The following is a 72089-nucleotide window of genomic DNA, read 5'->3' as shown; positions in this document are numbered from 1 at the left end:
TGTATAGTGGGCTAAGAGGCTCCATGGATTATCAAGTTGGGTTAAACCCATAGGATGCTCCATGGATGTTTCGTGGGAGTTACAAACTCATGGGTCATGGAAATGAAGAGTCCTGACACATTAGGGTTTACATGGTGTAACCCTAGATGTGTCGACACTATATAAAGAACATATTCTCCACCAAAATCAGCTACACATAAGAAACAAGAGGGCTAGGCCGATTTTAGAAGTGTGTATTCTCTCTAAAGTCATTCCAAAAGCATTTGGTGTTGTGTGAAGCATTTGAGGCATCACACTTGGGGTGCTAGGCTCACAAGGTTTCAAGGATCATAAGCAACAACAAGGTAAGTTATTCTATCTTTCATTCAAGTTAAAAATTGTTCCCCATGTATGCTAGATAGGAATATAACCTTGGAATTCAACTTTGCATGATAATTAGACAAACATGGATCCAAGGTTATTAGGGTTGCATGTACACTTAGGAAGTGTTAGAATGCTCAAAACCCATTAGATATGATCCGTTAGATCAATATCTTGGTAGATAGGATGTTACTATGTCGTTATGATATGTTAGATCGGTTGTCTATCTATAAATTGTTATGTGATTAGCTGATATATGTGCACATGTTTGACTAGTGGTTGAGGCTTATCTGCTTTGTGTGAGAGCCAACAGACCTGGGCATTCCAACCCGATGGTTGTGGGCCGTGAGTATTCTATCCCGAGGATGATTGGACTCATAGTATGTGGGTATTTCAACCTAATGGTTGTGGGTCGAGGGTTTTCCATCCCGAGGATGACTGAACCCGTTATATATATATATATATATATATATATATATATATATATATATATATATATATATATATATATATATAAATATATATATATATATATATATAAATATATATATATATATATATATATATATATATATATATATAGGGAAAACTGCAATAAAGTCCCTACATATTGGCCTCATAATCGATTTAGTCCCTATATATATTTTTTATTCAATTAAGTCTCAAATACCGGTAATCGTATTCAATTTAACCCTTTGACCCGGTCAATATGTCATCTAACTTTCAAAAATTACATTTTTGGCCCAGAGGTTGATTGGGCATGGGGTATTCCAACCCGATGGTTGATTGGACCCGACATATATGTCATTGTATACGGTGAGATTGGGTTGCTTCATGCGTCGGTCAACAGGTCTGGGGTATTCCATCCTGATGGATGATTGGACCCATAGTATGTTGGCATTCCAACCCGATGGTTGATTGGACCCATAGTATTTTGTCCGTGATTATATGTGTATTGTTGTGTGTATGGGTATTTTGAGAGAACTTACTAAGTTTTGAGCTTAAAGTTTCAGTTTTTGTTTCAGATACATCAGATGATTGCAGGAAGGCAAAGACGTGATCGTACTGCTTCTCACATTTATGACTTTGTGTTCTGGGATACTCTGATATTATACTATTTTGAAAACAAGTTTTGTATTGTTTTAATGGTTTTGAAATGTTTTAAAAAGTTTAAATTTGACATGATTTCTATGGATGTTACAATAGACGTACGCCCAACGTACCCACACAACTTCCACTTTTCATTTAACACCATTAGAGACCAATTTTGCAAACTATTTTTATACCAAGGGTCATAAATGTAAAATACCTTGAATCGGGTGTTACACATATGCATAGAGAATTTTTTTAAAGTTGAAGTTATCGGAAACTTATCTAAGGTCATAAATATCACAAGAAATGTTGAATGGTTTTGAAATATTATATATAGAGAAATATATGTTAGATATAATCTATCTAGATAGAATTATCAATGATTTTGCGTCTAAAATAGCTAGAGTCTAGAAGATTTTTTTTTTTTAAATTTGTTGTTTATTATAAATGTTTGTCGCTATATTTGTGTTTTTTTTAAAGAAATTATTAATGAATTTTATAAATGTTTTTTTAATCTTATATTATATTTGACTTTAGGGGCCCTTTTTTTTTCTCGCCCCGAGCCCATTATATGTTTGGACCGGTCATGTATTTGGTGTTATGTCCTAGGTTCTAAAAAGTTCGGCATGACTTCACCATGACTCTAAGGCTTGTACTTAAGGGGTGTTTGGAACTGTTTCTTAAGTGACTTTTGACTTTTGGCTTTTCCAAAAAGTTAAAAAGTTCTAAAAGATATTTGACATTTGCAAAAGACCTTTTAAAATTAACTTTTTGGCAAGAAAAAATGTGTGGTTTTTTCAAAAGACAAGAAAATCATGACTTTTTATAACTTTTACCTTCTTAAAAGATAAATTACCTTAAAAAGTCAAGAAATATTAGACAAACACTCTTTAAAATTGACTTTTCACTTTTGCCCCTAAAAAGGTTAAAGTCAAAAAGTTCTTTAACAAAAAGAACTTTTCAGCTTAAATGGCAATCCCAAACACCCCATTAATGTCATGTTTTAATAAAATGTCGTTTTAAGTTATATATATATATATATATATATATATATATATATATATATATATATATATATATATATATATATATATATATATAATATACAAAATTACCACCTTAAGTCACGAATTACAAATGACATGGCTTGTCACGAATCATAAAAGCTTAAGACTTAACATTATCGTCAAATCACGCCTAACATTATTTAGAACATTTGATAAGTTTGATGTGCGGTAAGCAAGAGACTGCAAATCATGTTGTTTTTAGTGTGAGGTTCATATCAAGTTTGGAGATTGGTTTTTAAGTGGCTTTACTGTTGTATGAAAGCTTCCTAGACGTGGTAGACTTTATTGAGGCCTTCAAGGATTCGGGTTGTAAGATAAAAGATTTAGACATGATTTCTTATGTGACCTTATGGGTTATTTAGTGGTACCGAACCAATACAACTTTTGCTCCAAATACCTTCCGGAAGAGTATGATTCTATATCGTCGGATCGTTCCTTATTCGTTTGGTTGGTTGTCGAATAGGAATACGAAATTTAATATAGATTTAAACTCTTGGGTGAAAACCCCCGCTATAATTATCCCAGTATAATTGTTTGGTTTGTTGATCTAGCTATTTGCTAGAGTGTGTTTTTAATTTAAAAATAAAATATAAAAGGTTCTAAAATTAAAAAATGAGTATGCAAACTCAAACCGTTGTTGTCTCTATTTGAGGTCTCATATATATATATATATATATATATATATATATATATATATATATATATATATATATATATATATATATATATATATATATATATATATCCGATAAGAAATTTTTTTTGGTAGAAAGGTAAGAAGTTTTTTTTCTACATATTTTTTTGACGAACAAAAGAAATGAATCACTAGATGATTCACAAGAAAAAATTCCCCAAAAAACATCTTTATGATTCATTTTTAAGTAAATTAAAAAAAAAAATTCACTTTTGTGACAATTTTAGTGAATAACAACAAAATCATTGTATAAATGAATCATTGAGATGTTTTTTTGAGAATTTTTTTTTGTGAATCATCTTACAAATGAATCATCTAATGATTCATTTTGTTTGTTCGCGAAAAAAATATATAGAAAAAAAACTTCTTACCTTCCTACCAAAAATTTCTTTCTTATTTGATCTTGACTCTCTCTCTCTCTCTCTCTTTATATATATATATATATATATATATATATATATATATATATATATATATATATATATATATATATATATATATATATATATATATATATGTTCAGGTTCATTTGAGACCATTCTAATTTTGTGAGACCGTGAGACCAAATCTAAAAATAATTTTAAAATGCAAAAGAAATGGAAAAATCCAAAAAAAAAATTTAAATATTAATTTCGGAACTTGAATTAACTAAAAGAAATAAAAAAATAAAAAAAATAAAAAAAAATTCTGTTTTTTTTTTTTGAAAAATACGTGAAATATTCTAATAGAATATTACACTGACATATTCTAAAAATTAATTTTAAAATACAGAATAAATTGAAAAATCTAAAAATTCTTTTTTTAAATATTATTTTCGGAACTTGAATTAACTAAAAAAAATAAAAATAAATTCCATTTTTTTTGAAAAATGCGTGAAATATTCTAATAGAATATTACACTGTATATATTCTAAAAAATAATTTTAAAATGCAAAATAAATGGAAAAATCCAAAAATTCTTTTTTTAAATATTATTTTCGGAACTTGAATTAACTAAAAAAAATAAAAAAATGTGTCTCACGGTCTCACAAAATTAGACCGTCTCACATGAACCTAACCCTATATATATATATATATATATATATATATATATATATATATATATATATATATATATATATATATATATATATATATATATATATATATTCCATTAAGAAAAAAATATAGAATAAAAAATCAGAAAAATATAGTAAAAACAAATCATGTATTATGTACACAATTTCATTTTTATAATATTTATTAAAAATGTGAAGGCCAAGCCTAAAATAAAAAATTAATATCTTTTTATTTTTGGGCTTAGAATGGTTGAGACCTAAACAAGATAATAAAGCGAATAACTTCTTGATTGCGAGTGGAACCACAATAACATATAATCAAAACAAAACACACATGAACAAATTGGTACTATTCATGTGAGATGCATACAACTAACAACACCATACAAATAAGTGAATAACTAATGAACAAAAAAAATGACATTTTCTATAGAAACTATTCATATTACCCAAAACTAAATATTTCTTTAGATTGTTCTAAAGAAATCTTGAATTAGTAAGCCAACAAAAAAACATGATTGTATTACACATTCCACCTTCACACACCCATTAACAAAGATTCATCATGTTCACCAATAATCTTGACACGAACACAAACCATCTTTAAAACAATGAAATCTCTTAGCATCACGAATAACAATATCCTTATTTATGATTCTTGAAACAAGCTTCATATACTCATGACAATCTCCACATATTCTCAAATTCTTAAAAATTCTCACCACTTTATTCGAGTTCTTGTTAATTAGCGAAAACCCAAGAGCTAATCTTTCACTATGATGTGAAAGAATTTCACGTTTTTCTCTCTCAGAAACATTATGAAGCACATAATCAAGATTTGGAATGTAACCCATTGAAAAAAGCTTTTCCTCCAATTCTTTCAACTTTTGATGGATTTCAAGTATCTGAAAATGAGAACCATCTTGTGATAAGAACACATGGGTTTGACCACCATGGTCAAGGTCAACCCAACTACACCCTGGTTCCTTTTTAATCCCTTGACTTGACATTTTTGCCCTAATTTTCGCCACTTCATTCCACATCCCTTTGGATGCAAAAATATTGGATAACATAATATAATTAGAATCCACTTCGGGTTCAATTTCAAAAAGCTTTTTTGCAACTTTTTCACCGAGTTCTAAATTCCCATGAACTTTACAAGCTCCAAGAAGTGTCTCCAAAATCAAACTATTGTGAGTTAACTTCATTTCATCAATGAAACTTTCAACTTCATTAAACTTCCCTCCCCTACCAAGAATATCAACCATGAGGGCATAATGGTCAATACTTGGAGTAATTCCATGATCTTTACTCATGGAGTGAAAATATTCTCTCCCTTTCTTTATTAATCCCAAATGGCTACAAGCAGAAAGTATACCAATGAATGTAACCCCATCAAGTGATATACCTTTAGTCAACATTACTTCAAACACTTTCAAAGCTTTATCTCCATATCCATGTTGTGAATATTGATTAATGATTGTGTTCCACAACACTGTGTCATTTGATTCCATTTCTTCAAAGATCATTTCAGCTTCATCAATGGAACCACATTTTCCATACATGTCTAAAAGTGCACTTCCTACAAAAGGGTCATTAACAAAACCATCTTTAATCACAAAAGAATGAATCTTTTTTCCATTTGTGAGGCTTGTGATTCCAGAACAACCTCTTAAACATGCAGCAAGAGTGAACTCATTCGGTTTCACACCATCTTTATTCATTTGATTGAAGTAAAGAATCGATTTTTCCCCTTGATTGATTTGTGCACATCCTGAAATTATCGTTGTCCAAGTGAAAAGGTCAATTTCATTCATCCTATTAACAATCTTTTCTGCATCTTGAATGGATTTGGACTTCACATACATGTCAATCAAAGCTGTTCCAATGTAACAATCACTATCAAGATTCTCTTTTATAACATGACAATGAACTTGCTTCCCGAATTCACTTGTTACACAAGAATGTAGAGCACTGATAAATGTATAAATATTGGGTTTAAAGCCATTTACAAGAATCTCCTTAAAGATTCTTGATCCATGAGAGCTTTCAGTGTCATGGAATCCTGATAAAACTGCATTCCATGAAACTAAATCCTGATGATTCGTTGTGTTAAAGATTCTTAAACCATCATCAAGAGATTTGTTCTTCATGTACATTGTGATCAATGCATTGTTGACTAAAGTTTCGTTTGCAAAACCGTATTTATGAACACAAGCATGAAGAGATTGAGAGTATTGTAAGTCACCTAGTTCTTTAGCAGCAGTGATAATGCTTGTAAAGGTAAACTGATTTGGTCTTATTCCTGATGACATCATCATGGAAAAAAGCTCGGTTGCCTTTTCTTCTTTTCCTTGTTGTTCAAGGCAAGATATGATAGCACTCCATGTTACAACATCTGGAGATTTTATCTGTGAAAACACTTTTAATGCATCATCTGATTTCCCACATTTGGAGTACATGTCAACTAGGCTACAACTTACATATTCTTCATGTTCACATCCACTCACAATTGCCATACCATGTACAAGTTTTCCTGCTTTTAGATTTTTAGAAATCGTGCATCCTTTGAGAATAGTGCATAATGTATACTTGTTAAACTTCATTTCAGTTTCTTTCATTTTACAAAATAGGTTTAAAGCCCTTTGGTCATCACCCACTAGAGCAAATCCATTAAGTAATGAATTCCAAGAAACTGGATTTTGTTCAGGTAAGAAAAGGCAGACCTTTTCTGCATATTCTAGCTCACCACATTTAGCATAAAGATCAACAAGAGCAGAGCCAACATGCCCATCTGAAAAGAATCCAGCTTTAACAATCTCACTGTGTAGCTGCTTACCAAAAGACACATTTAAAGACATACAACAAGCTTTTAGAACAATGGCTAATGTGAATTCATTCGGCTTAATGCCTTCTTCATGCATCTCACGAAACAACTGGAGGGCTTCAGTGCCACTTCCCTCGCCTACAAATCCACTAATAAGAGCTGTAAAAGACACAACATCTTTCTGAGGCATTTCATCTAATACCTGGCGTGCGTCACTCAAACACCCACACTTGGCGTAGAAATTAATCAGCGATACCCACAAATGAGAATCCAATTCGATATCACTTTCCTTAATCTGCTTGTGTATTGATTTACCCTCGTTCAGAGACCGATTTGCAGCACAATCACGCAGACTTTCTGAATACCGTCTTAGTTTCTCTTTATCCCGCTTTCTAGGAACGTTTTTCTTTTTAATGGGTGAATGGGATTTAGGTCTTAGTGAGGTAAGTTGTAAAGAAGTGCAGTAGGAAGAAATTGATGACCTGTTTGTGTAAGACTGATGAGAGTTATTGAAGCGAGAGATGAAATGGGTTTTAGTGAAGGCGTTAAAGAAGAGATTTTTAAGAGGATTTCGTGAGCGACGATGCATTTTAAGAGGTGGGAGTTCAGGAAATTCCATGCAATCGAATATGGTACGAGGAAGAGCACCAAGTGCGCTGCACTGCGCACAAATACGTGGTGTTGGAGCTGCTGAGTTCTTAGGGTGCTACACTGCTGCCGCGCGAACGTGTAATCCCCCGCCAAGTGAACGTGTTGGTGTTTGGGCTTTCTCAAAATAAACTTAGCCATCTCCAATGCATTGAACTCTTAAGAGTTTAATGGATTGCCACATCAGCATTCCACTAATTATACCATTTAACCTATTAAATTCTACATTCCATTAAACTTTTAAGAGTTCAATGGATTTCCACATCATCATTTTAATTTTTTTTATAAATAATATTAATAAATAAAACTAGAATATTACATTAATTAGAAATTCAAAGTTATAATTACTAAATATTAATTAAAGATTACAATTTAGAAATTAAAAGTTACAAATAATATACTAAATAAAAAGTACGATATCTAAAATACAAATTTTACTTCATATTGTATTTTATCTTAATCTCGTCACAACGATTTCTCCAAATTTCACGTCCATCTTCTGACATGGTAGTGGGATCCATGAAAATGATTGAAATTTCATCATTCTTTACCTTTTCTTCTTTAATCTTCATCTTTCTTTCTTTCAATGCATTTTTCATATCCAAAGAGTTTTGATAGCGTTCAAAAGTCTTTTTATTTTCTTCTATATGTTTTTCAAGTATTTCATCAAGCCTATTACCAGATGACGAAGTGGAATTGGTAGCTTTCCCTTTTGCTGCTTTTTTTGCTGCATTCCTACCAACTGGACGAGTTGTAATTTCATCATTATCCAGGTTAATGAAAGATTCTGTATTTGATGAAGACATAGATGCCCCAGATGCAGTGCTTGAACCTTTCCATTTCTGTTCATTTTTAACGATATTCCAAATATGTTCGTGCCTAAAATCGGCACCATATCTAGCATGATAATGCTCAAAAGTTGCACGTTTGAGATCATCCTCAGACCATCCACTGAGGTGTTGACTTTTCAACACTATATACATTTGATTAAATGCAACTGCAAATGGGTTCATGTAATGCCAATGCGTTTTGAGGTTGGCTTGAGTTCTTGCAACGTTCGACGTGTTGCTTTTTTCATAGTATGCAATAATTCGTCTCCAGAACTCTTTATCACGTTGTTGACTTCCAGTAATGCTATCTTCTGAAATTTGTAGCCAAGCTTTTGCCAACAACATTTCTTCTTCTTTGCTCCAGTAGGTTTTTTTATTTTTTTGTCGTTTGTTGGTAGGAGTTTCTGTTGGTGTTGGCTCATTTTCTGGAATATGGGGAGGATCCGGGCTGGTAGAATCTGGGTATGCATTTTGGTATGAATGTTGTGAATGATTATTTGGATTTGGGTATGGATATTGCGGAAAATTGTTTGGACTTGGATATGGATATTGTAGATGATTGTTTGGATTTGGGTATGGATGTTGTGGATGATTGTTTGGATTTTCGGGATCATAAGAAGATAACAAGTGTGTATAGTAATTCGGATTCATGATTGGTGTATCAGATGGTTGGTAGGTGTGAATGAGAATATAATATGTTCGTCTTTATTTATAGAGTTGAACATCTTGTATGCATTTGCCTTTAATTTGGATTTCATTCCACTTTAATAAAAAATATGAAGTAACTTAATAAATTAAATTATTGAATATAAAATAAAATAAAGTATGATATATATAGTTTATTGTAAAAAAAAATATTAAATATTACTTTTTATTGAGAAAGAAAAACAAAAAAAAGTGTTTACAATAAAATGAGAAAAAAAAATAAGCTTATATAATAAATTGAAAAAAAAAAACATAACAAAAGCCATACCACGGTTGAATGGGGATTAAACCCCTCATTCAATGACCCCCCTCCACAATGGTTTCTATGTTCATTCAACTGCCACTTAGATTTTTTTTTTCCCATTAAACTCCCCATTAAATGGCATTGGAGATGGCCTTATTTGGTTAAGGGAGTGATAATATATTAATATTAGCCTAGGGGAATGGTAATATTTTTTATTTTAAATTTTTTTTAGTATTTAATCTGATTTAATAGGAGGGTAACACTTTTAACACTTTATTTATTTATTTAATTTACTTTATTTTAATATAGAAATATTTTTTCAAATCAAGTTTTTTTTTTTTTTTTTTTTTTTTTTTTTTTTTTTTTTTTTTTTTTACAGAAAGTTAAAGATCGAAACTAAATGTATATTTAATTGATTTATTGATATTTTCTTCTCATGGTATGATTCTTGGTGTAGGAAGAAAATATTCGATATAATCAAATTGGTCATTACGTTTTCTGCAATCCACATAAATATGTTCTTTTGATGCAGTTTCTATAGGTAATTCTGTGAAATCACTAAATAGATTGAAGAGCTATTTGAGTGTTTATCATACATATACACATGTCATATAGTTTGCACAAATGCTTACAAAGGCATAAGCAGGATGGTTGTCTGACTAGTTCCATTTTTATCAAAGGCTCTTAGTTTCATAATTATAAACTATCTGTAATAATCCATATTAGCCAAAGTTGTTACCAAAACTTTTGAGTTCCAATTTCCTAAATCATGAAAAAATTGTATCCAAGTTATGTTATGACAGAAGTATACAATCAACAAAACTAATTGAAATAAAACAAATGAAATTCACACACACACACACACACACACACATATATATATATATATATATAAATAAGAATCAATCTACAGAAAACATACTTGTATGATGATTACACAGAAAATATAATCACGAAATTGTACAAATTGATGTCTGCTTTGCAGTGTCCTAACACATAAATTTCTCTGGTAGGGATCTGTCAAGAGGATACAACAATCAATCCAAGAAATGATCTTGAATCTGTCGAAATTTCTATGTTCCCTTCATTTTCAGGAAGAACGAATTTGCAAGAGAATTTATGGTGTAAAATCATTTCTGTAACCCCTCACAAATGAATGAAAACAAATATTTATAGGTATTAGTTATGACAGTTGGAAACTGTCAAAACCGAAAATAACTGTCATAATACCTGTCATTCAGTAATTACGAATTTAATAAAAAACTAAAAAATTAAAAATTAATTTATTAATTAAAAAATATTTAATTAATCAGGAAGACCCCAAGAGCCCCAAGGCCGAAGGCCCATCTTTTGACCATTAAATATTCTCTTGATATTAGCATTTTTTTAGTCCAATTAGGTTGGTCCAACACCACAACCCAAACCCAATATGCTTAACTCATTACTTGATCCATTTGATTAAATGAGTGGGACAAGACATATAAGGTGGGAAAAGGTTTTCTCTTCCACCGATGTGGGATAAGTCCCACATTGTAACTTTGTAAAGCAAAGTTCCAACAATACCCCACATTTTCTATTCAAACTCCAAGAATACCCCATATTTGAATAGAAAATGAGTGAACTTTGATATTCAAATAAGGGAAGTAAGATATGACATGCATCTGAATAGGTGTTGTAAAAATTGAACCTTTCATAGTGAAACTACTTGGATCTACTTTGTGGGTAGTGAACTAGAGTCTTGAACTAACCACTTTTTATAGTAGAGTAAAAAACAAGAAGTATCACACATATCATATCTAAGCATATATCATTTCTTACCGTTGTGTTCATTGCAGTCGTGAACAATCCTTTCTTCATGAGATTTTTAGAGAGCTTAGTCATATCAGCTCCCAAAGATGCGACCTCACATCCATCTCACACAGGTAATCTGGAACAATCCGTACTATTCCACTATAAAAGCTATCAACATTATTAAGAATAAAGAATTCATCCCTATATCATCAACAGAAAAAACACAAAATAAATATCAAAAGAGTGAGCATACCTTTGTGTTAGTTGTGACATCCCCATTTTCACAGCCAGAAAAACCGATTTTGTTTATGCTTTGTTTACAAATCAGAGTAATATTTTAAAGAAAAGTGTTGCGGAATTTGTTCCCAAAATAAAATATGATAAAGATTTATAAAAGCATTTCCGAAGAAATGTATTTCATTAAAAACCTCGGGATGTCATGTTCGATACATATCAAAAGCATAAACAGTACAATATAAGTCTTACAACATTTATTCATATCTATAGGCCTATAACTGTAATCCCTCATCCCAAACATCACATATATGCTCGAGTGCCACTACTTATAATACAAGAAACCGAGTGGGTCAAGCTTGGGAGCCTGGTGAGCACATAGGGTTTTCAACCCACAATAAATAAGTTTATTAACTTTATCAAACCAAACAAACTCGATTACATGTTCCTGTTATCCTCACTTTACGTCCCTAAAACATCTAACACAAGGGACCTAGTCTAAGGACTTTCATCAGGGTGACAACACTACTTCAGGGGATCCTCAACAATTTATGTAAAATAAGGCAACCATGTGGGGGTTGGAGTACTGCTGGTGAACACTGAGTTCTAATAAACACCTACAGGTTGCGAGCCTGCTAGCGGTCCACTGGACTGTCTAAAATAGTCTGTGGCCGTCATTTATACTCCGCTAGATGTCTGGATCATCTTAAAACATCGAAGCCTCTCATCATTTTATTTCATCACATACCATCTATTACTTCTACCCATGTTTTAGCCAACATATTTTGTTGATATAAAATACATATACAGTTTAAATCATTTAAAACATGTATAAAAACATTCATCCAACATAGACAACAAGTATTCAGATAATATGCACACATAGCACGTAATTCATATAAAATACTTCATATCTATGTGTAAGATGAAAGTAACTATGCACTCACTTGATAAGGTGGTGACTCGGTTCTCGGACAGCACTCCGTTTACTTAAAACAACTTCCTTTGACAAAACCTAGTATCATCACCATTAGAGTTTAGTCTAATGTTCACCGAGACTAATTAATAGTCTTGCTATTATTACTATTATATAAGCGTTAACACAATACTTTTCACCCACTATGTACAGACAGGGGCCATACATGAAACACCGGAGGGTAGGACGATTTTAGCATATAGTCGTTCTGAAATCCAACAACCCAAGCGGCCCTGTAACACTGTAAATTTGTTGGGTTTTAGTATACTACAACATCCTATGGTGCACATACAACCCTAAATACCTTGGATCTATGTTTTCACTAATTATACATGCAATGATGTTTCCAAGGCATTAAGCCTATAACTAGCATACAATTGACATGAACAATATAAGATACTAGTTAGGATAACATACCTTTTGTTGTAGCTTGAATCCTTATTGTATTTGGCCTTAAATAGCTTAGCCCTAATAGTGTGGAAGCCTCAAATGGAATCACAACACACCATGGCCAAAGGTGGCTCTTCAGAGAGAATCTCCATGCACCCAAAACACCTCCAAGAACTCCAAGAACTTGTGTATCTTTCAAGTGGCGATTTTGGCTATGAATGGACATATTTATATGTAGGATTCCAAGGGTCATGGGTATAACCCAAATCCATATCCATGGGCTTTATGATCCATGGTTCATGTGGCCAAACTCTTTATGTATGCATACATAAACTTAGTCCAACATGGATCATAAGCCCAACACATATAAATATAACTAATTACCATAATTAGTCCCTATAGATTTAATCAGTCTCTTTTGATCACTAAATTAATTCCAAACTAATTCTTGATCAATACTAATTAAAACATATGATTTCATATTAATATATTATAACTTATAATATATTAATAAATCATATATAATCTTCTCTCAAGAGTTCATCCTAACAAATTGTCATGATGATATGCAACCCAAATGGACCATGCTACTCTCGGGTCAAGTACATACCAATAATATTTATGGGCTTAGACATCTAATCCAACAGTATCCCACTTGGATAAGACTAAAACTATTATTTCAAGTACGACTCCAAAATCCCGACTAGCAATCGTAGCTCTTAAAGCCGATGTCAAACTCTGACCTAGTCAATGACGTGTCCATTAGATAAGGGATCATATATTCCTCCATTCTAGATATCATATGGAATGAGACATGGATTATAATCATTCTCTCTGTCAATCTGTTGTTTCCCGATTTCCGATTTATGACGACTGACTAATTGAACAAATCAAATTAGTCCAGGCCCGCCCGAGCACTTACGATTGTCATCACTAAATCATCGAGGGGCCTATAGATATCGTTTTTTTATCCCTCTAAGGGTAAAAGGAATGGATAAAGTTGGACTTATATGCTTGCTCTATTTACTCATCAAATCACGCACAACAATGTGTTTTATAACACCAAGTTATTGGTGCGTTTTCACATTATCAATGTGCAACCGACTTGTAGACTACAACTCATATCTCTCCGTTTGAAGAATATAAGATATTATTTTCTCATGATCACTCGTGATAAAATCCATGAAGTGATGCAAATGAGCGTGGGTTTAATCCAATACTCGAATCTTATTCCAGGAGCACTCATGAATACTGCAGCTATGTCTAAAACACCTAGACAAACTACAGACCCATTCATGACAGTATTACCTCAATACCTACTTCTAAAGTATGATCGACTGTGGATGGTTTGTATAACCTAGTTATTCGGGAATTCAAAAAATGCAAAGTGAAACACAATAATAATACTAATCCTATATGGCCCCAAAACTCTTGAGTGTAAATAAAACACATTTTATCTAAGCACCATATTGATTACTCATTATTCATGTAATGTTTCGATTAATCAACTTAATACTTGAATTAAAAAAATAGTTATCCCATGCTCCAAGCATGCACACTATGTTTACCTATGGTCCTTTCTTTATGAAATAGATCAATTGACAACATTTCAATGATGCTCATTTCACAACTCCAAATCCTTATGATAAAAGTAAGAATACCAAATTCTTGCCATTTACGGAAATCTATTAGATTCTAAACTTACATGCAATGATCCTCTTGTAATGACTATGCACAAATTCATAGAGACTTGGAAATAAACATTACAAAGTATTCCAATGGAGAGCAAATCCAAGGAAACGAAGTCTCACATTCAAAGTACATTCCTTTGATCGTCATTCTTGCATTAAGTTTTCTAATCTTGACACAGACTTAAAGAATAACTTCCACCTTATGGAAACATTTTCATATTCACATTTTGACTATCACTTCTGAACAAGAGTTGCCTCTTTTCAGAATATGTCAATATGGTCCTTTCCAAAAATTTATACCATACTTCCAACTGTCCATGAGAAACCAATCTTTGATAAACCTCAAATTGTCCTCGACAATTGCTTAATCATTTTAGTCATATCTGGTTCTATTTCTTTTTCCCTCTTAATGCCCTAGGCATTTGGAAAATTTTAGAATGGATAAATATTATAGCACATGTAATCGATCCTATACCGAAGCATATGGGACACGATTCATGATGTCTTACACAAAGACATGATACTTGACCAGTCTTTTGCTACAGTATTTTTAACTTTGCCATGTTCTCATAATTCGAACTATGAAGAGGGATGCCGTAATCACAGTTGAATTTTGAGAATGCAATATATATAGAATTTCCTTATGTTGAACCATTGCAACAGAACATTCATATATATCCTTGACTAAAGTTGATTAAAATCTCAATCTAAGCTTTTAGAATTGGGATAAAGTATATTTTCCTCTCCCTTAACTATAGCAAAACAATTTTTTCAATCCCTGCAACTTCACGAATTAAAACTTTCATTTTCTATAATTAGCATTGCTAACTTGTTAATATAATAATTGTGCTCCCACTAACATGATAATTATAATTTAAATAGCATAACACTTATGCTCCCACTAGCTTTGACATGTACCCAGAAATCAGTTGGACTTCTAGTAATCAATACTTTATTGACTTTCTTACCAAAGTTCAGATTTCTGATATGAGATGCTTTGATAAGACTTTATCAAAATCATACACCTTTCCTTAGATAGCTCACATGTGTGTCTAAACAATTATGAAGAGGGATGCCATAATCATAATGTTTAGACCTTTTGCCATTCTCACTAGTCCGCGTTAGTGTGCCGGTTAACCACACACGCTCCACTAACGACTTTGAGAATGCAAATATTACAATTGCTATCTACTTAAAATCTACTTAGTGAAAGCGTTTCCTCACCATCATTTTCATGAATCGGAGAGAAACCTTATGACACTTAGATTTTATGGTGTATGTATTCCTATCCATGTGAATTTGTCAAAACCATACTTACAAGACAAGGTTAGTGACAAATCCAAACTCATATGGAGTGAACTTGTTCAATCTTAATTTCTTGCCACCTGGCAGCACAAGGGCCTACCATTGCTTCCATGTTGTTATGCAAACAATTGAGAACTCATAGAACTCCCAATCATAGTCAAATTTCAACTGGAATGGGTATAGAAATAAGAATATGTCAACATGATAGGTTACAAACCTCAAGTCATGTGCTAGTGATTAACAACAGGTTTTATTCTTGATTAGTTCTTGAAATTTTTCAAGATCTTTAAGACTCCCACTGACCTCTTGACATATAAGATTCTCTTGTCAAGAACCATTCCTTGACAAACAAATAGTTAAGAGTTAGTGCGGATTCTTATCAAGACAAACACTTCACACAATTGGTCATAGCTGGTCTTTGTTTTATCCAAAAACATCACAGCTTACCAATTTCAAATGTACAAGAGTAGAAAACATTTTACTCTACATTTGACAAGTGTTTTAAACCTTTTTAAGATCATGTCACTCAAAGCACAATCTTGGAGTATGACTCTAAGATTTGATTTTGGAACGAAGTATGACTTATCTTCTTGATTCAACCATTTCAACAATTCACGATTCCTCTTCTTAGCCACACAAGTGCACTAAGGTGTCCTTAGAGGATCAATTGAGATGTGGTTTCATAATCACTAAGATGATCATAAACTTGATACTAAAGTACTCTTCCATCTTTTCAGATTGGAGAAACTTTTATCTTTTTGCCTAATTTGATTCTTCTCATTCGTCCCGCCATACATTGAAACTTTTCCAATGTTTCAGAATTACACTTAAACTTGTAAGTATAACCATATTTACTAAACTTTTAGTAAATCATAACGAATAGGCTCAACTTTCTTTGTGGTGGACCTGACCAGCGCACAACCAAGTGTACTTGATCCCCTTGTCCTTCACTTGACTCATATATACATGTGGACAAGGAATTAGTCTTAATTTCCCAAAGATGAAAAATTCTCATTCATTACACAACACATGTTGCATGATTCCAAGTTTCTATCCAATTGAAACTTGGGTGATGAGAATCTTTCCTTATTTGGTAAATTATGACACTACCACAAATGAAAGAATCAAATCCATTTTCCAATATTGTTATCAATGGAATCATATAAACAACAATTTTTCATAAATTCTATTGTAAGGATACTTAGAACAAATAAAAACAAAACCTTTTATTTTATGTTAAAACTTGCGGAAAAACTTATCCTTACAATGCAAATACAAATGAAAACAATGTTGTTATCTATTCCCAAGCAATCTATCATGACTCTTAAGCAGTAGCTCAAAATTCTGATCATCGAATCATGCGATCAAAATCCATTTCTTCACGATCAGAATCAGCATACTCTTCTTTTAAGCTTCCCCAGATTCTAAAGTAGAGTCAAACATTTGACTTTACTATCCTTATGGACTTTTAGGTAAATTTAGGCAGTTTCACAACCAATTTCCCTTCTTTTGGCAAAAGAAACATATGAACTCTTTAGAAATGGTACACGAGACTATCTCAGACTTAGCCTTTTTCTTTACCATTGGGTCAAACGACTTGAACATGGTCGATACCTTTCCATTGGGAAGAGAAAGTTTTTTCTGGACTTCTAAGGTTACCATTGTCAATGTCCATGGAAGTTTGGGAAGTAGATCTTCTAATCAATTTTGCTTTACCAGTGCCCCAAATCATTGCTAATTTAGCAGCAACAAGCAAATAGGTAAGATCGATAAGGGTCATGTCGTGATCTGTCATCAGGGAGTGACCGAAGAACCAAGTTAACAGCCAACCTCCTCGAGACTTCGACACCCAACTCTCCCAGCCTGTCAATATGTGACTTATCGCCAAGATGTGAGCACATATAAACATTGCTTGGCAATAGGGATTGAGTGACCTTGAACTTTTCAAGTCTTTGAACTTGTGGGTTAAGGAGAATTATTGGAGGAGGTGGAGGAAGTGAAGTATGATTTCCAGTCCCATTAATGCACAACAAATGGATTAATCTCTCACCTTGATTTCCATGTGGGATATCATCTTCATTAGGAAAGCTTTATCCAAAAGGATGTGGAAGACCATAGTTGTCATAACTAGACATCTATGAGGGAGAAATTCAAGTTTAGTTGATTTAAGTCCTTAATATAACACCCAATATGAAATATTAAGGCTAGGACGCAACACAATATTTTATAACTTGGAAGAGGGATGACGTAATCCAAGCTACAAAATATTTGAAGGTAAGTAAATGACGATTTACCAATTTCCACCATGAAAAAGAAATTGAAAATTAAGTTTTAATTGGATTGAAATTCCTAGATCCTTTGAGATTCATTGAAATTTTCAATGGCATGTTTAAATCTCGATTGTGCCCTTCAAGTTTGTGACTGGGATGTCGAGGATCACAAACAAGGAGTGAATAACCATGCAAATTAACTTGGTAAACTTAATGTTACAACTTACAACCACCTAATCAATGTGCCGGTTAACCACACACACTTCATTGATATATGATTAACATCAAGCTACCCTTTGTCATGCATTGTCAGTTCCAGATTAGTGTGCGGGTTAACCACACACGCTCCACTAACGACTTAACAAGGTGCAAAGTACAACTTCATGGGTTAGCACCAAATTCACATTTTTCTAAAGTAACTACGATTAGGAATTTAATAAAGTTAAGTTACTTTAAGTTTGTCATTGTACTTTTAAAGGACTTAAATCTAACAGATGTACTTTACAATCGTTTTTTTAACTATATGGCCTTCACCATGATTGAACATCTAGAAAATACCCAAACATTAGTTAATAGTTTTTTATCTACAAACACAAGGTGGAAGTAAGATTTACCTATAGTCATACACATCATTTTGCTTTCCATCCTCTCTAATATCATCATAAAATCCTGATTGGTTAACCTAAATGTGATTTGGATAAAATACAGGGACTATTTTGTAATTTACTCATAGTATATGCGCTAATAAGAAAAATGTAAAAAGTACAATATTATTATTTGGATAGATTTTTAAAGTATAATGTTTAAATTAGAAAAGAATCAAAACTACAATGCTCTGATAGAAAACTTTGAAAGCATGATGATATAATCCATAAACAATAATGGATGTTATTATTTCTTCTACCCTTTTCCATTTCATACCAAATGAATATTCATTCAACTAAAAAATATGATTATTACAGTTTAATATCAATAATACTAATAATAGTATGAAAAAATGGTAATTTGAAATGACTTATTATAGCTAAAACCAAGTTAAAATTTTATTAGTGTTTCTCTTGGCAATACTCTCATACATGGTCAAGTTAATTACTGCAAGCATTACAATGAACAGTAAGAAATGTACCACATTTATTTACAAGAGATGGGATATAAAACTAATACCACTTAATGTTTTTTTTTTGTTGTTGGGGAACCTATCTACCCCCCCCCCCCCATTATGACCTCTTTACATATGCCCTTGCATAGGACGCTTCCTGGATTAAAACTAGTTCGAAAAGTTTGTGAGGATATCTAGAAAGTTAGATTAGAAAATCATTTGGGGAATAATCAATTAGTCATATCAAAGACTCAAAAAGATATAACTTATTGTTTTCACAAGAAGTACTCAAATAAATCTTTAAATAAATTGGTAATGATGTATTTGCATTATTAGTTGATGAGTCTAATGATGTATTAAAGATATAAAAATGGCCATGGTTTTGTGATATGTTGATAGGCTTGACCTTATTAAATAGATATTTGTAGGTGTTATTCACGTAAATCACAAATCCTTAAAATCTCTTAAATCTTCCATAGACTCTTTATTTGCTCAACATGGATTAAGTATGAAACAATTAAGAGGACATGTTATGATGGAGCACTTAATATGTGTGGTGATTTTAATAGTTTGAAAGTGTAGCACCTGGTTCCCGGTACGTACTCCTTGCAATTAACATTTTTAAAATAATGCATTTTTGCCTTGGACTCGGCGAGTTGATGGGCCAACTCGCCGAGTAGGATCGGGATAAGATGCGGGGACTGAACTTTGGACTCGGCGAGTCGGTCCCCGGACTCGGCGAGTAGACCCTGTTTGGGTAAAAACCCTAATCCGGGTGTTTGCACCCTATTTAAACGCTCTAACTTGGCCTCCTTTGTCCCTAACACTTCCAGAGAGCTGTAGAGCGAAACCCTAGCCCCCATATTGTTCTTGAGAGTGTTTTTGGCTTTGTGAAGAAGGTTTGGAGCTTAGAAGAAGAAGGAAGAGACTGAAGTGTGCAAGGAGGGGAGGTAGATCCGGAATCTACACTGTGAGAAGCTTCCATTCAGGTAGAAAAGTTCTTACCTTGATCACTAGTTCATTAGATCCCCTTTTTGTCCCAAATTAGTGGTTTTCAAGCCCTAAAACCTCAAACTCCATGTGTTTATTCTCTATGTTCTGAAAGGACTCCAGATTTGGACCTTATGGGCGTATTAGAAGTATAAAGTTTTTGTGGTTGAAGTGATTGAGGTCCCCATTGAGTGTATGACCTCATTAAGAGCTTGGTTTTGCCTTTTGGAGCTTATAGGGCCATGCATGCACGTAAAGTTTGCAACTTTACGTGATAAGCATGCCCTAGGAACATGGATCTATGGTTTGGAAGCGATGCATGTCTCAGATTTGGTTTGTATGGGAAATGGGTCGAAGGGACTCGACGAGTCCCAAAGTGGAAATCGGCGAGTTCTATGAAGGTGGCCTTAGACTCGGCGAGTTGGATAAACAACTCGGCGAGTCCTATGAATATTGCCTGGAACTCGACGAGTTGTTCTTCAAACTCGGCGAGTCATATGAACTGTTACTGAGTAAGAGGGGTCTAGGTGTTGGAGGTCCAACCCCTCGTATCTACACGCGGAATTAACAATTTAACGTGTAGCAATAGTCCCAGAAACCAAAATCATCATAAAGGATGCTCTAATGAGGATTTGGAAGCGAGTAGGAGGTCTGCTCGTGGGGACTCGGCGAGTTGTTCTTGGACTCGGCGAGTCGGATCGCGAGTCGGTTCTATAGTCCCAAGTAGTGAGTTAAGGGTGACTCAGTGAGTGGGAAGAGGGACTTGGTGTGTAGGACTAGGTTAATAGGAGAAGGACTCGGCAAGTCTGTGCCATGACTCGGCGAGTCCAGTCAACTGGAAGTTGACTTTGACCAAGGAGTTGACCTTGGACCAGGGGTGGGTCAGTCATTTGATCTAAGGGTATTTATGAGTGGCTAATCTATGTTTATGGATTTGTAGCCGGAGGATTACCGGTGCAGCAGTCAGACGTCCGACAATCAGACTTTTGGTAGCTACTTTTCGAGGTGAGTTTCCTACCGGTAGGAACGGGTCTAAGGCACCAAGGCCGGCCCGTATAGACGATATGATAGTATCGGAGTGTGGGCAGAGCCCGTATCTCTTAGTTGAGTCTGATGATGATATATGTTAGTGTGGTAGAATTGTTTATACTCATTGTCTGTGTGATACTTGTATGTTATGGTTTAGCAGTGGAGTGTGGGCGAGGCCCGTATCTCCTAGATAACGGAGTGTGGGAGAGGCATGTATCTCCTAGATAGCAGAGTGTGGGCGAGGCCCGTATCTCCTAGATAGTGGAGTGTGGGCGAGGCCCGTATCTCATAGATAGCGGAGTGTGGGCGAGGCCCGTATCTCCTAGATAGCGGAGTGTGGGCGAGGCCCGTATCTCCATGAGTGTGGGCGAGGCCCGTATCTCTTAGTTGTTCATTATATGATTGTATGGTATGTGGTATTATGGGGGAACTCACTAAGCTCCGTGCTTACCGTTTAGAGTTTTGGTTTCAGGTACCTCTTCAGCGTAGGGGAAGGAGCTGGCACGGTAGTGGCACATCTTACACACCCCTTGTTTCCCGCATTATGAGATTGTTTTGGGATTTGTACTCTGACACTATGGTTGATTCCATGTTTTGGTTTTCAAACATGTAATATGATTTAAGAAATGATATGATCGAATGTTGTTTATTTTCAAAAGTTTTGCAAAGTGTTTAATTAAAAATGAAATTTTTGGACTTGAAAAATTGGGTTGTTACAAGTTGGTATCAGAGCCCTGGTTTGAGGGATTCGGACACACCCTCGGGGATGTCTGAACTCAAATCAAGGGATTAAAGGATTTCGAAAAAAGAAAAAGTTTTCTAAAGGATTAAGTAAAGAGTTGTACGAAAGAACGAAGTGTATGATGTGCGCGACCGGCCGAGATCAAGTAAGTATTCCCCAAAATACCCATACAAGTTTATGTTATGTTTAACAATTTCAGTAGAACATCATCCTAGAATAGGACTAAGGATCTAGGATTGATGCCTTATGTGTCTGCTTTATGTGCTTCGGCTTATGAGAATTGCATGCTAGTATTGAGTAGATAGCAATATGATAGCCTGTTTAGGTTATACCTGACAGTATGAGTTTAGCACTGTATGCTAGATCAGTTTCTCTCTATGAGGACGGAGTTGCTTGAGGTTGTTCCCTTTTTTCTGAATGTTGCTTGATTTGTGCTTTGTGGGGCTATGAGTGATGGGAGTTAGCCATTAGGTGAATACGTCACGTCACATGTGACCAGGGTTGAATAAACTTAGAGTGCTGGATTTGGCCCTATTGCGCAGCTCTCGTTTGATTATAACCGTTGTAGGAACGAGTCTGTTACTCAAAGGATTATCTGAGCCTCATCACATGTGATGGTATTCAGGTAATGGCTAATTGGCATCACAAGGAGGCCTTCAACAGCTGAGGACCGGGTAGGGTGGAGTCAGAGTTTTCCATAGGGCAAGCCTAAGATGAGTATAACAGTGATCAGCAGTAGTGAAAGGGATCTGGTGGAGTCGAGGCAGTCCTTGAAGAAGGTACGAATAGATGCGGAAGGTAGTATGGGCCCGTACTACTGGAAGTAGAGGATCTGTACCCGAAATAAGGAAGGTCGAGACTAGACCAGGGAACTTGAAATAGATGTGATTCCTTTAGAAGTATCAGTATCACTAATGGTTGCATGCGTCTATTGCAGAATGGTGGTACTACGTCAGAGGCCAGCTGGTGGCAGTTTTAGAGAGGGATCGGGTTCGGGATCAGGTTCCGAGCCAGTAGATGAGAGGCTACGCGAGTTCATCGCGTCAGAGATCACCAGAGGCATCCTTGAGTCGACCCCCATCATTTTTGGGTCGATCAAGGAAAGGATAGTTGAGCTGATGGAGGACCGCCTCAGGGCGTTCAGGAGCGACATGGCATCTGGCCAGTCAGGATCTCGCTCATTGTCCTTTAAGGACTTTAGGGGCAGTGGTGTGTCGGATTTCCATGGGGCGAAGGACCCCATTGCTGCCAGACGATGGATTGCGGACATTGAGTCCGCACAGCTGACTAGCTTCTACCCCGAGGGGTCGAAGGTGAGATACGCAGCAGGGTGTTTGAGAGACAGAGCTAGAGATTGGTGGGAGTCCGTCGGTGACTCGTTGGGAGCCTCGGCCGTTAAGGCTATGACCTGGTCGGACTTTGTGACCAGGTTCAGGGCAGAGTTTGCACCGGCTGTCGAGCTTCAGCAGCTGGCCAGGGAGTTCTTAGACATGAGACAGACTACGGAGACTCTGGCGGAGATCACCGCCAAGTTCCGGGAGAGGGCATTGCTGGTGCCCCAGTATGTTGGAGATAAGGATATGAGGAGGAACCGCTACCATGACATGCTCCGCGCTGACATCCGAGAGCATGTTAGCTTTTCAGCTTGCCCTACCCTGGAGTCCATGATTGCCAGGGTAAAGGAGAGGGAGATTGATCTGGAGCATATCCGGAAGAGGAAGGCAGAGGAGGGGCAGGTGGCTGGGGCTTCGGGGAAGAAGCCCAAGGGATCAGATGGTAGGTCGAAAGGCCAAGGAGGACCGGGTCGCTGTGGGAAATGCGGCAGGTCGCACAAGGGAGCATGTAGATTGGGATCGTCGGGCTGCTACAAGTGCGGCAAGACGGGACACTTTAGCAGGGATTGTAGTGCCCCTGCCTCGGTTGTTCAGACATCTGAGTTGCTGTGTTTCCATTGCAACCAGAGGGGCCACAAGAGGGCCAATTGCCCTCAGTTGACAGCAGCATCAGCGCCTGTGAAGGCACCGGCTCCAGCGACTCTGAGGATCACAGATGGCCGGCAGGGCAAGTCAGAGGCTCCAGTGGTGAGGATTCGGGCCTTTCAGTTGACTACTGAGGAGGCATGCGCCGCACCCGATGTGGTGACTGGTATGATTCTTTATTTATGCTTTCATGTTATGCTGTTGTAATGTTGATATGTTATATGTATGTGCTCTGCTTAGGATCATTCCATGTGAACGGTATCCCAGTTTAGGTGTTGTTCGATTCGGGGGCTACCCGATCATTTTTTTCCCTTGCGCTTAGTAAGAAGTTTCCTAGGTCTTCCGGCAGGTTGGATTGCCCTTTATAGGTGGAGATTGCCGACGATCGATCGGTTCGAGCATCAGAGGTTTTCTGGGATTGTGTATTGAGATTGTTTGAGGAGCGGTATCTGGTTGACCTGGTTCCCATTCCATTATGGGGAAACAAGGTCATTATTGGTATGGATTGGCTGAGCCCCAATGGAGCAGTGATAGACTGCGCGCAACAGTTAGTGCGAGTCAGAGCCCCAAGTTGGGGAGAGTTAGTGATTCAGGGTGAGAGACCACAGCGAGGGCCAGCCTTATGTTCGGCGGCGAGGGCAAGGCGCTACCTCCAGTAGGGTTGCACAGGTTATGTCGTGTATGTTACGAATGCCCGGGAGGCGGGTAGAGCGACGGTGGACGAGGTTCCTGTAGTACGAGAGTTCGCGGATGTATTCCCCGAGGAGCTGCCTGGGATACCTCCGGAGCGTCAGGTGGAGTTCAGGATCGACCTAGTCCCTGGTGCGGCTCCCATAGCCAAGGTACCCTATTGGTTGGCTCCTCCCGAGATGCAGGAGTTGTCTATGCAGCTGCAGGAGCTGGTAGACAAGGGATTTATCAGGCCGAGCAGTTCACCCTGGGGAGCCCCGATTTTGTTTGTGAAGAAGAAGGACGGGTCGCATCGGATGTGTATAGACTATCGGGAGTTGAACAAGGTAACGGTGAAGAACCGTTACCCACTCCCGAGGATTGATGATCTCTTTGACCAGTTACAGGGAGCATCTTGGTTCTCCAAGATCGATTTGCGTTCAGGTTATCACCAGATGAGGGTCAGAGAGGGGGATGTGCAGAAGACCGCGTTTCGGACGCGCTATGGCCATTATGAGTTCGTGGTGATGCCGTTTGGGCTCACCAATGCTCCTGCCGCGTTCATGGACCTCATGAACCGCGTGTGCAGACCGATGCTGGATCGGTCTGTGATAGTTTTCATCGATGATATCTTGGTTTACTCCAAGACGCAGGAGGAGCACGAGGAGCACCTGCGGGAGGTGCTGGAGACTTTAAGGAGGGAGAGCTTGTATGCCAAGTTCTCCAAGTGTGAGTTCTAGTTGTGCGAGGTGCAGTTTCTTAGGCACCTTGTCAACCAGGACGGGATTTCAGTAGACCCGGCCACGGTGGAGGTCATGATGAGATGGGAAGTTCTGAAGTCTCCATCCGAGATTCAGAGTTTCCTAGGATTAGCGGACTATTATCGGAGATTCATCCAGGATTTCTCCAAGATAGTCGTACCATTGACCAAGCTAACAAGGAAGGTTGTAGTCTTTCGTTGGGGGCCTGAACAGCAGGCAGCATTCGAGACACTAAGACAGATATTGTGCGAGGCACCAATCTTAGCCCTGCTAGAGGGCATAGAGGATTTTGTTGTGTACTGCGATGCGTCCATCTCAGGTTTGGGCGCGGTATTGATGCAGAGAGGGCATGTCATCGCCTACGTGTCGAGGCTGTTGAAGCCTCACGAGGCGAATTACCTGACACATGACTTGGAGCTGGGGGCTGTTGTGTTCGCCCTCAAGATTTGGCGTCATTACCTCTATGGGGTTCGCTGTACCATTTACATGGACCATAAGAGTTTGAGGTACCTCATGGATCATCCGAATCTAAACATGAGGCAGCGGCGGTGGTTGGATGTGGTAAAGGATTACGATTGCGAGATCATTTATCACCCAGAAAAGGCCAATGTTGTGGCTGACGCGCTTAGCCGTAAGGCAGCACCAATCCGAGATATCTATCTATGGATGACAGTAGTGACTCCGCTATTGGAGCGGATTCGGGAGGCTCAGCAGGAGGCTATGAAGGAGGAACATCGGAAGAGTGAGTGGATTGTGGGGCAGGTTTCCTTCTTCGACTATGATAGTCGAGGGTTATTGACTCTTCACCGTAGGGTGTAGGTCCCTTATCTTGGTGGCGTGCGTCAAGTTCTGATGGAGGAGGCGCACAAATCCCGGTTCTCCATTCATCCCGGGGTGACGAAGATGTATAGGGATCTTCGTCTGGACTATTGGTGGTCCTGCATGAAGCGGGATGTGGCTTGGTTCGTCGAGCGGTGCTTGACCTGCAGGAAGGTCAAGGTCAAGCATCAGAGACCACACGATAAGATGCAGTCGTTAGAAATCCCATTGTGGAAATAGGAAGATATTACGATGGATTTTATCATGAAGCTTCCCAGGACCGCGCGAGGAGTGGATTCTATATGGGTCACCGTGGATTGATTGACCAAGAGCGCCCATTTTATCCCGATTCAGGAGAGCATCTCGGCCGAGAAGTTGGCCAACATCTATATCAGGGAGATAGTGGCGCGGCACAGGGTGCCAGTATCAGTGATTTCAGACAGAGATGTGCGTTTTACTTCCAGGTTTTGGAAGAGTTTCATGATGAGTTGGGCACTCGTCTGCATTTTAACACTGCCTTTCACCTGCAGACGGATGGTCAGAGTGAGCGGACCATCCAGACTCTTGAGGATATGTTGCGGGCATGCGTGCTAGATTTCGGTGGTAGTTGGGATACCTATCTTCCTTTAGCTGAGTTCTCGTACAACAACAGCTACCACGCGAGTATTGACCATCCTCCCTTCGAGATGTTGTACCTACGGAGATGCAGGACCCCGATATGTTGCGGAGAAGCGCCAAAGTGGTGCTCCAGACGACAGAGAAGATTCAGCAGGTCCGAAGCAGGCTTCAGACTGCTCAGAGTCGGCAGAAAAGTTATGCCGACAAGCACCATTCAGACTTGGAATTCCAAGTCGGGGATATGGTTCTTCTGAAGGTGTCACCATGGAAAGGCGTCATCTGATTCAAAAAGCGAGGAAAGTTAGGCCCAAGGTACATCGGGCCATTCAGGGTTCTAGCCCGGGTGGGCAAGGTGGCGTATAGGTTGGACCTGTCAGCTGAACTCAGCCAGATCCACAACACTTTCCACGTCTATTAGTTGCAGAAGTGTTTGGTGGACGACTCGGCAGTGGTGCCTTTGGAGGATATTCAGGTCGATGACAGCCTGAATTACATCGAGCGGCCTGTGGAAATCCTCGATAGGAAGTCGAAGGATCTGAGGAACAAAAGGGTGGAACTCGTGAAGGTGCAATGGCAGCACCGGAAGGGATCTGAGTGGACTTGGGAGCCGGTGGAAGAGATGATGGAGCACTACCCCGAGCTGTTTCAGGATCAAGCAGCAGACTTCGAGGACGAAGTCTAAGTTAAGTGGGGGAGATTTGTAGCACCTGGTTCCCGGTACGTACTCCTTGCAATTAACATTTTTAAAATAATGCATTTTTGCCTTGGACTCGGCGAGTTGATGGGCCAACTCGCCGAGTAGGAGCGGGATAAGACGCGGGGACTGAACTTTGGACTCGGCGAGTCGGTCCCCGGACTCGGCGAGTAGACCCTGTTTGGTCAAAAACCCTAATCCGGGTGTTTGCACCCTATTTAAATGCTCTAACTTGGCCTCCTTTGTCCCTAACACTTCCAGAGAGCTGTAGAGCGAAACCCTAGCCCCCATATTGTTCTTGAGAGTGTTTTTGGCTTTGTGAAGAAGGTTTGGAGCTTAGAAGAAGAAGGAAGAGATTGAAGTGTGCAAGGAGGGGAGGTAGATCCGGAATCTACACTGTGAGAAGCTTCCATTCAGGTAGAAAAGTTCTTACCTTGATCACTAGTTCATTAGATCCCCTTTTTGTCCCAAATTAGTGGTTTTCAAGCCCTAAAACCTCAAACTCCATGTGTTTATTCTCTATGTTCTGAAAGGACTCCAGATTTGGACCTTATGGGCGTATTAGAAGTATAAAGTTTCTGTGGTTGAAGTGATTGAGGTCCCCATTGAGTGTATGACCTCATTAAGAGCTTGGTTTTGCCTTTTGGAGCTTATAGGGCCATGCATGCACGTAAAGTTTGCAACTTTACGTGATAAGCATGCCCTAGGAACATGGATCTATGGTTTGGAAGCGATGCATGTCTCAGATTTGGTTTGTATGGGAAATGGGTCGAAGGGACTCGGCGAGTCCCAAAGTGGAAATCGGCGAGTTCTATGAAGGTGGCCTTAGACTCGGCGAGTTGGATGAACAACTCGGCGAGTCTTATGAATATTGCCTGGAACTCGATGAGTTGTTCTTCAAACTCGGCGAGTCATATGAACTGTTACTGAGTAAGAGGGGTCTGGGTGTTGGAGGTCCAACCCCTCGTATCTACACGCGGAATTAACAATTTAATGTGTAGCAATAGTCCCAGAAACCAAAATCCTCATAAAGGATGCTCTGATGAGGATTTGGAAGCGAGTAGGAGGTCTGATCGTGGGGACTCGGCGAGTTGTTCTTGGACTCGGCGAGTCGGATCGCGAGTCGGTTCTATAGTCCCAAGTAGTGAGTTAAGGGTGACTCAGTGAGTGGGAAGAGGGACTTGGTGTGTAGGACCAGGTTAATAGGAGAAGGACTCGGCAAGTCTGTGCCATGACTCGGCGAGTCCAGTCAACTGGAAGTTGACTTTGACCAAGGAGTTGACCTTGGACCAGGGGTGGGTCAGTCATTTGATCTAAGGGTATTTATGAGTGGCTAATCTATGTTTATGGATTTGTAGCCGGAGGATTACCGGTGCAGCAGTCAGACGTCCGACAGTCAGACTTTTGGTAGCTACTTTCGAGGTGAGTTTCCTACCGGTAGGAACGGGTCTAAGGCACCAAGGCCGGCCCATATAGACGATATGATAGTATCGGAGTGTGGGCAGAGCCCGTATCTCTTAGTTGAGTCTGATGATGATATATGTTAATGTGGTAGAATTGTTTATACTCATTGTCTATGTGATACTTGTATGTTATGGTTTAGCAGTGGAGTGTGGGCGAGGCATGTATCTCCTAGATAGCGGAGTGTGGGCGAGGCCCGTATCTCCTAGATAGCGGGGTGTGGGCGAGGCTTGTATCTCCTAGATAGCAGAGTGTGGGCGAGGCCCGTATCTCCTAGCTAGCGGAGTGTGGGCGAGGCCCATATCTCCATGAGTGTGGGCGAGGCCCGTATCTCTTAGTTGTTCATTATATGATTGTATGGTATGTGGTATTATGGGGGAACTCACTAAGCTTCGTGCTTACAGTTTAGAGTTTTGGTTTCGGGTACCTCTTCAGCGAAGGGGAAGGAGCTGGCACGGTAGCGGCACATCTTACACACCCCTGGTTTTCCGCATTATGAGATTGTTCTGGGATTTGTACTCTGACACTATGGTTGATTCCATGTTTTGGTTTTCAGACACGTAATATGATTTAAGAAACGATATGATCGAATGTTGTTTATTTTCAAAAGTTTTGCAAAGTGTTTAATTAAAAATGATATTTTTCGACTTTAAAAAATGGGTTGTTACAGAAAGCCTTAATTTGGAAAGACAATATTTCGGCTTTTTAGGTACATGATTTTGCTCACCAACTTCACTTAGAGGTTATGGCCGTTGAAAGAGAAAACACTAATGTTGGAAATTTCTTCGACATGCTTTCCCTTGCTATGAATGTGGTTTGTGCTTCTTGCCAATGAAAAGATATGATCCGTGAAGGTTATCAAAAAGAGTGCAAGAAACAATTGTTAACAATGGGTTTGAAATCAAGATTGGGTTAAACCAAGAACTTTCATTAATATGATATGGATATACACGATACGGTTCTCATTTTAAAACTATGTCAAGTTTTGTTTCTTTATTCTCGAAGGTTCTTAAAGCGATTAGATATGTTGAAAAGCATGGTAAAAATGGATTCCGAAGCCAAGAACATGGTATTGCTTTGTATTTTGAAACATTTATTTTTGTGTTTTATTTGCATTTGATGTTGTGCATCTTAGATCTTACAAATATGTTCTCTCAATCTCTTCAAAAAAAGATCAAAACATAGTTGAAGTCATTTCATTGGTGGAGATGACAAAGAAAAAATTGAATTTTTTTTAGAGATGGGTTTAAAGATCTTTTAGAGGAAGTATATGATTTTTGTGAAAAGTATGAAATTGAAAAAGTGGACATGTCAAGAATTATACAAGGAACCAAAGTTTATAAAGTTGATATCTTTACCATGGTTCTTGATATGCAACTTCAAGAGTTTCGTGACCATTTTAGCAAGATAAGCATCAAGATGCTTAAATATATGACACCTTTGAGCCCTTGTTACTCATTTTCTCAATTTAATGCATCAAACTTACTAAAAATGCTTATGTTCTATCCAAATGATTTTAGAGAAGTGGAAAGGAGGAATCTTGCACAACAACCTGATTATTATTATGATGCTGTGAAAGAAGATGACCAGTTTTCTAATTTTCTAATTTGAATGGAATCGTTGATCTTTCAAGGGTCATGGTGGAAAAAAGAAAACACGTCTCTTATTACCTGTTGTATCGACGGTGGAGAGATATTTTCGGCTATAAAGCTTGTCAGCTTGGACTTAAGAAACCAGATCGATGATGATTTTATTAATGCTTCTTTGATTTTGTGTCATCGGAAAAGAAAAATTAACAAAGGTAACAAATAAAGTTGAAATGATCGTTTCCAAGATTTTACAACTCGCAGAGGAAAATTATAATATGCATTTAAACACTTTTTTGTAATGAATATTTGTTACCGGTATCTAAAATTGTTTTGAACCAACTTGTTTTTCTTTTTTTTTTTTGATTCATTTGTGCCCCATTATATTCAAACTCTATTGGTTGTTTTCGGCTCTGAACAACTATGAGTGAGCAACATATTTGGTGAACCAAAATGGAACCAAATATATAATTTAGTTCAAGTTATCGATTCCTCTATATCCATAAATTTTGTTCTCAAATTTTCAGTTCCGGTTCAATTTGATCTTGTTTTAGAACCGATCTCACCCATAGATGTGTTATAAAACTATATATATATATATATATATATATATATATATATATATATATATATATATATATATATATATATATATATATATATATATATATATATATATATATATATATATATATATATATATATATATATATATTAAGGGTTAGGTTCATGTGAGACGGCCTAATTTTGTGAGACCATGAGACACATTTTTTTTTAGTTAATTCAAGTTCGTAAAATAATATTTAAAAAAAGAATTTTTGGATTTTTCCATTTATTTTGCATTTTAAAATTATTTTTTAGAATATGTACAGTGTAATATTCTATTAGAATATTTCACGTATTTTTCAAAAAAAACGAGATTTTTTTTATTTTTTATTTTTAGTTAATTCAAGTTCCTAAAATAATATTTAAAAAAAAGAATTTTTAGATTTTTCCATTTATTTTGCATTTTAAAATTATTTTTTAGAATATGTACAGTGTAATATTCTATTAGAATATTTCATGTATTTTTCAAAAAAAACGTGATTTTTTTATATTTTTTTTAATTAATTCAAGTTCCGAAAATAATAGAATTTTTAGATTTTTCCATTTGTTTTGCATTTTAAAATTATTTTAGATTTGGTCTTACGGTCTTACAAAATTAGAATGGTCTCAAATGAACCTGAACCTATATATTAATACATATAGACGTTAGAAACAGTATAGTTCCTTCGCTTCAGACTTTTTCCGCACAATTTATGAGCTTTTGTCAATTTTTGTCCCTTATTACTTTTTTATAATTTTAATCCTCTGTTATGTTTAAAAATATTGTGTAGGAGTGAGCCTTGAATTTGTAGTTGTACACGTGTTGCCTCCTTCTAATTTCCACCAGCTTAGGGTTACGTGGCGTTGTACTCATTTAACCACCGATTCCTTAATCCTCTCTCTCACCCTAAATCTGAAGACTTTTCGCTAATATCCAACACCGACCTCTGTCATCTTCTCTTTTTTATGATTTATGACATCTACCTACTAATACAATATTGTTTTATCATTTTTTCTGTTAAAGGATGATCGATCCTCAAAGTTAGAAATCTATCCAATTTTGCAAAAAACATTGATATTATCTTAGATTGAAAAGGTAATGTTTGAAGTTAAAGTTCATAATCTTGAAATGTTTTGAGATTTTCGGGTGTATTTAGAAAGAATATTGAGGAAACCTGAGATAGATTCACTTCCAAAAAATCTAGAAAGAAACCACTTTTTATGGTAATCATTTAAAATCAAGGCACAACAATGATGCACCTTAGATCGATATATTTGAGATTCACGGTTTTAATTCTGAATCTAAATCTCAAATCGATTAGCTCTTTGTTATCTAAATGCCCCCAAGATGAAGTTTCTTTTTTATTTACAGGTCGAGAATGTTTTTAAGTAATTTAGGAATGAAGAACCTTCTCTATATGTAAGTTGAGAATGTGTATGCAAGTCGTTCATTCATATGTCGATCTTCTTTTTAAATCTCCATTTCTACCTTGAAATGTTATTGATGGTTGTTGCTATGTTTTCTACCTTCCTTTATTTGTAGTCATATTGACTTTATACTTTCTTTAATTTTCACGCGCTTACTAAAGCCATGTGTCATAAAATTGAGAGCATGGCCACTTTGTATATCTTTGTGCATCAGGTAAATATCATGCAAATTGGTTTCATAATTTTTTAAAGTGATTGAGGATTCACGTCTTTCATGGCAGTTAATGTTATATGTGACAGTAAATGTTATGTCGTGAATAATGCATGTATTATTGAAACTGATATGTGATTGTACGTAAAGTAATTACTAATGGCATCAAGATGTCAATACACAAATATACACAATGTACTTTAGTTTTTACTGCTATAGAAGTGTACTTTCAAATTAATTGTCAATAATATCAATGTATTGTTACATTGTCATTTATCCTCATCAATCCAAACCCGTACCAACGGCATGCCGGGTCTTCTTTTAGTTTAAATCTTAATACGTAATGAAATTTTCATGACATTATTTTGGTCCCTTTTTTCCGAATACTTTATCAAGAGAATTATTTTATTTTTTTATAACTTTAATTTTTAAAATACTAAATAAAAAAAAATCCAAATATGGTACTATAAGCATTTATTTTTTGTCTATATTACAATATAAATATCTTATAATGTGATAATCTTTTTAAATTGTTGGAATTTGAAAAATATAATTTTTAATAAATAAGTAAAAGTTACGAGGTTGATTAATTATTTTGTTGTCATGTTAAACGGGGTTGAAAGGTCCTGCCCTATCATAACCCCTAACAATTCTTAGGAGGGTGGTAAAGACTAGATCCATGGACGGAAGAACATCGGGTAAACAAAATCGGACAACAAATGAGTATTCTGATTCATTGGGGAGGTATTTGTATCATAAAATATTTTGCAGGGAAGGTAAACATCAGACGATCATAATACGGTTGAGGAAGGGATAGTTATTTGCAACTTTTTTTCGTCATCCAAATATTAGATGATGGAGCATTGTGGCTTTGTATCCTATATGCACTGTTTTTGCCTTCAAAATGTTTGTTTGTTAGAAGCACAAAATGAAAATCTGATTTTTCCATTTCTTATAATATGAGTTTTTTTTTTTTTTTTTAATTGAGTTTTGGTTGAAAATGAAATTTTGTAACGAGTCTAAGGTTTACCAAAATGTAGGGCAAGAATTCTATGGACAAACCAAGAAATGTAATAGTAATAAAAAGGCATTTTCAGTATAAAGCACAACATTCAGTATTAGTATTACATTGGTGCAATCGAAATGCAAAATTACAAAATGTAGGGCAAATTTTCTAAGCACAAACCAGCAATAGTAATACTAACCAAAAGGGCAACAGACTTGTCAAATCAAGATTTATAGTAACCAAATTTACCAAAAGACTTAACATATTATCAACATTTATTTATTCTGAGAGTTCTTCCCACCTAGCTAGTTAGACATAATACCTGCCATCGTCCAAAGAGTTGATGATGGACTTGAGCCACCCAAAAAACCAAAGATATCTCTCACAAGCTTGAAGAACAATGGTGTGGACAGTTCCAGAGACAAGAACATGAGTACCACAAGAACACCTAGCACCTTAAACAGTCTGAAAGTGGTCATACCAGCTTGTCACGGGATGACTCTTTTAGACTAGTAAAAATATCGTGTGCCACTTAAACCCTTGACGTCCTATTCAAGTCTTTTAGCATGTGTCACTTGTCTTCTTACTTCCTCGCCTGTTGTGGGTCTTCTCGTAGCCTCATGATATATTGGAGGAATTCTTAAAGATGATCGTGACTCCGTCTTGCACCGGCATGTGTCGACATCTCGAACTATGTGGTTTGGTTTCACATACTTCCTGGTTCGATCACTAGTCGCTTGTGAATCATCTTCCTTCTTCCAACTTAAGGTATTTTCCCGAATCTTCCCAACTTCCCTAAGGTCTTTGTTAAACTTCATCGATGATAGCGTTCGAGACCTTGTTCTACTCCTTTCTATTGGTACGATGTGAATGATTTTACCTTTAGTAATATGCATCGTGTTATCACTTTCAAATGGCCATGGACATACTCCATCTAGGAATTCCATTCCTAATACTATGTTATAGTTGTCCATTGGTACGACTACTAGGTCAATGTTCCCTTCCCATTCAGCGATTTTCATGGGTACTCCCCTTGAAACTCCCAAGATAGGATTGGAGGGAGAATTGACAACCTTCAACTGGCCTTCTTCTTCAGGTAGTGGATTCCCAATCTCTTTGCTTCGTTTTCAGAAAGGAAGTTGTGAGTCGCATCTGAGTCTATTAGCGCTTTACTCTTTCCTCCATTCAACTTGGCTTCGACTAGCATGAGACTTCCTACCTTAGAACCACTCCCTTTTGATTCCCTTGTCTCGTCTTTTATCATAGAGTTCAGAAGTTGCATGGAACTCATGTGAGCTTCTTTTTCTTCTTCTTCTTGCAACACCATCGCATAAAATGTCTTTTTCTTCGGAAAGTCTCGGATCAAGTGAGCACCATCGCACAAGTAGCACTTGATCTCCTTTCGTTCTTCTCTTCAGTTTCTTCCTTCGACTGCTTTTCCTTTCGTATTCAAAGGTTTGGGTGTGTTTTGTTTTTGTTCTGGTTCTGACATAGTTTGTTCTCCCCCATTATTCTTCTTAACCGTGCTTTCTTTTCGAAATTCCATTAGATCTTCTACCACGACAATAGCTTCGTCGATGTCTTTGACATTTCTCCTCTTGAGCTCGTTGTAGGCCCAAGATTGTAGTTCATCCATGAAATAGAAAAGTTTGTCCTTCTCCTGTATGTAGGGTAACTCTATCATCAAGCTCGTGAACTCGACTATATAGTCTCGGATGGATCCAATATGCTTTAGCCCACGAAGTTTCTTCATCGCTATGTCTTCAGCATTATGTGGGCAAAATTGTCTCTTAAGTTGCCTCTTGAATTATTCCCATGTGTCTATGGTATATAATCCTTTTTCAATATCACCATGCTTCCTTCGCCACCATAGAGTTGCACTCTCGCATAGATAAAGTACGGTTGTATCTACCTTCGTCTTGTCGTCCTTCACTTGACTTTGGGGTCGCACTTACCTCCATACTTCAATGGTTTGGGTGCCTTTGTGTGTGGCAACGTTCTTTCAAGGTCCCTCTGGCGATTACTGCCTTGCACAAGTTTACTTCGGCTTGTAATGCGTCTACCTTCTCACGGAACTCATTCCGCAAAGTGTTGATAAGTCTAAAGACTTCTTCCTTGACGACATCGATGCTCTCCTTCAGTCCATCGCTAGTGTCACTTATCCCAGCAACAAACTGATCGACGGTATCTTTCCATTCAAGGATCTCACCGACGTTAATCTTTGTCCTTGTAAGCTTGTTCTCTAAGCTTGCCAAGGCATCTATCGATTGGTCCCTCTTCTTGGACTTTCTTCATTTCTCCTCAACGACAGGGGGCACGTTTGCTACTTCACTACTTCCTCCTTCCATAGACATGATCTCTTGCTTGTACGAACTCTTGCTCTGATACCACTTGTCATGGGATGACTCTTTTAGACTACTCAATACCGTGTGCCACTTAGTGCTTCTCCAACTAAGTCAGGCTAACTTCGACGATCTAGATATACTAACGAACTTAAGAAGCAACAGTTATAACAATGGACACTTCAAGAAAACTTCTATTATATAACTCTTTACAAGGCAACTTCTTCATGATTCCTACAAATGAGGCATCCTTCCTATTTATAGGCGCCTTACACCTCCTTAAATGGAAGTTTCTAGGTCCAGATCATTCTTGACTAGTCTAGACTCTTCCTATTATATACATGGATTTAACAAGACTCTAGAATATGGTATACTTGTCTACGATGCTCTAGAAATCTCTAGGTCGTCCCAACATTATCTAAATCGTTCTTGTGTGATCTAGCGTGTTCTAGATCGTTCCAAAGTCTTCCGGGTCGTTCTAGCTTCGTTTAGTGTCTTCTTGATTATTCCAGATCGTTCTGATTTGTTCCACGGTCATCCATAATATTCTAGCGTCTTCCGGGGTCTCATAGAGTATTTTTGATCTCTCCGAAGACTTCTCAAGGATACTTGATTGTTTCGGAGTTCTCTAGAGGAACGTCGAATTTTACAGAAACTCGGTTGCTGCTGGCATGGTTACGAACTTCCACACAGCTGAAAAAAGCAGAGTCTAGGTCTCATGAAGATACATCTTAAGACCTTGGAGCTATGGCAAAAAATTTAGAACATTGATATACACACACTTTACATTTGCAATCTAGCTTCAACTACTTTATACAAAACAATATTAATTCATAAACTAGCTTATAAGCCACCACCTAAAAGTTGATTTTTAAACTCTGTCAAACAATGTCTAAACACATAAATACTTCGGCAAGCCATGCCGCAAAGGTGGGTTAGAAAACCATATTATAAGAACTAACCACATGTAAATGGCCTACATTCATACCTAAACATAATGTTCATGTCTATGTTTGTTCCGATATAAACAAGAAAATGACTCATATTCATCGACAAACATAGGTTATAAGTTATTTTCAAATGGTTGTGTGATTAAGCCATATAATTTATATGCCTTTGATCTATATCTCATGTGATGCATAAGGTATAGAACCATTTGGCAGGTGCAAATACAAACTCTTTTTGCAAAGAGATCTACAAAATAAATTTAAAAAATTTGGAAAAAAATTAATATAAAACTACATCATTACTACCGTCTTTGCTTATATGCACCAAAAACAAACAAACAAACAAACAAACTACACAATTCATCAAATGATAACATAATACAAATTGAATACATCAAAAGAAAAAAAAAATCCAAAAATCCATCTTCTCTCATAAACAAGTGCATTCAAACCATGTACAACAATAACGACACATCACCATGTCATCATCATTAGTCTAATACGGGAAACAAACAAAGCCTTCAACTTCCAAAATCCCAAACAAAAAAAGAAAAATGAACAAATAGAAGCAGCATTTATCTCAAATTCTAAATACCTTATGCCGAATCAAAATAAAAAAGGAAACAAAAGATTATATATATATTAAAGAAAAAAAAAACAAAAAAGGGATTTAGAACATAATAAAATCATAGTATGTATCTAAATTATGAAGCGTTATTTGGTTTTTGGGCAGGTGGGGGCGGCTGCCCGGCTAGCCAACCCCATACCCCACCTGAGCTCTGTTTTTGTTTTGCATAAGCTTCTTCTGAAGCCGCCTTTTGTCTTTGAAGAATTTCAAGTTCTTTTTGCAACGTGTCCATTGTTTGTAGCTTTTGTCTCAACTCAGCAACATCCACCTGTTTATTTTTCATCATTTCATAATTAAAAAACACTCAAATTAAATAAATAAATAAAATGTTATTTCTTGCATTCAGCCCCTTCATCTTACCTCTAGTTTAAAACATCTTGACTGTTCTGCAGCAAGTTGACCACGTACAGACTGGAGTTCCTGTAAATAATTCACAAATGAAGTTGGATTTTTATTGTCAAATGTCAATAATTTTTTTTTTACCTTGTATAATTCTGTGTTCTTGGATTCAGCTTCTATGAGTTCTTGTTTAAGTTCAAGTGATTGTGACTTTTCTTTATTAAGTTGAGATTCTAGTTCTTCCTTTTCTGCCTTAAGCCTAGAGATTAAACCTTCACTCACTTCCTCAACTTCATTTGTCTGCAACAGTTAATTGTATTTGTAAATTGTAACAAACATCGCAATTTACAACAACTAATAATAATTAATATTGATACCTGTGGTTCATTATGATTATTATTATTATCCATACTGATTTCCCTAATTTTTCCATCTTGACCACCTTCAAATTCTAACTCAACATCTCTAGTGCCATTTGTTGCATTTTGTACACCAGAACCACTATCAAGGGCAGGTATCCCAGACATTGTTGCTTGCAAGGTTGATTTGTGACTCGGTTTCAGTAAGTTCACCTATTTAATAATAAACATCAGAAAACAAGAATTATGATTTTATGAAGTTTCACTTCACTTCACTTCCTACCTCATTGTTGTATCGCCCATTGTATCCTCCAAAAGAAACTAAAACATCTTCACCGTTGTATGAGCTCAACACCAGACTCAACCCCTACACATATCACTTGGGTGTCATTTCATTTCTCAATGCCTTTCTTTATTTCATAGCATAACACGAAACAAGCTATACTGTGTTTGACATGCACTCAACTGGGATTGAGACTGAGACCGAAATCAATGAGACAAAAAAAAATTGCAATTTCTTGTCCCGCTCAAAAAGGTGGGACATGAACTTACTCTCAATCTCTTGTATGTGCAAAAAGACGTAAATGCCCTCCTCATCCTCATCATTGAAACTAGCCCTAGAAAGCTTATCCAGTACTGTCCAATCGAGTCCTGTGTAAGAAACGCAGCCGAAGGCTGCATTTCTTACATGGGATGGGACTAGACTACACAGGCTTTCTAGGGCTATTTTCTATAATGAGGATGAGGAGGGTATTTATGTCTTTTTGCACATACAAGAGATTGAGAGTGAATCCATGTCCCACCTTTTTGAGTGAGACGAGAAATTGCAATTTTTTTTTGTCTCATTGACTTCGGTCTAAGTCTCAGTCCCAGTCGAGTGCATGTCAAACACAGTACAGCCTGTTCTGTTCTATCATATCCTATCTTGAACCAAAGAAAATCATAAAATTAATATTTCTTGCAAAAAAGATAAAAAATAAATAAATACCTCACTAGCAAGAGGAACACGTCCTTCAGCAGTTGTAACAACCGACCAAGACAAAGTAGACATGTTAAGGACAACGGTTTCCGAAACTCCTACAAAATAAAGCAATAATTTAATTATATGACCCAAGAAAAAGAAAATAATGTTTAATTCTGAAATACATTATAATTTATGCATACCACTCTTGTTATCTCCACCACCCACAATGAACCAACTCTCGCCAACTGTGACGCCAGCATGGCCAGCTCGTGGACTTGGAATCTCTCCTTGTTGACTTGGCCTTGACCATTCCATCTATAAAAAATCCATAATATAAATAATTATAAGCAAAGTTTAAATTTCACATAAGGATATTATTAAAACATCAGATATGATTTACGTTATATTATGTTATGTTATGTTTATCTCACAGTTTTTAAATCAAGAACATGAAGATCATTGAAACATGTTGCATGAGTTCCACCACCAAATATAAGAAGATATCTCTCTGCATGCACAGCTGCAGCATGATCAGACCTTGGAGAAGGTGACACGCCTCTGCAATAAATACCAATCTACTTTCATTTATTTGTGTTTTATAAGTTTTTATAATAAGAAGAAATGAAAGTATGATGCTATAATAAAAAAATAGGCCATTTTGTTAACTTACATTGTGTCAATTTCATCCCAAGTCATGGTTTCTAAGTCTAGAATGTGCAGGTCATTCAAGAGAGTTCGGTTTGCATCTTGTCCACCAAAAATGACTAAAGTACCCCCCACAACTGTAACTGATTGACCTCCACGTGAAACCTGCAATAGTAACACAAAACAGAAATATGTTTAAACTTTAAAGTCCATCAATAACAAATGGTTGAGTTTTGTTGTTTGATTTGATTTCTAGCATAAATTTGACGAATATGTTGAGAAGGGTAAAATGGTCATTTTACTATTATTCAGACAGTTGATTCAGTCCAAAAAAGAAACAGTCTTTATTATACAAAACTTACTCCAACAGACATCATTTATTCATAAACATAAGTAAATCTTACTTTTCATGTGTAGAATTTTTATAGTTTTAGAAAACAATTAATACCTATATATTGGAATATTGTTTGATGCTAATGTCTAATGGAAATAAAAGCTAATGGAAAATGATTAAGAACACATACAGGAGGTTTTCCATAGGTCTTCATAGTTGACCAAGTATTCGTTTGCAGATCAAATGCCTTCACTGTTTCAATAAAAATTAAAAAGATATAAATTATACATATAAGAACAAATAGCTATATATTGCAATTAAGTTATGTTTAATAGTAAAAATTCAAACAAACCATTAACAACTTCAGAAGGATCCTTTGAATGTCCTGCAATTGATATAAGCTTATTCCCTTCCCATGGTATCTACAAAATCAAAAATCTTAATTATTTACAAATTTATAAAATCATTGCTTTATAAATTTTTATAAAAAAAGATCTTGATACTGACCAAAGAATGCCCTGCACAAGGAGTTACTATGACTGAAGCCTCAGAATTTGGTTTGACTTCAACCTTTGACCATGTCCAATTTCGTAAATTAAGTATTTGAAGATCATTTAAGTAACGCCCATTATGGTTTCCACCAAATACATACATTTTATCATCAATAACAGCTGCTGCATGCTGTCAATTTCAAAGTTTTAAGTTTAAAAAAAGGTAAAATAAAAGAAAAAGAATGTTGTAATATGAATAAATGGAAGTAGGATGATATAACTATAACTAATACCTCATATCTGGGCTTTGGGCGGGTCCCAGATACAGTAGGGGCAACCCATTGATCATAAACACTAACAGATCCAAATCCTTCCACCATTATATCTTTATCATGAGTTTCTACAGAGTTTCCATTTTCAGTAGGAATGCTTTTTGTTTCAGGTAAACTAATTTCATTCTTGATGGATAAATCTGCCTTTGGATCATGCTACATCACAAAAGGACACTAGATAAGTTAAAATGTTATTAATTTGTTCATTATAGCATATCCTATTTATTTACAAAAGGATTGTTGTTATAAGTTATACTAGAAATAGCAAAAGGTTTTGTAGACTCACATTCATCTCTACATCTATAACAGGCTCTGAGATATAGTTTGCTGCCCTTGAATACCATCCTGGATCTTCTTCCTACTCAAAAGATAAACATAAAACAAAATTAATCAAGATTCTAGAGCATATATAGTTATATATATATATATATATATATATATATATATATATATATATATATATATTCCAGTTTAAGATATATATCATGTAAAATATACCTCCAATATCTTCACAAAGAGGCGCATAGCTTCAATGGAAGCCATGTTTCCAAGACCATTCCAACTGCAATAGAAATAAGAAATAAAATTGGGTATGAACAATGTAATCTTGAAATAGAAATGAAATTGGGTAATGAAGAACGAGTGTTAAAATTGTGACAAAAGGCTTGATTCATATTAGGGTTTAGACTTAAGGAAATCAGATTGATATAAAGTATAAACAAACCTTGTCCATTTGCTTTGTTCTACAGGACTCCAACCTCTTGGTTTTGGTAAGGTACAAGGTCCAACAGTTGCCTGATTTGAAACAAAATGTAGATCCATTAATTTAACTGAGATGATAAATCAGTAAAGCATGAAAACAATGTGATCAATTGCAAAATTATCATTAGCTTTCATGAAACATATTTGAATTTAGAATCAAGCTAAGAGTATGCAAGTTCAATTATCATTAGGTTCCACAAGATTCTCAATCCAAAATTCCTAAAGTTAACATTTTGTACTGTGTTGCAGCCATTCGCTCCATTTGAAAATGAATAATTGACACCAAAGCTTTGATTTTAAAGTACTAGGTTTGAGGTCAAAATCAGGTTCTAACTCTTTCTCTTGAAAGAGGGGTTTATCACATAAAGATATTCAATATAAATTACATTGGAGGTTGTAGCTAATGCAAGCACAATTGTAGTATTACGATGGATCTATCATTTCACATCAATAGCAAAAGAAACCAAAAAAAAATCAAAAAGCACACTTAAATTTTCGTTTTTTCGATCCGAAACGATAAATTCCCAATTGTATAAAACACATAGCAAATTAACAACCTTATCTAATACCTACCTTTCCTAGTAATTACAATAAACCCAGAGCTAATGAAGTTCAAAGCAAGTAATTTAATAATAGAAGACAAATATTGTTAGATCAATTGAAATGATTTCGGGAAAATTGAGCAATTGAGAATTATGGAGAAAGATGCTCATAAACGAAACCGAATGCAAAATAAAAAACCTGTTGATACAAGGCGTAAAGCAAAAGAGCGACGTCGTTAGAGAATTTGGAGGTGACCCCTTTGGAAGATGAATTGGGGGAGCCACCGAAGCCGGCGTAAGTAGCGGCGGCGAAGAAACGATCTGGGTATGCGAGGCCAGAGCTTGCCCTCGCCATCGCCATTTTTCTTGATCTTAATCGATCAGATCAGATCAGATCGGATCGATATCGATGAGGAAGATGACACCCAGAAGACGTTAGGTGTGATTTAAGCAGTAATTTAAGAATGAAGTGAGATTTGAATTGAATTTGGGGCGAAGATGGTAAGTGCGGAGGAATGCTGCCTAGCTGAGAAAAATATTGTTGTTATTCCATTCAAGTCTAGAATAAAAAATGGCTGTCTCTTACACGAAAGCCATTAATTCCAAATATTTGGATTGCTTAAATACATTTTTTTTCATTAGTTATTGTCTACATGAAGAATGTTATTATTTTATTAAAAGGCCAAAAAAATAATGTTGAATTTACTGAGGTGCACTTTAGCCAAACAACCCTCCACTAGGGATTAAGGATTTCGAGTCGGGAAAGAAAAAGAAAAAGAAAAATAAGAGAGGGACGAATGGGAAGAAGACAAAGGGAAGGAAATAGACACTATTTCCTCTACAACTTGTTCCCGGGTTGGCTCGTCAAACTCGACATGCCAAACTCAAGGGCCGATGTTTGCCTAGGTGGGTATCGTTGAGTAGGTGCTCAAGCCGGTCTTTCTAGCCTAAATTAACAAACAAAGTAATAAGTAGTTTTATAGTATTTGATCAATTTTAATTTTAACTTTTAGTTTAACTATGTTATTTTAAATTAGCATATGGCAACCTCTTCCCAACAACCTCCTCCCATAGTTGTGACAAATAACAAGTGTTATAGAAGTTGTCATTAAAATCATTTCATGACCGTAAGATCCTACCAAAAGCATCTTGAAACTTGAAAAATATATTTACATCCATCAATTAACCATTCAGTTAACAATAAATAGTTTAAAACATGCAAAATACATCTTCAATGCATCATTTAACAATAATAATTCAAAAGGGGTTTTCTAAGGTTCATATGTGATCTACTTAGTTAGTCCAAGATAAAATATTATAACTTTTTTAAAAAATAGTACTGATCTTACGATCTAACCTCTATCTCACCTAAAAACAATCCAAGTATGATCGATATCGATTTATCTAAATGGGATCATAGGATCGTACAATCTTACAATCCTAAGAATGATTTTAACAACCTTAATTGCAGTTGCACTTCAATATTATTAGGACATACACATAGTGCTTGATGATATGCTTGTTAAAATATAACACTTGAAAAAAAAAAGGCCTTACAATGTTGGTTCAAGAATGAGAGATGAGAAAAGGGTTTGAACTAATTGTTGGGTTTTCTATGCATCTATACACGAAATTTAGGCAACAAAAGCAATTAAAATAACCCTAAGTGTACATGCACCTTAAGATCTACGTTTTACTATTATAGCAACCTACTTTCAAAACTATGAATTTAAACTACCAAGAGGGATAAGATTACTAACCTTTGAAGTAAAATTGTATTTAATTTTGATTCACTTGAAGATCTTGAAGTTTTGGTTGCTTCTGGAAGGATCTAGCACCCAAACTAAGAATGCATCTAAAGGCTCACACCTAAAAGTCTAAACACTAAAATACAAGGAGAGGAGAGAGCACTTGAGAAAATCAAATTATCTGGCTACAAGGAAGAGAAAGAAAGAAATTTATGAAGACTCAAATTGTCTATTTATAGTTGAACAAACGTGCAGAGAAAGCATATTTGAATTAATTAAATAATCAGATTTAATCTATATTTAAATCATTTCCATATATCAGTTAAGGATGTAAATATATGTTTTCATAGATTCTAGAATGTTCCTCTTGATCAACGATTGAACAATTAACATCCAGTCCCTACACATTTAATCAATTCCAAATTAATTCAAATTAATTTTAACAAGTTTCTAGTTAGTTTATCAAGCTATGATAAATTAATAAACTATTTATCTTACAATCTTAAATCATTTTCTAGCTATTTTAGCTCTTTAAGGCAACCCTAAAATGACTTTGTTATTATTACCAAATTTATACCAATTAGCTATGACATTAGACACCCATTTCCAATAATATCTCACTTAGACAAGTCATAACTGATACTCCAAATGCTCGTTAAACAGCACAACTAAACCCACTGAAGCACTTCCTAGGTTTCCGACCTCACCCTGCCACCAGCTAGTGAAGAACTCCCCATAATATCAGTTACCCACCTCATGAATACAATCACATGCAACAAAGCTTAGATAATCCTTCGAGTAAAAAACTCGTCCCTACAACAGTTAGACCGAAAGGACAGCTGCGCAATAGGGTCAAATCCGTCACTCTGAGATTATCCAACCCTCGTCACATGTGACTTGACGTATTCACTTAGTAGCTAACTCACATCACTTAAGAGTTCCACAAAGCACAAAACAAGCAACATTCGTGCAGTAGGACTCCAATCCATAGCATAACTAAGAACATCCAACTCATATACTATAAATCATGCTAGGAACTTCCACTCTCGCTGTCAGCTGCCTCACGCATGCAAATTATACACAATATTTGATCAAATAGACTGTCGAATAAAATATTCTACCCTAGGACTACAACCAAACGAGAAATAGGAAATAAGGCCAAATCAATCATTCTAGGGCTATATATGAAGAATTTGTTTTAAAGATATCGTATTAAATACATACCTCATCAAACATTTTTGTTTTTTTGTTCTTTCGAACAATTTCTATGTTATATTTTCCTAACATAGACACCTTTAAAATTTTAGATAGACACCCTCATAATTAATAAATAGACATCTTTATAATTTTTACATTTATACCAAACTTATATATATATATATATATATATATATATATATATATATATATATATATATATATATCATGAGGTGGTTAACAAATAAAAGTAAATCTTAACATAGATTGATTCTCATTAAAAAAACAAAAAAAGATATAGTTCTTCTATTCAAAAATTCAATATTCAAATTGTTATTTTTTACATTAAAGCCTTAAAGGAATTGATAAAAACTAAGAAAGAGATATGGTTATCGGATTCGATTCCATCTTACTAGAATAGTCTACCAACAAAAGAAACTATTCTTATTTGATTGAAGTTACAGCTTAGAATAACCTCAGTTGATTTAATTATGATACAAAGAAGAAAAATGATCGAATAATCATTGTATGATGAAAATAGAATAACCGCCTATTTTTTTGTGTTGTGTACTTAGGGGTATACATTATACAATTCTTCTTTATAAATATCAAAATGTATCTTCGGTTTTTAATTTGTTAAGCTAACAATGGACCGGTGGACATGGATTTGTTTGCTAAGAGCATACGGTATGGACAACGAGAAGTGGTATTATTGATGATGTGGAACCCCATAACCTAGTCATAACAAGATGAACACCACCCTCCCCCCCCCCCCCCTTTTTTTTTTTGTTAAGAGGGTGTTATGGCATATCTCGTTTGTGACGAAGACAAGATGCAACGGAAAGTTTAATTGGTTGTTTCCTTTATCAACCAATTAATTTTTTTTTTATTTCTCTCTCTACCTCTTAATATGTTATAACATGAGGAACATCATTTCCCCCTTAATGTTATGGTGGTGTTATGGTTGAGGTGACATATGAATTTGGTGTTATAACGTGACACATACCTAATGCTCTAAGTTGTTTACAAAAAGTGAATCTAATTTGAAAATTCATTTTTAGTTTAGAAAACCCAAACTCTCACGCTGTTTTAGTTTCATTTTTTTTATTTTTATATTTTATACTTTATTTTTATTTTCTATGTTTCTTTGTTAGCCAAGTCAGTAGAATTTTACAATAACAATTAACAAATGATATACTAAAGATGATTAGTAGCGGAGCTTGAACTTTTGATTTGTAAGGGCGAAAATATAATATGTATAAAAATTCGAGAACGAAGGAGGGCGGAGCCCAAATTTTATCTTTTTAGGCCTAATACATATAAAATTTAATAGGTATGGACTACTTATAACCAAAAAAACAGGGAGAAGAAGGGCACAACCCATTGTGAGCCTAAAGAAGCTCAACCCCTGAATCTTTATTGTAGGTCGATAAATACAACTTAAATAATTTAAATTTAGCAACCCTAATATATTAACTTATATGTATAAAATTTTATCTTTTTAGGCATAATATATATATATATATATATATATATATATATATATATATATATATATATATATATATAAGTTAATAGGTATGAACTACTTATACCAAAAAAATAGGGAGAAGGGGGGCACAACCCATTCTGACCCTAAAGAACCTCAACCCTTGAATCTTTATTGTAAGTCGATAAATACAAGTTAAAAGGGGGGGGGGGGGGGGGGGGGGAGCCCAAATTTTATCTTTTTAGGCCTAATACGTATAAAATTTAATAGGTATGGACTACTTATAACCAAAAAAACAAGAAGAAGTGGGGCACAACCCATTCTGACCCTAAAGAAGCTCAACCCCTCAATATTTATTGTAAGTCAATAAATACAAGTTAGGGAGGAGCCCAAATTTTATCTTTTTAGGCCTAGTACGTATAAGATTTAATAGGTATGAACTACCTATAAGCAAAAAAACAGGGAAAAGTGGGGCACAACCCATTCTGACCCTAAAGAAGCTCAGTCCCTGAATCTTTATTGTAAGTCGATAAATACAAGTTAGGGAGGAGCCCAAATTTTATTTTTTAAGGCCTAATACGTATAAGATTTAATAGGTATGAACTACCTATAACCAAAAAAACAAAAACAGGAAAAAGCGGGGCACAACCCATTCTGACCTTAATGAAGCTCAACCCCTAAATCTTTATTGTAAGTCGATAAATACAAGTTAAATAATTTTAATTTAGCAACCCTAATCAATTAACTTATATGTAGGGCATGTTCGTCACGAAGCGTTTCAGAATGTTTGAGAGCTTCTAGCGTTTGACAAAATGCTCTATTCTGAACAGAACTCTTCGTTTGACACTACAAGCTTTTAGCGTTTAATTTGAACAAAACGTTCCAAATCTAAATGTTACTTCATGTAGCATTTAATAATACGCTACAAACTACAATGTACCCGCTACTAGCTAATTTTGTCGAATAGGTCCATAAACTATCGTAGTTTTTTGTAGTTTGTTCAATTTGTTTTCTTTTCTCAGCAAATTATTTTTTCACATCAATTAAATTAGACCCTTGTATATTTTTAGCAAATTAATTTTTCACATCACTTAAATTAGATCCTCGTAAGTTTGAATCAAGAATTTGATACTAATAAAAATTAAAAAATAATAAAATAATTCTGAAAAAAAAAAAAAAAGAAAGAGAACTCACGTTATGCGTTCTTTGAAACAAAAAGTATTAAAACATCAATGTTAATTTCATAATTCAATTCTTCAAATCAACTCAACCTATGCATCCCATTTATATTAACATGGGAATACACTGTATGAAAGTGAAAGAGTTTTCCACAAAACGTGACATACATTCATAGAGAAGTTAGGCTAAAAGAATCAGCAATCTTATAAAAATCCTGTTTAAGCATAGGCCATGCCGATTCCGGTGTTTGCGCATTCAGAGTGAACAAACGTCCCTCACGAGCACAACAAACCGCCACATTATGCCGGCTAAACGACGGACTTTCAACCGCAAATTCTAACACATAATACTTCACTTTCTTCACTTCATCTTCTCTAAGATCTGTTTTTATGAGTCTTCCTTTAATCTCCGGCCTCCGGCCAGATCCTGTAATCTTTCTGACGATTGCTTCTCCTACCTCCTCCGGACCTCCAAATGCTTCAATTCTATCAATAACCCAACAAAGATACTGAATTTTAGCATGTTTGATCTTTGTTTAGAGAGTGGATTTGAAATGATATGATACGACTTACGAGAAATCAAGAGCAACAGGGGAGACGACCACACTGACGTTGAGCTCGCCGCTTGACCCTGGTGGACCGAAGGCCACAATCGGTTCGTTTACATTTCTCCGGCGGTTCACCGGCGGCAAATCAAGTGATCTTTCCAGCTCCGCCTTACCAGCTGCTCTGTACAACAACGTCTGGTCTCCAACCCAATTTGCTGGGTATATAAATTCTGGGCATCATTGCAACACAACAATCATAAAGTCAAATTGTAAGGTCAATGAACTGATTTTCAACATCAAATTTACTATATTTTAGAGAAAAAGCTTACAATGGAATTGAAGTTTTGAAAAGGATTAGAAATCGAAAAGTTGGGTTTATGTTTTGGAATGAAATCCATGTTCGATTTTCGATTGAATTTCATATAGTTTTGACTTGATAGTTAACATAGATATATGAGCTTAACTAACCAAATCCTTCTTCAGATTTGATGCAGCGGCTGTAACCTTTGATGGGATAAAGCACATCAAGTTTGAGATTCCGGGCAGCCTCCGGCGACAAACCAAGAAGGAAACTAGTTGTACCGGCGAAGTTGGCACCGACGGCAACTAGAGAAGCTGATCCGATCCCAGTTAGAAGCCGCCGTCTGAATGCCGTTGCTAATGGCAAGAATTGTTCCGCCGGTAATTTGTTGGACGGGATTGCAGTCTCCTGGAACTCAACTTTCCGGTCACCGGGATTTTGTTGGTTCATATAAGTCCGGTGGAGGAAGTTCTGATGAATGGACATTGTTCCGACAGTTGTTTTGTTCATCGGGTGTTTGAGCCAAGCTTATCCTCTGTTTGGCTGAGATTTTCGCCGTTTGCATAGAAACTGATCCAACCAACCAGATCATGCCACGTCATTTTATGAAGAAAAGAGCAAAATAATATTCATTTGAGGTATTTAAGTTTGATTTATTTCTACCAATTTTTTTTTAATTTGCATACTTTACTGAAATATAGTTATTTTTGGACTAATTTAACATTCAAAGAAGACTGAAATTCAAACTAAATCATTCGGGATGAGTTCATATTTAATAGAGACATGATTCTTATATAAATTACCCAAATTCATATTTTACGGAAACATGATTCTTAAACAAGAAGTCGATGTGGGTTATACAGTTGGGATAGGGTGGTACCGGCCGTACCGTCAAGAAACGTTACTGTGAACAGCATGCTTAACAATTTGGAGGCTTTATTTCATTCGAATGGATTGGTGAACTTGTAAGTTAATTCACATTCAAACTAATTTTGACAATTTAGTGACATGCATAAAGAAATAAGAGAATTGATTCCTCCTACCCAAGGTTGTTAAGATCGGGATCCTACTTAGGATCATTTTTGGGTTTGTAAGATCGGGATCGAGATCCTAAGATCCCACAAAATAAAATATAATTTTTAATCATAAAAAGTATTTCAAACATTCAGTTTTTCATTCAAAAGTTATAAAAACTTTAAAATATTAGTCATAACCCACAAATACAAAATGATAAATGGTAAATTAGTAAAGGGTAAAAGATATAAATTGGTAAAAAAATTCATTTAAAAAAATCAAGGGAAGGTAGGATCGGATCGGATTTCGATCTTACGATCTTACGATCCTACCCCAAATACGATCATTTTACGATCCGAATCGTTTTTCATATCTAGGATCATACGATCCTACGATCAGGATCGCGATTTTGACAACCATGCTCCCACCTATCACCTTTATCTTTTTGCATGTGATCCGTTTATTTATTTTTTATTTATTTTTATTTATTTTTTGTTTTTGTTCTCATATAAATTTGTATAAGTTTATGAAGATAAATACTCTACATTTTACTTAATTCTAATGTGTTTTCTCTGAGGAATTTTATAGTTCACTTAATTCCTTCGGTCATCTTCAATGCATTTCCGATTCAAAGTCAAACAAGTCGGTTCTAGCCAAAGACGTAAATCCACGCAACGCGGTTCAAGTCAAGATAATCCAGTTTCTTCTCCGGGATTTCAAAACCCAAACTATCAGCAATACCGAAACTACCAACAAAACCAGAACTATCCACAATAATATTACTCGATTCAACAATCTTACAACACATTTAAGCTTTCAGAGGAAAATCCTGGTCATAATCCATGTAATTAGTTTTCTTAAAGGGTTCCAGAAATCCAATTCCAATATTCTCAACCCGAGAATTTCTAGTTCTGTAATACTCAGAACGTAGAATCTGACAGTTCTAGTAATGAGCCGACTTCCGAAAGAAACGAAGAACACGACGAATTGCAACCCATTGCTGAGAAAGAACACAACTACACAGACCGCCAGAAGAAATTGGTGGAACTCAAAGAGTTGTCTTTGGCTAGGGCATATGTCGATTGTTTTCAAGATAAACAATGCAGAAATCAACAAAGGTTCGATGCATTTTGGGATCATGTTCTAAAGCATTTTAATATTCAAATTGGGAGTTCATATCAGTCATGGCACCAAGTAAACTTAAAATGGAAAGACCTGCAAAAAAACTGCAATGTTTTCAACTGCATCTATAACAATAGGATCAATACTTTGGCTAGCGGGAGATATGAGGCCGATGTTTTAAAAGTTTCACAATGCGAGTGTGGAGGACTATTAATCAGAAAGCTTTTCCTCATGCAAAAAGCTTGTGAGTGGTTGAAAGACCATGCGAAATGGGAGTTGGTTCCAAAAGTTTGTGAAAACTTATCGCCTCATTCTTCAAAACGAACCAAAACATCTTCATCCAACACCTACACAACATCTTCTGATGCACATTATCCTCCTGGATCCCCTTAATAACAAAAATCGTTTAATGTTGAAGACTCACCACCTTAGAGAAAAAAGGAAAGAAATCAACATTGGGATCAACACAACCTGATATGTTAGATCTCATCAACAAAATTGTCGGGATCAACGTTGTAACACCCTGTTTCGGGTCATTCTATAATTTAAGGTCATGACCCGAGGATCAAGTATCATAAAGCCTCGGACCTTGGAAAAGAGAGGTTTAGGCCCATTTGGATGGTGGATAATGTAGGTTATAGGTACCGAATGTTCGGTTCGCGTTTTGAAGCCCAACGGTATGACGGTAAAGTGATAATTTGGTCCTTTTATGAAATTTGGATTTAGGCTCGGGAAATTTTAAGGCAAAAGAGAGTTAATAGAATTGTAGAGCTTCTCATTACCTTTCCGTGGATATAAAGAACATTGAAATCAGACTTAGAATGAAGAAGTTATGGCATTCGGAAGATTGGTGGTTCTAGACCCTAGCTGAGTATGTTGGGCGTACGTTATGAGTACGCCAGGCGTACTGGCTCGACAACAGGATCGCCGAGGCTTCAACATACGTTGGGTGTACGTATGGTTACACGGGGCATACAACCAGTAGGGGAAAACCCTAAAATTTAGGGTTTGTTCCCTATTTAATCACCTTAAGTCACTCATGGACCTTCTTCTGACCATCCTCCACCTCTCCAAACCCTGTGAATGAAACCCTAATGTCCATTTGAGTGTTTTGAGCTTAGAAGTGAGATTTGTAGATATTTTTGGTGATTTTGAAGGAAGAGGAACTCTTGGAAGTGGCATTGTTGTGTCTAGAGCTTGTGGATCCAGAAACATCACCAACATGGAAAGCTTTTGGAGGTATAAAGCTCTTAACTTGATGTATCATTTGGTTAGATCTAGTTAGGGGATTGTTTTTAATCTTTTTATGGTCCTTTAATCCATGCTTGGGAGTATGAGCTACTCTAGAAGCTAAGGATGATAGATATTGGCATTCTTGGGGTCCCTTGTTCATAAAAATGCAATCTTGGTGTGTTATATTGGACCATGCATGATTTAGGGTTCTTATTATGGGTTTTATTGAGAATTGGGTCCCATTAAGACATCTAAATAAGTAAAGTTGCCAATTTTACATGTTAAGACATCATTTAGGATCAGATATGAGATTGGACAAAGTGCATTAATCGATTAAGCACTTAATGGTAAGTTTTGGGCCACTGTAGAGTATGATGGGCATACTCAGCTTGTACACAACACGTACTGGCCAAAGCGGAGTACGTTAGGCATACTCAACATCTTTGACTTTTGTTGACTTTTGTGATTTGTGCCTTTTGGACTACTTGGTTTTTTGGCCTTGTTGGGCCATTAGTCTTTCTGACTTTGGGACATTATTTTGATTTGGGCCCATAATGGGCTTTCGGTGTCATTTGGGCATTCAGGCCATATTGGGCTTTTGGAGCCATTGGGTTAGGCCATGATTATTGGGCCAAGTAAGGAAAGGGTAAAATGGTCTTTTACCCTGGGAGTTGGACAAATAAATTAGATTCCTCGTCATGGATTATGACCCAATTATTAATTGGGGTGTTGCTTGATTAATTAGCATGGGGATTTTTCTGGATCAGTAGTCCGAGCTTTTATGTGATATTCAACAATCGAGGTAAGTCTCCTCACTATACCCATGGGTCGAAGGCATCAATTGTTGGATTAGGTGTCTAAGCCCACAACTATTTTGGTATGTACTTGACCCGATTATGAGCATGGTCCTTTTGGGTTGCCTTCACTCATGCAACTTGATAGAATGACAAGAGTAGAGAGAGTAGAATTTATTATATGAATAATAAATTTGTACTCAAAATGGTTTTATTAATATATTACAAGATTAATATATTATTTGGAAATCATATTATTTAATTAGTATTGATCATAAATTAATTAGGAATTAATTTGGTGATCAAAAGAGACTAATTAAATAAAGGGGACTGATATTGCAATTAACTGTTAGTTGCTAGTTGGGCCATGGACTCCTAATATAAGAGATTAAACGAAATCTATGGGAATCCCATAAGGATTTCATCTAAGGGGCTTTCTAGAAGGGCTTAATGGATTGCTTAAGCCCTAAGCAAGGAAATTAGGGTTTCCACCATATAACCCTAATAGTCTCAACTATAAATAGATCCCTTAGCATATGGAAATCGGCATATGTCTTCTTTGATTTTCCGTAGCCGATTTCCTCCTCTCTCCTAAGTCATCTTGTTGCAAGAGTGTTTGTGATTCCATTAGAGGTGCAACATTTGACGCACTAAGCTTTCAAAGGTCAAGGAGTTCTTGTTATTACTACATAACAAGTTGAGGTAATCATTCTAACTAGTTGATATGTCAATTTTGATTGTTATATGCCAGTCATAGGTTTATCGCTTAGGTATTCAATGTTGTACGTTCAAATTAGAAAAACCTAAATCAAAGCAATTAGGTTTGCATGTACACCATAAGAATGATGTTATGCTCATAACCCAACAGTGGTATCAGAGCCTAGGTCATTTTTCTAGTTGAATAGCTGCAAAAGTGAACTGCCAAATGATCAAAAAGTCGAATTTTTTCTGTCTACGAAGCCGAATCGGCAACTCCATCAGTGGACTCGACGAGTCCAGGGTGCTGTTGTCGGGATTTTTGATTTTTTGAGCAGTTTTTGATGAGGATAATTACCAAAACTTATTTTTCTTGCCAAAAATCGTTTTTTCATGATTGGTATGTTTATCCTTATCAAAATTGGTGGGTTTTGTTAAATATGGATAATATAGGATTATTATGATTCAAATATTTGACCTAGTAGGTTTGAAAAGTTTCAATTTACACCCTTTAGGTTTTATAGTTTAAATTTGAACTTAAAAGTTTTAGTTTTTGAAATTTAAATAGTTAAACCCTAATATTTTGAAAAGTTTCAAAATTTGTCCTCAAGTTTTGGAATTTATAATTTAATTAAAGGGTATTAATTTTAAAACATTAAATTCTAGAACCCTAGTATTTGAATAGTTCAAATTACACTCTTATGGATTTTATTAAATTAATTAAGAGTTCAATTAAAAGAGAGAACTAATAAATCCATAATAATATGGTTTAAAGGTTAATCAAATTAAAAGTATAATTTGTTAATAGATTAAACCACCTAGCATTTTAAAAGTATAAAATACACCCCTATACTCTATAGATTTAAAAGTTTAATATTATATATGTATGAGTAAATGTCAGTCTTACCGTTAGTAGGCCTCATTCACGAAGCTAGTCTATAAGTGGTGTTTAAAGAAGCGGCATGTAAAATGACCGCCATTGGGTATCCACTCTTACCCACCACACCCTTGACTAGTGGAGGGTCGTTAACTGAACGGGTAGGATAGGACACAACCTTCCATTATAAGTATAATGTAATACAAAGTAACTAAACACTTTTATAAATTCCCAAATATTATTTACTTTAGGAAAAATGTGAATTTGGTGCTAATCCATGAAATTACACATTACACCTTATTGTTCGTTAGTTGAGCGTGTGTGGTTAACCGACACACTAATATGGGATCAATGAAGTATAACAATGGGTAGCTCGTTGATTATCATAGATCAATGGAGCGTGTGTGGTTAACCGACACATTGATTAGGTGATATATGTCTTCGAGAATACCAAGCTAATTTTCATGGTTATTTACACCTTATTTGTAATCCTCGGTATCCCAGTCACAAACTTGAAGGCATAATCGAGATTAAACATATCATTGAAAGGTTCAATGAATCGCAAAAGATCTAGGAGTTTTATTTCATCTAAAACCTAATTTTCAATTTTTGTTTTTCATTGTGGAAATTGGTAAATCGTCATTTACCTACCTTCAAATATTCTGCAACTGGATTACGACATCCCTCTTCCGAGTTGTAGAATATTGTGTTGGGTCCTAGCCTTAATATTTCATTTGGGTGTTATATTAAGGATTGAATCAACTAACTTAAATTTCTCTTGTTTTGTAGATGTCAAAATCTAACAACTATGGTCTTCGCGAATCCTTTGGAAAAAGCTTTCCACATTAAGATGATGTTCCACGATTGGATTGTGGAAATGGAAATCATGCTTCACTTCCTCCACCTCCTCCAGTAATTCTCCCTGACCCATGTGTTCGAAGACTTGAAAAGTTCAAGGTCACTCAAGCCCTATTGGCAAGCAGACACGAAGATGGAAAGTCTATATGTGATCACGTCTGGGAGATGAAGTTACATATTGACAAGTTAGGAATGTTGGGTTTCAATGTCTCAAGGAAGCTGGTTGTTGAATTGGTTCTTCAATCACTTCCTGAATCACATAATGAGTAAATTAGAGATTACTATATGATGGACCACGATGTGACCCTCATTGGTCTCACCTATTTGCTTATTGCTTCTGAATCGAAAATGATTTGGCGCACTGGTTAAGAAAATTTGACTGATAGATCAACCTCCCAAACTTCCATGGATATCAACGATGGCAACATTAAAAGTCCAAAAAAGTCTTTTCTTCCCAATGGAAAGGGATTGGCCACAGTCAAACCGTTTGATCGGATGGTAAAGAGAAAGGCCGAATCTGATATTTTCCCATGTGCTATTCCAAAAGAGTTCGTTTGTTTCTACTACCAAGAGAAGGGGCATTGGATGCGAAGCTGTAGTATCCACCTGAAGGATCGCAAAGATGGGAGAGTTAAGATGTATGACTCTGCTTCAGGTAAAATTCACTGTCTAACTCTATTAAGTTCCTATTTATAGATTCTTAATACATGATGTGATAAGATTGCATTTTGATGTTAATTGTTGCAAGTTAGCAATATCAGTTATAGAAAACAAAAGTTTCATTTTGCAGAGTTGCAAAGGTTGAAAAGTCGTTCTGCTATAAATATGGGAGATAAATTTATACTTCATTTTAAATTTAAAAGTTTAGATCGAGGAATTTTAATCAAATTTAGTCAAAAGATATATATGAATGTTATGTTGAAAAGATTCAACATAAGGGAATTCTATATATAACAATATTATAGCAAGAGACTGGTAAAGTATCATGTTTTTATGTAAGACATTATGAATCGTATCCCATATGCTTCGGGTATAGGATCGATTACATATGCTGTAATATTTTACCGTTTTGTCTTTTCCAAATGCCTAGGGCATTAGGAGGGAAAAGGACCAGAACCGGATATGACTAGAGTAGTTAAACAACTGTCAGTGACAATCTAGGGTTCGCCAAGGATTGGTCACTTGTGAACAGTTGGAAGTATAATATTGGATGGAACATATCAAGATTATTATGAATAGATAGGATTCTGTTTAGAATGAGTTGTCATATGGCAAATATGGAAATGTTTCCATAATGGGAGTTGGATATTAAGAGTCTATGTAGATTAGAAACTTTTATGCAAGAAGGATGTTCAAAGGAATGTACTTTAAATGTGAGACTTCATAGAGTACTTTGTAATATCATTGGCAAAGTCTTTGTGACTTTTGTGTTATGACATTACAAAAGGGTCATTGCATGAAATGTTATAATCTAACATATTCTAATAGTGGCAATAATTTGGTATTCTTACACTTGTGATAAGGATTGGGAATTGTGAAATGAGCATCATTGGAAATGTGTTTAATTGATCTATTTCACAGAGCAAGGACCATAGATAAAAATAGTGTGCATGCTTGGAGCATGGTATGACTATTGTTTCAATTCAAGTATTAAGTTGATTATCCGAAACATAAATGAATAATGTGTAATCAATATGTTGTTTAAATAAAAGGTGTTTTTATTTATACTCAAAAGTTTTGAGACCATATTAGATTAGATTATTCTTGTGTTTTACTTCGCATGTTTTGACTTCCAAAATAACTAGGTTATTCAAACATTCACATTCAATCATACTTTGGAAGTAGGTAATGAGATAAGACTGTCATGAATCCGACTATAGATTGTATAAAGCGTTTTAGACATAGAAAAAATCTGCTGCAGTGTTCATGAGTGATCCTGAAATAAGATTTGAGTATTGGATTAAACCCACGCTCACTTGAATCACTTCATGGATTTTATCACAAGTGATTTGTGAGATGATAATATCTTATATTCTTGAAATGGAGGCATGTGAGTTGTAGTTTGCAAGTCGGTTGCACATTGACGTATGTAAACGCACCAATAACTTGGTGTTATAAAACATATTGTTGTGTGTGATTTAATGAGTACGTACAAGCAAGCATTTGAGTCGAAGTTTATCTGTTCCTTTTACCCTAAGAGGGATAAAAGCAATATTTGTGGCCCCTCGATGATTTAATGATGACACCTTAAGCGCTTGGCCAAACCTAGACTAAGTTGATGTGTTCAATTGTAGTCTGTTGTCAGTCGTCATAAATCGGAAATCGGGAAACAACACATAGACAAAGAGAATGATTTTAATCCATGTCTCATGTCTATATGGTATCTAGAATGGAGGAATATATGATCCCTTATCTAAAGGACACGTTGCTGATAAGATCAGAGTTCGACAACAGCTTTTGAAAGCTACGATTGCTAATCAGGTTCTGAAGTCGTACTTGCAAAATTGTTATTAGACTTATCCAAGTGGGAGACTGTTGGATTAGGTGTCTAAGCCCATAACTATTTTGGTATGTACTTGACCCGATTATAAGCATGGTCCTTTTGGGTTGCCTTCACTCATGCAACTTGATAGGATGACAAGAGGAGAGAGAGTAGAATTTATTATATGAATAATAAATTTGTACTCAAAATGGTTTTATTAATATATTACAAGATTAATATATTATTTGGAAATCATATTATTTAATTAGCATTGATCAGAAATTAATTTGGTGATCAAAAGAGACTGATTAAATAAAGGATTTCGTCCTAATAGAAGAGATTGGATAAAATCTATGGGAAGCCCATAATGATTTCGTCCAAGGGGCTTTCTAGAAGGGCTCCATGGATTGCTTAAGCGCTAAGTTAGGAAATTAGGGTTTCCACCATAAAACCCTCATAGCCTCAACTATAAATAGATCCCTTAGCATATGGAAATCGGCCTATGACTTCTTTGAGTTGCCCTAGCCGATTTCCTCCTCTCTCCTAAGTCAACTTGTTGCAGGAGTGTTTGTGATTCCATTAGAGGTGCAACATTTGACGTACTAAGCTTTCAAAGGTCAAGGAGTTCTTGCTATTACTACATAACAAGTTGAGGTAATCATTCTAACTAGTTGATATGTCAATTTCGATTGTTATATGCCAGTCATAGGTTTATCGCTTAGGTATTCAATGTTGTATGTTCAAATTAGTAAAACCTACATCAAAGCAATTAGGGTTGCATGTACACCATATGAATGATGTTATGCTCATAACCCAACATCAATTTCGGTCCACTAGGAGATGATACGTTATTTGTCTTTGTGACTATTGTATGTATGGTATGTACTGTATGTATACTGGGCAGGGCCCGATGCCAGGAGAGGCTTGATGAGCATGTTAGTATGTTAGTTGTCACTGTATTTGCAGGTCGAAGGCACCAATGCCATTGTAATGCCTGATGGTTCTAAGGTACTTATTTAATTTGGTTATTTATTTATTTTGATTTGGGGCCTCAAAGTCATTGGACTTAATCATTTTGGACTAAAGGTGTGTCATACGTGGGGCGTACCACCTTATGTACGCTGGACGTACTAGTGAGAAAGGGACATGGATGCCATGTATGTACGTGCGACGTACGAGTGGGTACGCGCGGCGTACATGTCTAGACCTGCAAACTCTAATATATAGGGTTTGAGCACTATTTAAAGAACTTTATGTCCCAAGGATCTTTCCTAGAAGCCTCCTTATTGTCCTTAAACAACCTCCACGAAACTCTAACTCCATTATTGAGTGTTCTTGAGCTTGAAAGGTCTTTTTGAGTGTATATTGGGTGTTTTGAAGGAAAGGGTCATCTTGAAGCTTCATTGGAGGAGTAAGAGCTTGAATATCCATAACATCATCATGATTTGGCACTTATTAGAGGTATAAAGCTTTGAACTTGTTGTATTATAGCTTAGATCTAGTTCTAGCTTGATTTTGGTTAACTTTTGGTCCTATGAGTGAGTTCTGGTGGCTTGATGCTATACCAGAAGTTATGAGTTGCCCTCCTGACGTTTTTGAGACTTCTAAGCCTTAAAGTTAGCACTTTTGGGGTTGAAACCCACCCATGCATGAATTTGAGTCCATTTAATGGAAGTAGAGTGTTACATTTTGAGTTTGGGTTCATTTAGGGCATGCAAAGCCACCAAGTCAGAGACTTTATGGTTCTAGATGTTGAATATGACTCAGATCTATGATTAGTACCCTTGGACTTAAGCAATTAAGAGCTTAATGGAGAAATGGCTTAACGGGTGTGTATGTTGGGCGTACAAGCTCGTACACGCAACATACAAGCCATGCAGCGTGTACGCTTAGTGTACAGTTGAGTACGCCCAACATACCCAGTGATTGGGATTCACATCTTTTGAGCCTCAGATGGGCTACTTCTTTGGACATTGTTGTTTTAGGTTTTATTGGGCCATCTGAAATCGAGCCTTAGGATTAAGGAAATTATTGGGCCTAGGAGTAAGACCCATATTGAGGGTTTGGGACCAATTTGGAAAATTAGGCCATAAATGGGCCTTGGAGGAACAATTGGTTTTAGGCCTTGGTCTTTGATCAAATTAGGTCAAGGGTAATATGGTTATTTTACCCCAAGAAAGGATTATTGAATATAGAATGGAACCCACATGTTAATTGGGTGTTATTTTGTACTGTTAGTTCGGGGAGTCATCAGGTCAACAGCTAGGGATTTATTTCAGTGAGATTCACATTCAAGGTGAGTTTCCTCATTGGGTTTAGCGGGTCGAAGGCACCAATGTCGACCCATAATTGGTTATGTTAGTATACATGTTTTCTGTGTGATACTTGTATGTGCTTATTATAGTGGTGTTGATTATGATGACAAATGCGAAATTGATTAGATCTAGTGAATCAACATACAAATCATGAACACATGGAGTAAATAAATCTGATTCAAGCTCTCATTAGTTTTTGATAGAAAGAGTACAAATGGGTCTTGCTATTTCTCTTTCTAAAACTAACACTCCAAAATGATCATTACATAAATTAGTGTCACTCACTTTCTATTTATAGGAAAGACAACTCATTACACAATACAGGAGGGTAAGCACTAACTACATCCAAGCGTGACTTTGCACCCTAACATTCTCCATCTCAAAGTTAGGATTGGATGTCCCGGCTTCAGTATCCAACAAGCTCACGCAATCAAGAGCAACTCCCCCTTGAATTAATATTGGTTTTCAAATCCGCAAATGAATACCCAAAGCTTCGAATACCCACTTATCATTCTCCCCCTTTTTATAATAAAAAATGATTATAAACCTCATTAAGGGTGAGAAGTGCCCGAGGAATAATCTTCACAAAACTCCCCTTGATGTGTGCCAAAAAAGAAACCTCGAAAAACTCGCATGGAAAAACAATCACAAAAAAGCCTCAGAAATTTTCCAAATTTGTGAAAATTTTCGACTTTTGGGTGAGAGTTGCAAGAATTTCCAAAAACCGGGTAAAAACTGCCACTTTCAAAATTCTGCAGGGACCTGTTGTGCCAAAAACAGCTTTGTAACATCCGAACTTTCAAGTATATTGTTTATTTATGTTTTTGGGAAGGACTATTGTAACGACGTGAATTTTCAAAACAATTTTTCATTTTAAAACATACTTTCATTCACACGATAATCATAAAAACATAATGTGTCCACTGTAACATAACAAAACATGTCCCAAGATCTCAATATCATAAACTCTATAAGTGTGTACGTATCATGTCGGCGCCTTCCCACGATCCTCGCTCGTACTTGAAACACATACATAACAACTGTAAGCATAAATGCTTAGTGAGTTTCCCCAAAATACCACACACCCCACATACGGCTTTCCAGGCCATGACTCTGTAGGATCTTCCGATCCATGTGTCTCAAGGCACTTCCGTCCCAAATCCCGGTAGACCTTCCGGTCCTACCCATATCGACCTTTCGGTCCGTACCCTGTTGACCTTCCGGTCCATATCATCTTGACCTTCCGATCCTTACCATACGTAACATACATAGCACATACATAAATATCATCTTGACCTTCCGGTCCTTATCATACATAACATACATAGCACATACATATCACATAACCGCATATAGCACATACATCATAGCATACAAAACCTTTCGGTCACACATAGGTACCTTTCCAGGAACAGTATAGTGAGAAGACTCACCTCAATGAAGTCGGATAAACTCTCGTGCTCAACGTCCCGACCTAGCCTCCTCCTATTGTTCAAATAACATTCCCGATCAATACTCTCTCATGATCTCTTCTCTACAGACTGGGTAAAAGGCCATTCTACCCTTCCCTGAACTCTCCTGAATCAGTATTGACCAGAACCCTAAAGTCAACGAAAGTCAACGATCAACTTTGACCAGACTCGTCGAGTGTACAAAGGTGACTCGGCGAGTCCATGCGGGTCCTCTGAATCCTTTCAGTCTCTCTTGGCTCGTCGAGTCTTTCTTCCACTCGACGAGTTAAACCTGTCACGAATAGCGGGGCAACCCCATCTCGACTCATCGAGTCCGCTCATGAACTCGATGAGTTCATTCCATGCTCACACTCAAATGACCTTCTGAGGTCAGATCTGTTCCTCTAATCCATAGATCTGACCTTCCCAAGCTCAATAAACACGTAAAGGTTCGAACTTGATACTCATGCAACGTCCAAATGACTCTACTTGATGATTTAGCCCCAAATACAACATCCTAAGTCCAATCCTTTCATAACTCACCATAAAGCAAGATGGATAAGGTCCTTTGGACCACTATGTGTCCAGATCTGAAGCCTAAACATGATAAGGGACCCTATCTCCAACAAATCATCCCAATAAAGGGTATAGAAAACCCTAGATCCATGGATTCTTTAACAAAACAGAAAAAGGATCGATATGCTACCTCAAGGATGATGTCATTTGCTTGCAATCCACAAATAAGCAACCTCCTTGGCCTCCTCTAAGATGGAATCAACTTCTTCTTGCAAAACAAACCCACAAAGGTCCAATAATTGCTTCTTCTCTCTCACAAACGCTCAAGCACTATTAGGGTTTCTCTCAAGGGTCTGGTAGCCGCAAATGGTGGCTATAAGGGTTCTTAAATAGGTCCCAAACCCGAGAAATTAGGGTTTCATTAAACAGCGTGGACTCGCCGAGTCCTTCATTAAACCAGACCAGAACATGCGCGATCCCACTCGACGAGTCTCAGCGTCCACTCGCCGAGTCCCTCTCTAAAATTCAATATAAATACATAAATAAGATACCTGGGAATCCGGATGTTACAATTCTCCCCAACTAGAATCAAAATTTGCCCTCGAAGTCCTGCTCAGCAAACAATTATGGATGATGCTCCCGCATCTCCAACTCCGGCTCCCAAGTTAGCTCGGACCCTTTCCGATGTTGCCACTGGACCTGCACCAGTGACACCTCCTTGTTCCTCATAACCTTGATCTTCCGATCCCGGATCGTGATTGGTCTCTCCGCATAATTCAGACTCGCATCCACCTGAATATCCTCCAAAGGTACCACCGCCGACTCGTCGGCTATACACTTCCTCAACTGCGACACGTGGAAATTATCATGAATCTGGCTCAATTCCGTAGGTAGCTCTAACCGATATGCTACCTTTCCCACACTTTTGGTCACCCTGAATGGACCGATGTACCGGGGCCCCAGCTTGCCCCTCTTCCTAAATCGGATCACCCATTTCCAAGGAGATACTTTCAGGAGTACGAAGTGCCCCACCTGGAACTCCAGCTCGGATCGTCGCCGATCCGCATAACTCTTCTGACGACTCTGAGCCGTCAGTAACCTCTGTCTAACTTGCTGTATCTGCTCTGCCGTCTGAAGTACTATCTCAGTGCTACCCATCACACGCTGCCCTACCTTTCCCCAACAAATGGGAGTCCGACACCTCCTCCCATACAACAACTCGAAGGGAGGCATACCTATACTAGAATGGTGGTTGTTGTTGTACAAAAACTTAGCCAATGGCAGATACGTGTCCCAACTTCCTCCGAAGTCAAACACACATGCTCGGAGCATGTCCTCGAGTGTCTGAATCGTCCGCTCACTCTGTCTGTCCGACTGGGGGTGGTAGGCGGTATTGAAATGCAACCTCGTACCCAACTCCTCGTGGAACTTCTTCCAGAACCTGGAAGTGAAACGTACATCTCGATCTGACACGATCGAGATCGGTACCCCATGACGCGATACCACCACCCTCACATACAACTCTGCCAACCTCTCGGCAGAAGAGCTCTCACTGATAGCAAGAAAATGTGCACACTTCGTCAGCCGGTCGACAATCACCCAAATTGCATCAACCCCCTCGCGGTCCTTGGCAATTTGGCGATGAAGTCCATGGAAATCTGTTCCCACTTCCACTGGGGAACCTCAAGCAGCTGCAACTTGCCATGCGGACGTTGGTGCTCGGCCTTAACCTTGCGACAAGTCAAGCACCTCTCGACAAACCACGCGACATCCCTCTTCATACAGGGCCACCAATAATCTCTCTTCAAGTCCAAATACATCTTCGTGGCCCTGAGATGGATCGAGAAGCTTGATCTATGCGCCTCCTCCATCAGAATGGTACGTGCCCTGCCTGCATACGACACCCAAATCCGACATTGAAAGGTCATCAGCCCTCGACTATCGGTAACAAACCCAAGTACCTGTCCAATCACTCGGTCCCTCTTGCAGTTCTCTGGTCTCACGGCCTTATCCTGGGCCTCCCGAATGGTGTCCAACACCGGACTCATCACTGTCAATCTCATACAAGTGCCTCGAATCGGGGCACTCTCCGCCCTTCGGCTCAGCGCATCAGCTACAACATTAGCTTTGCCCAGGTGGTACAAGATCTCACAATCGTAATCCTTTACCATGTCCAACCATCTCCTCTGACGCATATTCATATTGGGCTGATCTATCAAATACTTCAGGCTTTTGTGGTCCGTGTATATGATACACTGAACCCCATACAAATAGTGTAACGCCCAGGTTTTGGGGCTAAGCATTTTTAGACGATGTAATAGTCTAGGTCAACTATTGTAACTCTTTTTGTTGTAATAAAGATGAAATATTTTAATTCTATGTGAATTATGTGTATTTGTGTGGTTATTGCTTTATAAATATATATTTAATAAAGAATAAAAAAAATAAGTGTCAAAAATAAAGTATAAGATAAGTCCGATATCTTTATATAAAGTTGTAGTGGTCGAAACAACGATTCTGGGGATATAAGGAACGCCGAAATCCGAGCTGTAACGAAGAAGTTATGACCCGTCGAAGTTTCGCGACAGAACCGACACGGTACCGGGAAGCGTGAATAGTGAATTTACGATGGAGCGAGATTTAGCCTTAGCGCCCTAAAGGAAAGTCGTAGAATACGATAAACTAAGAACATAGATAAAAAGAACGCCCAAATCTGACTTCGTATGAAGAAGTTATGATTTTTCGAAGTTTCGGATTAGTAGTGTACAGCCCGAAATTCGAATATTAGATCGAGTGATTTTTAGCCGACACGACCTAAACGAGAATCGAAGATCTCGTTAAGAGTAGCGTAACAAGAAAAAGATGGGCGAAAACGGACGTCGGATGAAGAAGTTATGAGGATTTAACGGACCAATCCTGTCCCGGTCTGTTAATAATATAAAATTTAAAATCAAGTCAAAATTAGCCGACGGAGTATAAACGAAAGTTGTAGAGTACGTTCCCACCTTCGCATGGATATAAAGAACGTCGAAAACGGAGCTCGTATGCGAAAGTTACGAATTTTTAAAGTTGAGTATGCAAATTGTGAAATCTGATGCGAGATAGATGACGTGGCCTCATCGCAGCCGTCCATCGCCGATCACAGAGCGCCCTTCGGATCACGCCACGTCGCCTCGCTTCGCCTTACGCCCCGCGTCGGAGTTCGGTACGCCCAACGTACCCTCGGTCGTTATCCTCTTCCGAAGTGCGAGCCAGCTGGTGCGAGCTGGCAACCCCATCCGAACTACGCCCAACGTAGCTGTTGAACGCGCAGCGTAGTCCGAGCTGCTGAGTGCCTATAAAAGGCTGTGAAGGTTTCCGAGTTTTTCACAACATTTCCTTTCTCTCTCTAAATTACTTTCTCTCTCTAGCCCATTTTAACCCCCTAAACCCTAGGAAAACCCCCTAGCACCCTAAGGAAGCCCCGAGGCTCCCGGAGTCCCGAGAAAAAGGAGTCTTTCGGTTTCGAAACGCTGCTCCAAATAAGTTCCGGTTTTCGATAAAATTCGTTGTAAATGTGCTACGCTTACGCAATTTTTAATATAGCTTTCAAATAATTATAGGAATGTTATTAGGTCCTTAAAATAATTACTTGGGTTATTATTATGAGTTATATTGAGTGTTATTAACGCTTGTATAATAATAATAACAGTCAGACTAATTAATTTGTCGCGGTTATTGTTAGACTAAACCCTAGTGGTATTGGTACTAGGTTTTATTGAAGGAATGTCGTTTTGAGAGTATCGAAGCGTTGTCCAAGTGTTGAGTCACCACCTTTCAGGTGAGTGCATAGTTACTTTCAGCTTACACATAGATATGAAGTATTTTATATAAGTTACGTGCTATGTGTGCATATTATCTGAATACTTGCTATCTATGTTGGATGAACGTTTTATAGATGTTTTCAATGATTTAAACTGTATATGTATTTTATATCTACAAAATGTGTTGGGTAAAACATGGGTAGATGTAATAGTTGCTGTGTGACAAAATAAAATAATGAGAGGCCTCGTTATAGATGTTATTGATGATCCAGTCATCTAGCGGAGTATAGATGACGACCACGGACTATTCTAGACAGTCCAGTGGAACACTAGCAGGCTCACAACTTGTAGGTGTTTATTTGAACTGTGTGCTCACCAGATGTACTCCATCCCCCACATGGTTGCCTTAAGGACATTTATTGCTGAGGAATCCCCTTAGCAGTAGTGTCCATCCCGATGATAGTCCTTAGACTAGGTCCCTTGTGTTAGATGTTTTAGGGATGTAAAGTGAGGATAACGGAAACGGGTAATCGGGTTTGTTTGGTTTGATAAAGCTAATAACTTATTTATTGTGGGTTGAAAACCCTATGTGCTCACCAGGCTCCCAATCCTGACCCACTCAGTTTCTTGTATTACAGGTAGTGGTACTTGAGCATAGATATGATGTTTGGACGAGGGATTACGGATATAGGCCTGTAGATATGAAATAATGTAGTAAGGCTTATATTGTACTGTTTATGCTTTTGATTTGTACGAACATGACATCCCAAGTCTTTTAATGAAATACATTTCTATGGAAATGCTTTTGATAAATCTTTATCATATTTTGTTTTGGGACAAATTCCGCAACACTTTTATTTAAAATGTTACTCTGATTTTTAAACAAAGCATAAACAAACCGGTCTTTTCTGGCCGTGATTTTGGGGATGTCATAGATAGTGACGCCATATCTTGAGGACAAACACCACTGCCCCCAACTCCAGATCGTGAGTGGGATACCTCGCCTCATGAGGCTTCAGCTGCCATGATGCGTATGCTATCAGATGCCCTCTCTACATAAGCACCACTACTAACCCTGATATCGATGCATCACAGTACACCACAAAATCCTCCATTAATTCCGGGAGGGATAACACAGGGGATTCGCATAACTTTTGGCGAAGTGTCTCAAACGAGGTCTGTTGCTCCGGTCCCCAACTGATAACCACACCCTTCCGGGTCAGCCTGGTGAGAGGAACAGCAATCCTGGAAAATCCTTGATAAATCTCCGATAATAACCTGCCAATCCCAAAAAACTCCTGATCTCCGAAGGGGATCTCGGCACCTCCCAACTCATAACCACCTCAATCTTGGCCGGATCGACCAAAATCCCATCCTGGTTGATGAGATGCCCCAAGAACTGGACCTCTCATAACCAGAACTCGCACTTGGAGAATTTGGCATAAAGCCTCTCCGTCCTCGATACTTCGAGAATCTCTCTCAGATGCTCGTCGTGCTTCTCTCTCGATCTTGAATACACCAGTATATCATCGATGAACACGATCACTGAACGATCTAGCATCGGTCTACACACCTTGTTCATGAGATCCATGAACGTTGCTGATGCATTGGTGAGCCCGAAAGGCATCACCACGAACTCGTAATGCCCATAACGAGTCCTAAACGCCATCTTCTAGATATCCTCATCACGCACTCTCATCTGGTGATATCCAGACCTCAGATCAATCTTGGAAAACCAAGACGCTCCCTGCAACTGATCGAACAAATCGTCAATCCTCAGTAATGGATAACGGTTCTTGACGGTCAACTTGTTCAACTCCCGGTAATCAATACACATCCGGTGTGAACCATCTTTTTTCTTGACAAAAGGATCGGCGCTCCCCATGATGAGCTACTCGGTCGAATAAACCCCTTCCCAGCAGCTCCTGAAGCTACGAGGATAATTCCTGCATCTCTGGCAGCGCAAGGTGATAAGGCGCCATGGCGATAGGTGCTGCCCCCGGAACCAAATCAATGCGGAACTCTACCTGCCTCTCGGGAGGCACACCCGACAACTCCTCGGGAAAAACATCCGGGAACTCACGCACTATCGAAACGTCATCCACCGAACTTGGCCCCTCAGTGGCCCCTCGTGTGTCCATCACATAGGCTACAAACCCGCTGCATCCCTACTATAAACTCTGTCTCGCTCTGGCAGCCGAACAAAACGCTGACTCAGAACGAGTACCCTCACCGTACATCGTAAGTACTCCCCCACTAGGGTCTCGTATCGTCACCAACTGTCACTCGCAGTCTATAACAGCCCAAGTCAGCTCAGCCAATCCATGCCCACTATGACACTCATGCCCCCCATCGCTATCGGGACCAAATCTATCAGAAACTCAACGCCGAAGATCTCGAGTACACATCCTCGTATCACCTCCATAGCATACACCGCTCGCTCGTCAGCTATGGAAACTCGTAGAGGTCGACTCAACGCCTCTCGTCTGCTACTGATGTGCCGACTAAATGTTATCGACACAAATGATCGACTCGCACCCGAGTCAAATAACGCTAAGGTAGGTACAGAACTCACAAGAAAAGTACTAGCCACTACATCGGGCGCTGCGCGGACCTCCTCCGTTGTCAACTGGAAAGCTCTCCCGCGAGCCTTTGGTGCCTCGGCCTTCGCTGGCCGACTCTCGGTAACCCTAGCAGCAGGTGTAGATCCCTATGCTGATCCCTGATGTAACTGCGGGCACTCGGACTTCCGATGGTCAGTCTGGTTGCAATGAAATCAAACCATAAATCCCTTGGGGCGATCCTTGGCGATATGCCCCTCCTTGCCACATTTGAGCACCCGATTGATAGACCCCATCATGTCTCTTGTCGCACTTTCCGCAAGTGTGGCCCTTCTGGCCTCCAGATCTCGTATCAACAGACTTGGCCCACTTGGCTGCCGGTTGAGACTGTGTCGGCCGCCAATCTATCCTCTGAGACTCGGCCTCCTCCCTGGCCTGAGTCTCCAACTCAATCTCCCTCTTCCGGGCATTTTCCTAGAGCTCAACAAATTTCCGGTAAGTCGAGTTCGACATGAACTCCCGTATATCCCTCCTCAAAACGCCCAAATACCGACTCATGCGTGCCTGCTCAGTAGACACCTGCTCAAGGCAGAACATCGCCCTCTCATGAAACTTCTTGGTAACCACAGTAACCGAATCAGTACCCTGCTTGAGGGTCAAGAACTCCTGCACCAACCGTTAGCTCTCTACCGGGGGAACATACTCATCTCTGAACATGGTGGTAAACCTCTCCTAGGTCACCGCTGAGATCTCTGCAAGAGTGAAGCTCGCCGTCATGAACTTCCACCAATCCTTCGCTCCCAATCGAAGCTGGTTCAACGCGAACCGTACCCTCAAATGCTCCGGACATGAACACGTGTAGAAGCATCCCTCGATATCAGCAATCCATCTCATCGAAGCGATTGGATCCTGCGTCCCATCAAACTCCAGTGGCTTCGTGTTGCTGAACTCTCGAAGCAACAACGAGTCACCTCCTTCAGGTTTGGCAGCAGCCACAACTGCAGTAGCTGCAACAGCAGCAACCTCACTCACCACGACGTACCGCTCATTGAAAGTCTCAATCAATGTGGTCTTGATAGACCCAAACATCTCCGGAATCTCGGCCCTGATCGTCGTCGCCACATCAGCATGGATCATCTGACGAAGCTCCTCGTCACTCACGCCACTTGGCTCAGGTCTGTGACGTCTCCCAACCATGATGTCTTTGAAATATAACATAAAAAATATCAAATAATCTCTCAAGTAAACTCGCACTCGATAACTAATCCCACTTGTTCCTTGGTACCCAAAGGATTCTTACTTAGGGTGCACACTTCTCTGGTGTCTTCAGTAGTACGGGCCCTATACTACCGTCCACACCGCATCAACATTCACTTTAAGTCCTCCTCCGTGGATTCCGGATCACAAGCACTCTATATCTCACTGGCATAGGCTACCCTTCGGTAACCTCTCATCAGCCCCTCACTGCTACCTACTCGCTCTCAAGCATCACATAGCAGCAAAATCCTTCCTAGGCTAAGGCATCACAAATCAGGCCACTCTAGTCCTAATATGAATACTTAGCCTACTCTAGCATTCATAGCATATCATAACATATCTCATAATACATAATGTAAGGGTATTTTGGGAAATCACCGTTCAGGCGCTGGCTGATCGTACACACTGCTTCCTTCTGCTTTTCTCAAAATCTTTTACTTTCTTAGAAGAATGGTTTATTTTATGAAAAACTTTCTCAATTCCTGAATTTGAGTTCAGATCCATCCGAAGTTGCACCCGAATCCCTTAAACCAAGGCTCTGATACCAACTTGTAACGACGTGAATTTTCAAAACAATTTTTCATTTTAAAACATACTTTCGTTCACACGATAATCATAAAAACATAATGTGTCCACTGTAACATAACAAAACATGTCCCAAAATCTCAATATCATAAACTCTATAAGTGTGTATATATCATGCCGACGCCTTCCCGCGATCCTCGCTCGTACCTGAAACACATACATAACAACTGTAAGCATAAATGCTTAGTGAGTTTCCCCAAAATACCACATACCCCACATACGCCTTTCCAGGCCATGACTCTGTAGGATCTTCCGATCCATGTGTCTCAGGGGGCTTCCGTCCCAAATCCCGATAGACCTTCCGGTCCTACCCATATCGACCTTCCGGTCCGTACCTTCTTGACCTTCCGGTCCTTACCATACGTAACATACATAGCACATACATAAATATCATCTTGACCTTCCGGTCCTTATCATACATAACATACATATCACATAACCGCGTATAGCACATACATCATAGCATACAAGACCTTCCGGTCACACATAGGTACCCTTCCAGGTACAGTATAGTGAGAAGACTCACCTCAATGAAGTCGAATAAACTCTCGTGCTCAATGTCCCGACCTTGCCTCCTCTTATTATTCAAATAACATTCTCGATCAATACTCTCTCATGATCTATTCTCTACAGACTGGGTAGAAGGCCATTCTACCCTTCCTTGAACTCTCCTGAATCAGTCTTGACCAGATCCCTAAAGTCAACGAAAGTCAACTGTCAACTTTGACCTGACTCATCGAGTGCACAAAGGTGACTCGACGAGTCCATGTGGGTCCTCTGAATCCTTTCAGTCTCTCTTGGCTCGTCAAGTCTTTCTTCCACACGACGAGTTACACCTATCACGAATAGCGGGGCAACCCCGAATCGACTCATCGAGTCCGCTCATGAACTCGGTGAGTTCATTCCATGCTCACACTCAAATGACCTTCTGAGGTCAGATCTGTTCCTCTAATCCATAGATCTGACCTTCCCAAGCTCAATAAACACGTAAAGGTTCGAACTTGATACTCATGCAACGTCCAAATGACTCTACTTGATGATTTAGCCCCAAATACAACATCCTAAGTCCAATCCTCTCATAACTCACCATAAAGAAAGATGGATAAGGTCCTCTGGACCACTATGTGTCCAGATCTGAAGCCTAAACATGATAAGGGACCATATCTCCAACAAATCATCCCAATAAAGGGTATAGAAAACCCTAGATCCATGGATTCTTTAACAAAACAAAAAAAGGATCAATATGCTACCTCAAGGATGATGTCCTTTGCTTGCAATCCACAAAGAAGCAACCTCCTTGGCCTCATCTAAGCTGGAATCAACTTCTTCTTGCAAAACAAACCCATAAAGGTCCAATAATTGCTTCTTCTCTCTCAAAAACGTTCAAACACTATTAGGGTTTCTCTCAAGGGTCTGGTAGCCGCAAATGGTGGCTATAAGGGTCCTTAAATAGGTCCCAAACCCGAGAAATTAGGGTTTCATTAAACAGCATGGACTCGCCGAGTCCACGTATGGACTCGC

At 37.5% G+C, this 72089-nt stretch overlaps 4 protein-coding genes across 4 annotated transcripts; all 4 read right to left on the bottom strand.

The window, feature by feature from the left end:
* Positions 1 to 4715: 4715 nt before the first annotated feature.
* On the bottom strand, positions 4716 to 7854 carry LOC111884537 (pentatricopeptide repeat-containing protein At2g03880, mitochondrial). The gene has a single exon (XM_023880852.3). The coding sequence runs from the start codon at positions 7714 to 7716 to the stop codon at positions 4840 to 4842; it is 2877 nt and encodes a 958-aa protein (XP_023736620.1). The 5' UTR covers positions 7717 to 7854; the 3' UTR covers positions 4716 to 4839.
* A 325-nt stretch (positions 7855 to 8179) lies between these two features.
* On the bottom strand, positions 8180 to 9226 carry LOC111884516 (glutathione S-transferase T3-like). The gene has a single exon (XM_023880827.2). It carries the CDS (start codon positions 9224 to 9226, stop codon positions 8180 to 8182), a length of 1047 nt encoding a protein of 348 aa, XP_023736595.2.
* A 28330-nt stretch (positions 9227 to 37556) lies between these two features.
* Positions 37557 to 43135, bottom strand: LOC111884523 (acyl-CoA-binding domain-containing protein 4). Its single transcript, XM_052767230.1, has 17 exons — positions 42743 to 43135; positions 41964 to 42034; positions 41738 to 41801; positions 41526 to 41597; positions 41201 to 41395; positions 40924 to 41097; positions 40769 to 40838; positions 40607 to 40668; positions 40108 to 40247; positions 39869 to 39995; positions 39638 to 39752; positions 39462 to 39550; positions 38757 to 38840; positions 38492 to 38686; positions 38259 to 38414; positions 38136 to 38195; positions 37557 to 38043 (listed from the first exon to the last, which is right to left on the bottom strand). The coding sequence occupies exons 1-17, from the start codon at positions 42902 to 42904 to the stop codon at positions 37852 to 37854; spliced, it is 2028 nt and encodes a 675-aa protein (XP_052623190.1). The 5' UTR covers positions 42905 to 43135; the 3' UTR covers positions 37557 to 37851.
* Positions 43136 to 48196: 5061 nt separating this feature from the next.
* On the bottom strand, positions 48197 to 49558 carry LOC111884529 (psbP domain-containing protein 7, chloroplastic). The gene is made up of 3 exons (XM_023880844.3): positions 49172 to 49558; positions 48729 to 48933; positions 48197 to 48641 (listed from the first exon to the last, which is right to left on the bottom strand). The coding sequence occupies exons 1-3, from the start codon at positions 49512 to 49514 to the stop codon at positions 48326 to 48328; spliced, it is 864 nt and encodes a 287-aa protein (XP_023736612.1). The 5' UTR covers positions 49515 to 49558; the 3' UTR covers positions 48197 to 48325.
* Between the last annotated feature and the right edge of the window lie 22531 nt (positions 49559 to 72089).

This window comes from Lactuca sativa, chromosome 9 (genome assembly GCF_002870075.4).
Source record: "Lactuca sativa cultivar Salinas chromosome 9, Lsat_Salinas_v11, whole genome shotgun sequence".
Classification (NCBI taxonomy): domain Eukaryota; kingdom Viridiplantae; phylum Streptophyta; class Magnoliopsida; order Asterales; family Asteraceae; genus Lactuca; species Lactuca sativa.
Note: the sequence above shows the minus strand (reverse complement) of the source record. Positions and strands in the feature narration are given on the sequence as shown.

Coding starts and splice junctions, on each gene's coding strand:
- LOC111884537 (XM_023880852.3), bottom strand. CDS start 7,716: ATGGAATTTCCTGAACTCCCACCTCTTAAAATGCATCGTCGCTCACGA.
- LOC111884516 (XM_023880827.2), bottom strand. CDS start 9,226: ATGAATCCGAATTACTATACACACTTGTTATCTTCTTATGATCCCGAA.
- LOC111884523 (XM_052767230.1), bottom strand. CDS start 42,904: ATGGCGATGGCGAGGGCAAGCTCTGGCCTCGCATACCCAGATCGTTTC. Junction 40,248..40,606: donor AGACCTATGGAAAACCTCCT/GTATGTGTTCTT, acceptor TTACTATTGCAG/GTTTCACGTGGAGGTCAATC. Junction 38,044..38,135: donor CAAGATGTTTTAAACTAGAG/GTAAGATGAAGG, acceptor AAAAATAAACAG/GTGGATGTTGCTGAGTTGAG.
- LOC111884529 (XM_023880844.3), bottom strand. CDS start 49,514: ATGAACAAAACAACTGTCGGAACAATGTCCATTCATCAGAACTTCCTC. Junction 48,934..49,171: donor CAAATCTGAAGAAGGATTTG/GTTAGTTAAGCT, acceptor AATGATGCCCAG/AATTTATATACCCAGCAAAT. Junction 48,642..48,728: donor CCTGTTGCTCTTGATTTCTC/GTAAGTCGTATC, acceptor GGTTATTGATAG/AATTGAAGCATTTGGAGGTC.